Genomic DNA, 72,089 nt, shown 5'->3' with positions numbered 1-72,089 from the left:
TATACATTTTAGCCACTGTACTTGAGACAAATGTTTAATTGGTTGTTTTTAAAATCAGCGTAACATTTTCACATAAAATACTAACAATTAAAATGAGCTGCCATATTTCACCAGATGCTGCAGGTTAATTAGCTTTCAACCGGACAAATACATGGACTGAAAAAAAAAAAAAAAAAGAACATCTTGACAAAACAATATTTAATTATTATTATTATTTTTTTTAACAAATAGTGAAATTACAGCTGAAAAAAAGATCCATGATATTCAATGACCCAGGTCACTAAAATTAATACAATGACTTGCTTGGAAAGATTCCCTGACATTCCAGAAATTTCAGGACCCGTGGGAACACTGCAGACACTACAGGAACTAGCAGGAACCAGGTGCCTTGCGCCAGGGTTTGAAGCTGACTGACTCAGAGGGGGGGACCCACCTTGCTGCCGTTGGCCTCGGCGAGGTTTCGGAGCTGGGTGTGGGAGAAAGGCGGGGACCTCTGGGTGCCTTCGGGGATCTGGCTGAGGTTCAGGCTCATCTTGGGGTTGTAGGTGAAGGGATACAGTGACTCTGAGACGTGTTTCTGCTCTTCAGCGCACTGCAAATGGACAATGTAGAATCAAGGGTCATGATCAAGGCCGTGCACTCAAACTCAATATTTAGACTGAATTGGTAAGTAGGGCTGTCAGGGTCAGGTCATTTTAGTTTTAGCTAAAATTACTATTTGACACCATTTTCGATTTAGCAATCACCTTTAAAACAGATCCAAATCTGTGTATAGGAGAAAACACTGAAGGAATATTTTTTAAAACAAAGTACACCAAAAAAAAAAAAGAAAGCTGAACCAACTGGAAAAAATATATATAATACTGAGCTCTCTTGTACATGGTCAGTGTTACATTTTTCATGTGGCTGTCATTGTTAATTAGAAAAAGCACAAAGCTACACTCGTAATAGCTAGAGATTTGCAACCACCTGTGTGCTGCTCAGAACATGTCTGTTTAAATATCGATAATTACAAGCCTCTCTTTGGGGGTTGTGATTAATTATGGAAAATTGTGTGATTAATTACTTATTATTACAGTACTGCCTGGACCAAACTAACCCAACCACTGAGATGTTTTACAGTTTACTGAATCATAATAGAGTAATAACATTATCATGATACTGTATGGTAATCTATTGTAATCAGTATGATATTTTTGTATTAATAATATTATTCATTATAACCTCTTTCAAACCATCTAATCAGTATAAAAAAAAAAGTCTGAAAGATTTTAAGAGGGGAGTAGGAATAATAGCTTCAAAGATTAACAAATGGCTTCATTATTGTAAATAGTGGAAAGCTCCTTAATTTTAGCTCAACATTTTGGGGCTATTCAGGTCATCTGTGTACACTCTGGTGAACTTACAGCATGCAGCCAGTGCTGGGACACCACGTGCAGGCCTCTCTCCTTCACCGCTCTGTACTCCTTGGTGCTGTCCCCCACTCGGCCCTGGTAGATGTAGTGGGTCACCGTGTCGTCACAAGCCCACCTGAGCAATGTACGGAGATACACTTTTAAAACTAATGACACTTTAAAGCACAGCATAATCATATTAAATATCCTAATATCGTGTCTGATATTTCAGAAATCACATTGAAAAAATTGCATATCTTATCATGATTCATTAAAAGGGAGTTTTATTTGAAAAACTAGAGCTCAAATAATTGTTGATTGATTTATACACTATCTACAGTATATACGTATGTAGATATACAGTATAAACACTACATACAGTATATATGTAGATATACAGTACAAACACTATACACAGTATATATGTAGATATATAGTATAAACACTATATACAGTATATATTCTATAAAATTCCCTGAAAAGAAATTCTTGGATATCGTCTGAAGAACACTGTGCAACAATTGATCTACACCAATAGCAGGTATTACAATAACACTTCCTTCAAAACTCACCATATTTCTGGAGCTAGAGTGTTTCAAAACATCGCAAACCTATCAGGGATCGAGGCCCAGAACCACGAGAGGAGCCAAGACACGGCCAGCTTTTTGTACAGTTTGGTCGGTCACATGTTCCCCCAAAATACCTGAAGTCTGCACCCAGTGAGGCAGCAGTGGCGTTCAGCTCCCCCTGCAGTTTACTCAGCTTCTTTCCCACGCAGATCACCACTCCAGCCAGGGGGGGTCGTGTCTTCTCAGGGACCTGAACACAGACACCAGAGTTAAGGTGCGATCAAACCGCCGGCGTACATGCGCTGCAAAGCGACAGGCTGCAATGCATTTAAACAGCGCTCGGCTTCACCCAGCTGGCGGGGCGACCATCATCAACAAGCTCACGGCGAAATCTTGTGATAATAATATAGCAATATATAATATAATATCATAGAGAAACATTGTGATTTATTTTGTTTCCTTAGTTAGTTACTTGGTTCCTTAATCATTTTCTACTTTCATTTTTTCTAGTAAAAAAAAAAAATAAAAAATTATGTTTTTGTGTAAATACTTGCTTGTAAATAATAAATCCTGCACTTCTGTAACGGGGAGTCCGCAATTACCACATTAAAATCGCCAATTGACGATCACTGCCCCCCAGCTATCGACTGGAATTTTGCACAATAGCCCAAAACTTGTCGGATCCTCGGAAAATTGGATGCCCCGTCCACTGCGTATTGTTCATGATTAGTGTTTTTGGTTTATTTATGAAAAAGTCCCTTAAAATATCAATAAAATAAGGAACACGTCATTTCATGTTTCTCCAATAAGGACATTTCTTTATTTAAAGGGACGGATGGCAAGATTATTTATCATTACATTACATTACATTTAGTCATTGAGCAGACACTTTTATCCAAAGCGACTTACAATTATTCAAACACCGACGGACGCAGCCATCAGGAGCAATAAGGGGTTAAGTGTCTTGCTCAAGGACACTACAGCATGCTAGCAGGAGGAGCCTGGGATCCAACCAGCGACCTTTGGATTACTAGACTACCGGCTCTACTGCCTGAGCTACCATCCCCCTTCCACCATTTATGAATTTTTTTTCAAGGTCGTTTATTTTTCGAGGTAAACACCTCCACCATTTTAATTTTAAAAAGTACACACCCATCTAGCTATAAAGGAAGGAATCTCTTGTGAAGTCTGTATATCCTCCAATTATCTTCACAACCGTTCATCCGATCTACTTCACACTTGGCCAGTGTATTGCTGAGGACCCAAGGACCCAGTGTCGAATTTGGTGCGATTTGGACACGTGACACATGTAATATTGATAAACTTTGAATAAACAAGCGAGCATACGCTCTGTGCAACAGTGGGGCGGGGTTTCGCAAAACAGCTTTCTGCCTGCGCTGCGCATGGGCGTTCACGTAACGTGTGCCCGGGAAAGGATCTCTCATTCACCACACAGTGACGGGTACCAAGCAAGTGCAAGTGAGGAAATATATTGAGGGAAACTGATCCCGTTTTGGCACCGATCCTACCGATGCTAGAATCGATCTATAAAAAGAGATGTAGTATCAGTAGTATGGATACTTTTGGTATTGATCTGCACAGGGGCCCTGTCGCCGGCGGTGTGACCGTACCATTAGTGATGAACGTATTGGAATATCAAGATCCATGCTGTGATCCATTTCAACAGAAAAAAGGTACTCTGATGCAACTCAATTCAATCATTTCAATTTCTGAATGGATTTGAACATTTTAATATTTATACTTTGTTTGGAAGTTATGAAACCATTTTTCACAGCACAATAGTCACAAATCAACTTCTGTAGACTGAATTTGGTCTGATATATTTTTGTAACATACATCAGATGGTACAATGAAAAGCATTTTCATCATGCATAAAATGTCAGATTGAATCCATGTTGAAAGGAATCGTAAGTTTCAGTCCTAAAATAGACTGAGAAAAACCAGGTGACCTTCAACGCTGTGTGTGTGTGTGTGTGTGTGTGTGTGTGTGTGTGTGTGTGTGTGTGTGTGTGTGTGTGTGTGTGTGTGTGTGTGTGTGTATATATACCTCCTGCTCAGTCCTCTTGCTGAGATCTGGACTGGCACTCAGCGCCTGCAGGTCCGCCGTGTGGTTGCGGGTGCTGTTGGCCAGAGCCACCTTCATGTTCCTGTTGATGAGCACCGTCAGCGGGGTCTCCACCTTCCTCTCCGGCTGGGCCCTCCCCCCTGGAGTCTCCAGAGCCTCCAGTGCATCCTAGACAAAGTGGTGGAGATGGTATGTCAGCATTGCCCCCTCTAAATGTCCAAAAGTAATGATCTACTTTTTAGCCAATGCAGATGAGATAAATAACTTTAATAAAGTGTCATCTTACTGGTTCATCTGTATGGGCCCCTCATTTTGATATCAAGGACCTCAACTCAATTTGATACATATCAGGCCACAGGTCACATTTGATAGGATTTTGTCTTTGGGACCCCAATTTCAGAAAATGTTTATTGTTAGATACTATTTAGTGTTTATACTATAGTAAAGGAGATAATAGTCGACCTATGATCAATGGTGGTAACATTTTGTTAATGAGATAATGGTTAAGTTTAATTATTCATCATTTTGCTTGTAACCCACGTTGAGAACTACAGCAGCTATGTATTTTAAGACCTTTCCAGGACTGCAGCACACAAAGCAAAATTCATGTGACTGTGGATTCACAACTCCTTATGACATTAACATTACTCAATGTTGTGTTTTAACTGGCTGTTAATTATTTTTTATAAATCTTTAATAGGCTCCATTTCATCATTCCTCTCCACAGCCTGCTCTTTGTTGTTCCAAGGACCACAACTTCACCTCAAGATCAAAAAGGTTGTTATTTTTATCTAAAATCAAATTAGGTCCAATCATATTAGGTCTCAAGTATAAAGCTGGTGTTCAGTGAGTGTGACTGTTGCCTATGATAGATAATGGATGTGTTTATTACAAGTCAGTTGGACTACTGCAATGGCTTTGAGTGAGACCTGAACGTCGAAGGAGGGTCTGAACAGCCGGCCTCTGCTGAGGAAGCGGGAGGGCGTGTCCAGCTCTTGGGGGGCCTCTTTCAGTAGTGTTTGTTTCCTCACGCCCTCCTGCCCTGCTCCAGGAGTGTGGGGCTCCTCGCTGAGGTTCATCTTTTTCAGCACAGAGTGGAAGGCCTTACTCTGGAAACGCCCAAAGTCCAGAGGGGTGATGGCCTTGCCGCTCTGGGGGCCCAACAAGGGGAACTCCGGGGAGGAGCACACCGGCAGTGGCGACGCCGGTTTCTGGGATCCACTGACAAAACTGTCATCGCTCTCTGCAAAACGGATCAATGGGAGTCAGTCAACTCTGAGAACAAGGGATTCACAGATGCAAAAATGCTCCAATCAAATTGTCAATAGCATCACATTTTGAACACACACACACACACACACACACACACACACACACACACACACACACACACACACACACACACACACACACACACACACACACACACACACACACACACACACACACACACCAGGTGAGGGCGGCAGGTCCACCAGGAAGCGCTCCTCAGTGGCGCGGCGGCCCGTTCTGGCTGACTCCAGGATCCAGCGCCGTGTGACGGCCGGCAGCCCCCATTTCTTGGCTGCCTGGTACTTGGTGCCCTCAGGGGTGAGCAGCACCAGGTGGGTGCTGGCCAGCATGCCCTTCCTCTGGTTGGCGTTACGCACAAAGTAGTCCTGGACACTGCAGCAGAGGGAAAAATACGTAGTTACCAACTGCTTTAGTTACTGTTCTCAAGAGTGTATAGTGGGGGAGAGAAAAAAAAACAAACAAAAAAAAAAACCTTTTAATAAGGGTTAGGTTTAAAAAATAAAAATAAATAAAAAAAGAATAATAATAATAAAAATTATTATAAAATATTATTGAAGTCCTTTTCCCTACTTGGCTCCGAGGTGCTTGGCCAGCTCCACCAGGGACTCCCTCTCGGCTCCGGTGAACTGGCTGACGGAGAGAACGCAGCCTCCGAGAGGAGAGCTGCCCTCCATCACGGCGATGGGGGTGAACAGAGGGTTGGAGGCGAGAGGCAGGACAGACTCCCTGTCCACACACATGGCCTGGCAGAGAGGAATAGGACAGACAGAATTTAAATAAAACAACTGGAGGTGATGTGTCCCCTGTGCTGATGATTAACAGGCTAGAAAATAGAGGGAGGAAATATAAATACGCAACAAAATAATCTTCAGGATTACCATTTTGAATTTTCATGTTTTAGGATATCTCAATTTATTCCTGTAAAATGTTAATATTATCCATTTCTGAACTCACAGTACACCACTACTCTTCTTACCAGCCAGGTATCTGTGACCACCTCGACTACCGTGGCCTCCACCTCGCAGCCAAGCAGCGGCACCACGGCGTAGTCCGCTACGGCTCGGGTGCGGCCCGGCAGCACCTTGCCTCCGTTTTCTCTCACAATAAGGGCGAGCTGGGCCTCGGCCTCAGTACCGAAGCCCACCAGGAGGAAGCGCTTGGCAGCGAACAGGCCGGCCTCGCTGGCCCCCTGCAGGGTGGAGTCTGAAGCCGCTCCGTTGGTCTGCTCCGGGGCCCAGGAGTCCGATGGGACCTCTGCTGCTGCGCGGCTGGACCTCCTGCTGCTGACATCTGCTGGTGGGGGCATTTCCACTGGAAAATAAAGCAGGGGATATGACTCTTTATTTAATTTATTTCTTCTTAATTTAGGAAAATAAAAATACAATAATTCCTAATTCCTAATATCACAACATAATAGATCAGGAGTCATTACAGGATCCTTACCGACAGTGGGGTCGTCGTCCATGTACTGAGAGAGCAGGTCCTCGTCCGCCTGCTGATGTTTGGGGGTGCTGGGGCTGGCAGTGGGGGTGTTGGCTGAGGCAAGGCTGGGTCTCAAGGAGGTGTGGGTGTAAGGGGTGCGCACAGCTACAACAGCAGGAGTGGGGGGCAGGCAGCTGGGGTGGAGGTAGCCGTCCTCTGGCAGCAGGCTGCCTCTGGAGAAGCTGTCCAGCAGCCAGGGAACAGTCACCACATGAGGCCTGGAGAGGGTAGAAGATTGAAAGACTGATTATCTCATAACCAGATAAATTCACTGATTTACTGAATACATTTACTTTAATAATCCAACTTGATTTGTGACTATGGTAATATTAAATGTAAGCGTAAATTAGTTGCATAATTTCCAAAGTATCAATATTGCAATTTAAGATTCAGAAATTAAAACAATTCAACTGAACCGTATCGGAGTATCGATGCTTTATACACATTTTTTGGTTCACACCTGAGGGCAGCTTTGGACAGGAAGTTCTTCAGGTCCTGGTCGGGCTCCCCCATCACCACATGTGTAAGCTCCTCGCTGGGATGGTTGAAGCAAAGGCCTCCAGCTGCACTCACCACTCGTCGCAGTTTCTCCAACTTCTTGGCCTGCAGGCCGCACAGATACAGCTGCGCGGGACATGGTGAAAGAGGAAACACAAATAAATCAGTTTAATCGCAACAGGATTTGGTATCAGCAAATCTTTTGACTCACAGCCCGCTCAGAGCACGTTTACAATCACGATCGAAGGAGAACCGCACAAAGCCAGCAAAGGAGCATGAATAGGGCAATCAATGTATTGTTCCATAAGTTGCTATATTTATTGGTTTATCACAGAGCATTTTCAAAGTTTTAAATTGTGTTGTTTATTTTCTCCTCTGCATGTTCACTGGAAAGGCATTTGCCTGCTGTTTGTTTAAAAACATTTTTTGAATGGTTTCCTTCCTCTTTTCTCTCATAAAACTCCCTCAAACATTTCAGACTTAACGGGGCGAACAATTTCTCGGTCATATTTCACCCCATCATGAATTTAGTTGTCATTTCTTAATAAAAACCAGTAAAAGTGGTAACAGTGCCACCGACAGAAGGTGGAATCGCCCACTTTACCTTACAGCCGTCCAGCAAGTCATCGGCGAGGCAGGTGGTGAGGTCCAGAGCATCCACAGGGTCTGGAGTGTCAAGTCTGCTGAAGGTGGCGTTGGTGAACGCTGTGTCGTTGACCGTCATGCTGCTGTTCCCTGAGATGTGGCTCAAGCTGAGCAGAGATGGAGCCTCTGCAGGGTAGGAGCAAACAAATCAAACATGTACAGTTACTGGGTGTTGGGTTTAAATGCCACAACTAAAGGTGCTACATAAGTTATGTATTAGATATAAGTCACATTATATAACTTTGGAGGTTATAAAAAAAATAAAAAAAAAAAAAAAAAAGAATGCAGACAACCTTCTTTCCGACTGTTTCCGGTGGGTGTGGATGTGTGCGGCCTGCTGGTTTTAGGTGCAGAGCTCTGCACCTTGTACCGACTCTCGTCCTGACAGAAGCCTTTCTCTATGGTGTCGAAAAGCCAGTGCAGCGAGACGCAGTACACGTTCCACCTCCGTGCACACTCATACTTCTGGCCTACGGAGAAGAAAAGGAAAAAAAACAAACAAAAAAAAAAAAAACACACAACACAACACAAACACATGAAGTCATCCTCCACCTTTACATGTCGCCCAGAACCACCCTGTACAAGGTCTAGGTCAAGGAATTCTAGGGATAACTTTATTAGTCAATCATTCAGGCCCACAGTATTTTCCATTAGTTTAGTCATCACTAATTTACTAAGGCAAATTTAATGGCCCTGTAAGATGTTTTTTTTCAAATGTTGTGCAAAATAACACAAATTACCCTGCCAGGTATCACATTTAAAAAATATAAAATAAAATTAACAAGATTTTGCCCATCAAATTCAGAAATGTTTTGCTCTAATTAACTTTTGTTTTGTTTTGGACTGAAATAAACTAACCCATCCTGCATAATTTATCATTTTGACTCCAAAGGTTAAACCCGCTCACCCGTGGGCTCGCTCACGATGAGGTGGGTGCACTCGTTCATTTTGAGCTGACCGGTGTAGCTGCCCCCGTGCTGCTGGCAGAGCCGCTGCACCTCCTTGCGCTCCACGCTGGAAAGGCCTGTCACGCACACGGTGCAGCCAAGGAGCACGGGGCAGACATGCGGCTCCAGGTGGAGGTCCGTGTACCTGAAAAGACTGGGGGGAGGGGGGGGAGGTGTCAGGACTCATACTCTAAATGAAAAGTGAAAATCACTCACTGACACAAACTATTTATCTATCCATTTATCTATTGATCTCACTCACTTATAAAATTATCTACAGTCAGTAACCAAAAGCTGATGCACTGTTGCCAACTTGACAAAAACTTCCAAACATGATGAGCCCCCTGGTTTGCACGTACCTGTCCTGGGATTTCTCCCAGCAGGCCTTGACCCAGGAGGGCAGCAGGATGGGCTTGCCGAGGCTGGCGGCTACCAGGTATTTCTTGCTGCCCACCTCACCCGCGATCAGGTGAGTGACGGACACGTTGAGGTCCAGGTAGACACGTCCGCCCATCAGCTGAACTAGGTCCATCACTTCAGTCTGCAGACACACAAACAGTTTTAATTACTATTTCCAATGCCGCAATTATTATAACGCAGTACTCAATATGCCCAAAATCACATGCTAGCACACTATTTAGTACGCCAAGTGGGCATATGAGCATTTTTAGTATGTCTGAAACTGTAATATGTATCAAATAGTATATGAAAAGTTCCAGGATGACATACTACATCCGGACAAAATCATAGCATCCGAAAATGCATTGTGATGCTACGACAACAACCAGCAGTGACGAACCCGAGCAGCCTTGTCCAGACTGGTGCAGGATATGGTGACATCAGCCATGGCCATATTGTACACCGGCTTCTCTGCTTTGGGGACACAGCGCTGCTGCTGCAAGCAGAACAGTACCACCAGCGGACTGACCACTCTGCAGCCGAGCTGCACAGAGTGAGGGAGAAAGAGCGATAGCGACAATGAAGCTTGTTTTCAGATAATAAGATAATCAGGCAATTTAAATACATACACACATATAGTATTATATATATTCAAGCTAATTCATTTGAAAACCTTTTGTCTCGAAGTCATAAACAATATAACCTTCTTTGTTGACAGATATGTACGTATGTTATTTCCATTTCATCGTACATCTCATCCCTTTCTTGACTTGCACTGTCAAGACTTGAAAACCCCCCTCCCCCTCGAGTGATTAGCAAAGTGTTATCTCATCTTATCCCCTGGCCCTTTTGGAATATTGATGCAGACCTTCTTGCAGTGGTGGAAGGCAGGGCTGGTAAAGCTGCTGAAGACAAACAGAGACTTTGTGGGGGAATCTCTGTGCTCCAGCTGCAGAGCTGTGTCCTCGTCGATGGTCTTTACATACTTGTCAGACTGCAGCTCCAAAATGGCCTGTGGGAACCCAAAAACATCTCTGCTGTGTAAATGGAATTACAGACACCGAATATCAAAGTGGTTTGATTGTCAACGTATATACCATGACTCTGGGCTCCAAAGGAGGGAAGAGGCTTACCTCATATGCCTTAACTGCAGAGTCTGTCTTCTGTCCTCTTGTTTCAACGAACTTCACTATAAAACCTTCCTTGTCTCCTTTAGACATTTTGGACCTGTGTGGAAACGGGTGAAACAGCAGGCCTGTGAGCTGACTGGCTGTGCAGGCAAACTCAAGAAACACGTCACTTGTGGTGCTAACAATAAGTGAAATATTTCACTTTGCCGCCAGCATGTTTGTGCATCACAAATTGTTAACATAAACTGTTTTATATTCATGAAAGCATCAAGGATTAACAAGTCCAATGTATTGTATCGTATGATCACAAAAATACAAATACATATCATGATAGTGAAAGTAAAAACACATGTTTAAGTGTCAAACTGAGCTTCAATGAGGCAAATAATAAGGCCTATGACATAGATAGTTAGACAGACAGACAGACAGACAGACAGACAGACAGACAGACAGACAGATAGCTATCTACGACAATATACAATAAACCTTGAAATTAACTAGGAAAATATAGAACTATTTGGCAATATTCGACAAACCTGAGAATTAAGCCTAAATATAAAGAGAGTCGGTGATGAACGAAGCCACCGAGTGGTTGACAGGAGCTCAGCTGCTCCGTGTTGACGCTAAAGCTTCTTGAAAGCAGCAGCACAGCGGCTTTCGGCAAACACGCCCCGAGGAGCAGCAACGGTAATACTCGTTTTATCCAAATCTGTACTGAAAGGACATAGTGAAGCCAGATGATATATAATATTATTATAATTATAATAATGTTTATTTTTCCTGAATCACCAGATAAACGCCAAGTCAGCTTCGTTATTGGCGCCAATAGAATAACTTCCGGTGTTCTTTATTATTATGTCCGACCCTAAACGCAGGAAAAAATATGTAGCTTCCGGTGTTCTTTATTATTATGTCCGATAGTGAACAAGGGAAAATATGTGTCGCCATCATCGGTTCCCACGTATAAAAATACTGTATGACATTAATATGAATTAATGTCATCAAAAAACAATTATTTATTATTTAATGAACCATATGCAAAGGGGTTCAAAACATATAAATCATAATCATATAAATAATATTTTTGAAATTAATAAAAGCATAACTGTACATTGAGGTGGAAATTGATTTAGAAATGTCCAAATATTTAACACATTCTACTAAATGGAAGACTGTACACTGGCTGTGTAGAAACATATCGGCACATTAATACTATACAAATAAACTTAGATTTCCTTTAATGACCTGAAAACATTAACAGTTCAGTATTCTCCATAGAGCCTTCATCCCCCAAAGAAAGGTTTTAAGTAGTGTGTTAAACATGGATGATTTGATGGATACGCCACCAAAACGGTTGTTAAAAACTCCAAGGCCCAATATCACCAAAGCATCACTTATGCACTTCAGAGTGAAAAGGTGACTGTATTCTAAAAGTGTCTCATTTACAACTTTTAAAATCTCAATCTCTGCAGCGTTTTTTTTTAATATGCAAAGGTTTACCATGCAAAAAGAATATATAGATTAGAAATTCTTTAAATATTATGCATCATATTTTGTTTTCCCAGAGCTCTGAATTAATTTAGTATATATTTCATGCATAACCAGCTGTGTAAACCATCGCCAGTTGTTTTAAAAGGAAGATAAAACAGTAGTTATAAATGTTATACTATACATTCAGGTTCTACATTGTAAAAAAAAAGGCAATAAAAGTATTTATTTGTAAATGGAATGAATGGTGCTTGAGTCAATGTATGTCAGATGATATTGGTTTTAAGGTCAGCCGAATGCCTTTCCTTTGAATGCCTATCCTTAGTGGTCATTCCACCATCAAAGAAAAGAATCAAATGAAATAAGATGAAAATGAAAACTTTTTATTAAGTAAGGCTTGGAAGCTTTGACGACCCTTGCCACATACCTACAAGAACCTACAGTGCAATGTTTGATGAAATTCATCGGTCATTGGGACAAACGCAAACACCAAAAAGAAACAACACTGTGGGTTCCCTTTTATTCTTAAAATTTTATGTACAAGTGCGACTGATTTTTTATTTTAATGTACATTCAATATAGAAAGTATATATACGTAATATTACATTGAACATGTCACAATTGCACTAGTCTTTCATATAGATGTGTAATCAGTCAATTATCATTCCTCTTGTCTCAGCAGATGATGCTGTTTTCAGTTGGAAAACAGGTAATTTATTCACCTAGTTGTGTTCTAGTGATTTTTGGATTCTTGGGGAAGGAAAATTGCCTTGGAAAGCAAAGGTTTGAGGCAGACAGGACAGCCTGGAAAAAGAACGTTTTGTTTTTTTTCTTTTGAATGAATCAATATCATTAGGGTTTCGATTAGACAGCGCCCATCGGTGTGTGAGGGCCGGACGCATGTTCACCAGATGAGGCCGGCGTCTGGGTTTTTGAAGGGAAATGGTGCAAGACCCATCCAAACAGTCAAATTCCTGTGTTTTTCGCCACTACAATTTTAGAAGCAAGTTAATGAAATGTTATTGATGCAAAAGTGTCACGTGAATTTTGTTCGAATACGGCGGCCTTCGTCCGGTGATCACAAACTGCCGGGCAGGATTCCCCCGAATCATGGAACTGGATTGAAGTGCAACTCAACCCAATCAGGGGAGGAAGGAGATAAACACGGAGAAGAGATATTTGAATTTACATAAAATAATCCTCAATGTCTTTGTCCACAGCGAACGAGAGGAAAAAAAAAAAAAAAAAAAAAAGAAAAAAAAAATCAAGAGTAAAAAATATATTCATACAAAAAAGTAAACTAGTTTTTTTTGTCCAGGTGAAAGAAACGATACAGAAAAACAAAAGAAATGTGTTCATTGTTTAAAACAATTACAAAGTGTTTATCAAGACTTTAGAGTGCTGTTTTTGGGTTAGGGTGGGCGAGAGAGACGCTAGGAGGCGTTTGCCACATTTCGGTGACGCTGGGTGGCCGTCCGCCAGCGACCCCGCCCGCTGTCGTCTCCCTCTCTCCATCCCCGGCTTGGGGAGCTCAACAGTTTCTCTCTCTCTCTCTCTGCATGGCAGCCTGGGTGGTGGGGCGTGGCTGTCCGTGTGTCCGTCAACCCAGGTCACCGATGTCGTTGTCCACGGGGGGCGGGACGCAGGGCATCACCGTGCTGCTGGTTCCTGCTGTAAGGTAGCCTGCTACTCCCGGACCTGGGGGGGCGGGGGGACGGAGGGTGAGATGGAGCGCAGGGTATCTGCGGGTGTCAACTTTTTAAGCCCTTTTTGAAAACCTCTTTTGATGAGATCCAAGACAAATCTTATATCGAACAAAATACTTGACCCATTGAATATTTACTACTTTGAAATGTTGTTGCATCGATCCATCGAACTGAGGTAGCAACTGTAAACCAAACGAGTCCTCAACATTTTTGTCATTTCTTTCCAACCCGTGTTTCTTATTCCAAGAAAAAAAGAATGCACCTGGTAAAACACTCTATCCACTGAGTATTTATTTACTCTTTGATCGAGACGACCGCAGTTGGAAGCTGTCGCTTCTTTTTCAATTGCTTTGAATTTTGATCTGGTTCAACTGAAAACCACATTTGTTGCCTTGTTTCCTCAGGGACGAGCAATGGAATGTACACTCAAACAACATTTATGCATTTTATTTTCTTAGAAGCAAAAATGACCTACCTTTCAATATCTTTTTTTCCCCCCACATGTTTTAATAGGATTTAAGGTTTTACTTCAGCTAAATTGCTCTGATACTTTGTACGGCCTTTAAAAAAAAAAAAAAAAAAAAAAAAAAGAATATTTTAAATTGATCCAGTACCAGGAGAGTAGCTTGGCCCCGCGATGGCCCCGTTGTACCACATATTGCCTCTCAGTTGGGGCAGCGACTCTCTAAATACTGGATCAATTTAAGTCAATAACTCAACTCCCAGTGACGGAAAAGCACAGAGCTTCCCTCAGGGCCCTGCAGACATCCTGACATGTGTGGTGGTGTGAGGGTGGAGCTGCATGGACGGCAGTGGAACGGTCGCACACAGGGTGAAGATGGCCTGAGTGTTATGAGCGGATGACGTTAGTGGGAGTTTTCCACCGTTATGAAGACAAGGGAGTTCTCTGGCGTCAGTCTACTGTGTTGCTGGAGGTGAGTGATGAGCAAGTAGGGGGAGGTGGAGATGGAAACACAGAGGTGGGGGCGAGGACACAGTCTACCTGCTTCAGAGCAAGCGAGAGGAGGGCGGAAGGGGCCCAGCCCTGCGGTCTAGAGCCCCCCGCGCAGGGGGCTACTGGCGGCCAGGAGGGAAGGAGTAGACACCCCTGGAGAAGGAAACGTGGAGGGGGGAGAGGAGGAGCAGAGGAGGAGCAGAGGAGGAGCAAGAAGGACAAGAGGAGGTGTGAGAGGAAAAGGTTTGCAGGGGGCGTCAGAGACACACCCAGCCACAGAAAAAGCAAAGAGCTCCGAGAGGAGCACGTCACAAGCATTACATCATCAGCTTCCAGCAGATTGTCATCGTTTGTTTCCATCCAACATGGAGGGTGAGGGGGCGGGGTCAGGAATCCCAAGCAAATGTTAGAATTTGGGAATGTTAGAATGAGAAAGCGGGACTTAGGCGACTTTCCATCAGTTGAGTTGAGGAAAATAGTTCAAAATGTTGAATGTCCAAATATATCTCCTGTACAACGTATTATTACTTCATCATTACTGGATGATGAAATGAAAAAGCGACAAATTAAATTGTTAATCCTTGATTTGTGCGACAATTAAATTGTCAACTAAAACGTAACGATGGTGACAGCCCTGCTCAGAACTTACCCTCCGAGTCTGAACACACGGCACCACCTTAAGAGACAAACCAACTCTACGTTATTCTGGGTTGCGTGACGGGGGAGGGAGTGAGGGCGGAGGTGACGGTGCTGCTGTACCTGTCAGGTATCCCGCCGTCTGCGACTCGGAGATGAACAGGTCGTGCTTCTGGTCCTTGAAGGCACTCCACACGCTGGACCTGCTCAGAATCTCGTTGACCTGCAGCCGCCAACCACACGTGCACAGAGACATTTTAACAAGGAGCATCCCAGGCTGCCCGGCATCACAGAGATGAATTTAAACACCTTTTAAGACCAATTGTAACAACGTTTGAGGCAGATTCTTTGACTCCTCTAAGCGGTTCCTTAAGTAAAAAGGGTCGTCGAGGAACCAGATGTTCTAGGAACTCTGATCAAGATGGTTTCCTTTAGCTCAGATAGCAAGGTGACGAGCAACTGGAGTAAAGATAACCACAACTTTTGACTCCACAGAAGTTCAGACAGGTAAGAACAAGGATGTTCTTGGATTTCTCTACAGGTGTGAAGTGAGCTGGGCTCATCTACAACAGGTAAGAGGAGCAGGTTTAGGTTCCAAACATCAAACGACTGATGCAGAACACCATTCATTTCAAAAAGGAAAACACGGATGAAAGATAGGAGACAAAGTGTTGATACTGAAAAGAGAGAGAAGAGCTTTTAATGTGAAATAAACATCCCGGAATCAATAATGATGAATGAATGATGAATGAGTCGACCTGCTCTCCGTACTGCAGGCTGCGCATCATGGACTTGAGGGCCTTGACGATCTGGGCCTTGGTGGCCGAGGGGTTGTCCAGCGTCTCCAGGCCGACTCCCTCCAGCAGCTTCAGCAGGTACGGAACCAGCTCCACCCTTAAAGCCTGCGAATTCACCGCACAGCGTTGATGCCATCATTTCCTATTCTATCGTGAAAACACAATGAGATGAATTAACTCATTCATAAACAAATAACTTGTTTTCTTTACCTGGGCCACGAGATCAGTCTGCTCCTTCTGGAACATGCGGTTCAGAGCCTCGCAGGCCAGACCCACCATGTCCGCCCTCAGCTTCATTCCACTCATCAGGGGGCCGATGGTCTCCAGAGCGGCCATGGCCCGAACGCACAGCTACACACACACACACACACACACACACACACACACACACACACACACACACACACACACACACACACACACACTCTTAATAATCTCTTAATTAATTTTTACACACAAAGAATATTTGTGAAGCTCAGAAAATGCCGTTACTTTACTGTAATGCTGCTAAAAAACAACATTTAACTACATCACAACATTACTACAACCAGCACCCCAGACGACCTCCAGTCTCCTATCACGACATGGACATCATCTGGATACAACCAGGTGTGTTTTCTGTTGAGCAGTGTGTCCGTCCTGCATCACCTCGTTGTCGGAGAGGACGTGGATGAGGCGGATGGCGCTCTTGGGCACAGCGTTGTTCTTGTGGTTCAGGGCGGCCAGGATGCGCGGCAGGTGGCCGAGCGGCGGGACCTGGTCGGCCAGCTGGGTCTGCGTGCCGAATAGACACACGGCTGCCGTGGTAACTGTCTCCAAGGCATCACCCTGTCAAAGATAATAACAAGATGACAATAAGACTTTCGGATGCACAGGTTTTGCATTTATTTATCTTTTTTCAATGTTTTAGCCAAACCTGAGCATTACCACTTATATTCAGTGTGCTCACATGAGCACAAAATTTCCGATTTTATTCAGAATAATAATATTCCCATATTACACGTCACGTCAACACAGTAGTCGTAACATCTGATCCAAATAAAGCCCTGTGGATTCTGATTAACGGACGGAAATTATTCGATCGTATCCTGCTGAACTCATGTAGACACCTTCATATTATTGCATTTATATTTGCATGTTTCCACGGTGACTGGGAGCAGGAAGCATCACTTTTAGAGTGATGATGAAATGCTGTTCATGCCCCCCCAAATTAAATAATTAAAGATTCTTAAGATGAAATTGAATGTAATTCTTAATTTTGTTATATGACTTATTCTAAATAATGTGTGCATGAAAACGTGCTGATTCCTTTATGATGCTGCTGCTGCTGCAATGCTACTGAATGAAGAGGCGTTTGGGAGCCGGCTCCTACTGCTGAGCTGAGCCAAATGATCGGTCTCACTAAAAAGAGCCAGAATTGCCATCACTCGTGCGTGTGTTTTTACATTGGGGTTGTTCTTCTCCAGCAACTCTGTGAGGGTCTCCAGCAAGGAAACCAGGAACTCCCGGGGCTTGCGGAGCACCCAGCCAGGCTGAGCGATGAAGATCCGCAGGAAGACCCCGCCCACTTCCAGCTCGCCGTGCCCGGCTCCATACGCCACAGTGAAGGTCTCCGGCAGCTGTGTGTACACACACACACACACACACACACACACACACACACACACACACACACACACACACACACACACACACACACACTTAATAAAGTGTGTGACCGCTGTGACAGTGTGGAGCAGGAGGTGGGGTAAAGCTAATTGAACAGCAGCTGCTTTCACAACAAATTACAACAATTCCAGGCTGGAGGATATTGACAAAATTGCACATCACAATATTTTTGACAAATAACTCAACATCTAGTAATTTATAATATTCTGGGGGTGCCTATTGGATATTTTTACACACAAAGTTTTTTTGTGAAGCTCATATATTCAACTCTGATATTCAGGGTTTCTTCTCGAGTCGGAGGCACTCACCTTCCAGTTCACATCAGGGTTATCCTTCTGCTGTTTAAAGTGCCTGGAAGAAAAGGAGAAAAGGACGAATACATGAAATTTATTTGAAGTATGGGGTAGATGATAAGCGATTTCAGATGCAACTTAAAAAGCTTAAATCGGAAAAAAGAATAATAATAAACAAACAAACAAACTAATAATCAACAAATGGCTTGACTGCAGGAAACACTTATTTGCAAGACAGCATGTAACACTGACTTTACCAGGGTGTCTGCAGGTATCAGAGCGTTAATACCTTTTAAGACCTTTTTTAAGACAAGTTAACAAAATGTAAGAGTATTAAGTTCAGCAGTAGGTTCAGGCTTTTATAACATCGCAGCTGCCGATTCTGATCCTGAAGAACTTGACTTTTGCTAAAAAAAAAATATATATATATATATTTATATAACTAAAAAAAGACAACCTGCTTCAGGCCTAATATTTGTAAAACTGAGAAGACAAGATTTTTTTTAAGGGCCTGCAGATACCATGCTTTACATATCACACAATGCTTCCGTGTTAATGTGAGGCCCTTGTATATCAGACTGCTGCTCTGTGAGCCATCAACCAGGCCGAGGGGGTTGAATTTGGGCTTCCAGGCGACATACTCGAGCATCATCTCTCGCACGGTGGTGGAGACAGTTTCTCTGGAACTGTCGTTCCAGATGAGCTCGGGGTTCTCGTGCGTCCCCTCGAATATGTGCACCGCCGCCTCCGCGTTGTCCCGCATGGCGTCCATGAACACACCGGGCAGGAAGCGAATCAGCGTCAACCGCACCTGGGAGAGCGGCGGAGATGTGATGGAGAAGGATCTATTACCCTCATATGACTGATCAGCTACACCTTATTTTACAGCAGCTTATGATTTACCCTGCCGCTGCTTGCACAATGTCTTTGCCCTCCTCCTGTGTTTATCACTGATGCTGCCACAGCTTCATTTTCAACACAAGGAACAAAGAACACTCCAATATAATCCTGACTTAAACTACAGTATTTTATTCTTTAATCACAGTCGGAAAGAAGAGGGGGCGACGGTACGGGAGGAGCAGGGGTGAAGCTCTGACGGTGCATTTCATTTCATTTTTATTGACAAAATTTCCGACTTCGAGAGTCATGATCATCAAATTATCACTTGGGAAAAAGCCAGTAGTGATATTTTCTCACCTTTGGGCCCACCAGCTTGTCGGAGGTCATCTTGGAGAAGAGCTCCGCGGTCTGCGAGCGCACCTGAGGGTGGGTGGAGTTACAGAAGAGGTCCAGCAGGTAGATTAGAGCACCTGGAGAACCAGAGACACAGAGAGAGCTTCACTGTTAGTCGATGGCACCTTTAACACAAGTTATGCTGAAGAACGGGTTGCGACTGCGGAAGCTATTTTCTCAATACTGGCTCCATGAGAAACAATGACTGAACAATAACATTATTATTATTATTATTTTTTTTTTAAAGCCAGAGTTTTCCTTGAATGACTTCACAACATTATGTCTAAAATACTGAGGAAGCATTATTTGAAAATGGGCTTTGCATTACCTTGTGCAGTAGTTCAGTGTTCATGTGTTTAATTCAAACATTATAGTTAGCGTGATGAACCGCAGAATGTTTCTTTAAAAATGGGATTTTAGATATACAAGCAGATCAGAGCAGGATGTCATAGAAAAATACGCGGTTATAGTTGTGATAGCTAATTTTCCCGTATTGTCGAGCCCTACAAGTAACAGCACTGAGGTAAAACAGCTCAAACACAAACCTTTGGCCATCGCCTCTTTGACGATCTTTGTGTTGGATGTCAAAGCGTACAGAGTCTCCAGCACAAGCTGCCGACCTGGAGGTGATGACCACAAGACAACGAGTAAGAGGGATCAGGAGTTATTTACCATACCGTAAAAAAATAAAAAGAACACAAAAGTTATCAGATCAACCGAACAACTGCGTTAATAAGAAATAATAGAAAATTTAAGGTGTAATTCTTAATCTGAGAAACACCCCCCCCCCCCAAAAAAATGAAAAAATTATTGGTTTAGCAAACTGAAGCAAACTACATGTATCTCTCCCACCCTCCTCCCTCCATCCCTCCCCCCAGAGTGTTCTTACTGGAGGGAAGTGAGTGCAGCAGCACCAGCAGGTTGGACAGCACCAGGGACTCGGCGATGCTGCTCACACACTCCTGGTTAGACGTCACCGTGTTCACCACCTACAGAGAGAACGCAGCAGAGCTTAATGTCTCTCCACAGCGGGGAGGGAGGGGGAAGTTTAGGTTCTCAAGGACTGAGTGGGGGGTGAGGGTGGGGTATACCTCTAAAGCCAGCTGTTGCACCTTGCCGGCTCCATGAACCCGCAACAAGGAGAAGAGCAGCTTGAAGTGACCGGTGCACTCTGACTCAGAACCTGCAGCACAAAGGACACAGCTCAGGACACGTGACACAATAACACATAACTGTATTTGAATTGTCTTTTTTGTTAATTGTATGACACTATCATAGTATAAGCTTTTGTCTAGCTATTGCAGAAGAGCCATTTGACATTGACGTTAATTTGCCTCAACTCAGCTGATGGAAACACATAATTCCCATATTACTTGTTGCAACATTTCTAAGACGCGTTAAAAATTTCCCTTCAATTCGACTGGGAACAGGTTCAGGTTCCTTAATTTAAACCCGTAGCTAGATCGGGTTTGCAGCTGAGAGTTCTGGCATCTGTCATAAACAGACATCTGAAAGAACACATAGACAACAGACAACACAATAAAGCGCTCAAACAGGGCTTATAAATGACAAAGTTAAGAGCCACCAGAATAAATAAAATAAAAAAGCTGTTTAAACAAGTTGAATAGTCAATTATGTAGCTTTTCATCTTTTCTTTCACTTCTGACATGTATGAAGTTCAAGTTCATTTTGTATAGAGGCTTCTCCAACACAGAAATGTACCTATTTTAGCCTTGTAGTGAGCCTGTTATTCACGCTGATAGCGACGCTGGTGGATCTCCCTGTACACCAGCAGCGTAGCGGCGTGACTGACCTGGGTTGTTCTTGATAACATTGCGCAGCGCCTCCAGGGCCATCTCGGCGAAGCGGAGCCGCTCGGCGTGCTGCTGCGACTCCACCTTGTTGCTCTGACTCATGGCCAGCAGCGTGTGCAGGTACTGGGCCTGCGAGCCCACGTAGTCCAGCAGGCTGGCAGCGAACGCTTTGGGGAACTGAGCATAGAAGGCAAGACATCATACCTATTCAGAAAATAACTTCAACCATTCTTTAAGAACTTTACTGTGACTAGGTCTTTGAACTTAAGTTCTGATCTCTGTTACTAAACCACTTTCTCTGTTCACTGTAAGAAAAAAAGGGAAAAAAAGAGTCTATGAATAGTTATTGTTATATCTAATAAAGATTCCTCTTCAAATAGGAAACTCTTTTCAGAATATGATCTTCTCAGTATTTTTTCCAGTGATCTGCTCCGTGCTTTGATTCTGTCTAAATTTCGATTTCCAGTGATGACAGAGAAACGTTAAAATGGACACTGTATGGGCAGAAAGTCCAGGGGGATTTGTTCAACGTTCCTGCATTCACCTCGAGGGGGAACGACGGCTGCTCGTTGTAGACCCGGACGAAGATCTCGCCCACGATCAGCTCTTTGCTGTGATCGCTGAACAGAAACTCTGCTCCAAAGCTTTTGTCGTTCTCCCCCTAAAAAAAAAAGAAACAATAATCAAATACAAAAAATCAATGTCAAGTTTCTATAATTGGAGACTTTGAAACCCATCACATTTTCGAAACACTTTGACTAGAACGTGGTCACTTCCACGTCCCTTTTCTAGACTTTTCTGCTCAGTCTGTGATTTACAACATTAACATTTTAAAATAAGACTAAAATGTTTGATCGATACTTCAAGATAGGGTATTTCATGATCACTAGGGGATGACAATTGGTGTTTTCATAAAACATTTAACACAAGAAATGTCACACAACACAACAATCGTCGGGATGATTGGATATTATGACCAAGCTGACGTAGACGTTGACTGGAACAGCGACAACAGTCCATGAAGTTCAGAAAACGGCATTACTTTACTGAAATGCTTCTGAAACAGTTAACTTCGTCGTAAAAGTATAAAACCCAGACGGTATCTCGTCTCACATCGTGATACCTGTATTATATCAATAGAACAAACCAGCTCCAAGTCCTACCCTCTTGATGTTCCCTTCCTGCTGCGCCTCCAGGAACTCCAGCAGCTCGGCTCGCGTCCCATTATTCCAGATCAGGTAGGGATTCTCAGAGTTGCTGTTCAGAAGCTTCAACACCTGGACACATCCATCCACCCACCCACCCACCCACCCACCCACCCCACACACACACACACACACACACACACACACACACACACACACACACACACACACACACACACACACACACACACACACACACACACACACACACACAGGTTGGAGGAGGATGGGTAGCAAGATTCTCAATACTTTTCATGGCCCAGATCCTCACCTCAGCGGGACTTCCTGTTCCCAGCTTCTTGGCCATGTAGGGCGTCAACAAGGCCGCCAGGCTCTTGCGGATGGTAGGGTTCTCCGGAGGGGTCGCATCCACGCCGTTGGTCTCCACGGCGGGGTTCCCCCCTTCGGGAGCATGGGGGGTCTGCGCGTACCCCCCCAGGCGGCTGAGGGCCACCAGGCTGAGCTTGGCCAGGCTGTTGGCCACCTCCTGCTGGTTGGTGTCCTGGCTGGCCTGCACACCGCTCTCCTCCAGCGTGTAGTCGTAGTTGAAGAGGTGCACGAGCAGGTGCCACAGCACGCCAGCGTGGTACAGGTGAGTCTGCAGGAAGAAGTCCACGGCGAAGGAGCTGATGCACTGGACCGCCAGAGCGGCCGTCCTCGGTAGGCCCTGGAGGGGGGGCAGCGTGGAGGGGTAGGGACGCACAGATATCACATTTTAAGTCCTGCGGTTTTTAGAACTCCACACTGACTTGCCAATCAATAATTAAATTGTAATTATTTGAAATGGAGTCTTCAATGGATGGATCAATTTTAATGACTTTATTTATACAGGGTAGATGGGCTGTGCATGCACGCTCTTTGACAGCAACCTCTTGTTTCACATTCAGTTTCATAAAAAATGACAGTTAAATACTAGTCACTCGTAAAATATGATAAAAAAAAATTATTTAAAATTAAATAGGTTTAAAAACGACTACAGTAAGTAATTTTACTCAATACATTGAAAGATATAAGAACAGTTGCGCACATTTTAGTATCTTTAGAGCTTATTGTATGTAATCACCAGGTGTCATTTTGCTGCATATATGTATGACCGTATGTGTATGTATGTGACAAATAACCTGTTAAATCTTAAACTCTGAGTTGTATATTGTGTATGAAAGGTGCTATACAAATAAAGGTATTTATGAGTTTAATCATTATAATTATTAATATCCCTGGTTGCTGCAGACTGACCTTTCCGTAGTACAGGATGTGACAGAGGTCTCTGATGATGTTTGGTAGTTCGATGATTTTCTCCCTGCATTCCTCAAACTGAGCTGCAACGCTGTAGCACTTGCAGATGTGCCCGCACACCTGGGGATACACACGGCACTCATCACAGCCTCTCAACAGACAACACTGAACTTAAAGGGCTGATTTCAGCGTAGCGTAGCATCGAAACCCTACCTGAACAGCCATGTCACCGGGCTTGCTGGAAGCAGTGAGCACCGCAACGCACCGAGATAAGGCGCTCAGTAGAACCTGATGCAAAAGAAGATTATTACCTATTATGCAACTAGAGAGCGATGTATTCCCATTTGAAAAGACAATGTGAGTGTAATTTATGTAGATTACATAAATTAAACCTTAATTTAAAAAAAAGAAAAAATGTTTTTTACACTGGTGTGGAATTTGGAAATTCCCCGCTATAAATACATGATACAATATAGAATTTATCCCATTATTTTACGTTTATTTGTTTGTCTTCATAGGCATGTATGAGATGTCGATTAATGAGACCCTGTATTGTATTGTAATGCACACTGACTGAAAAAACTAACAAAAAAAAAAAAAGGGCCGCTTGACTTGAAGAATCTCAGTCAACTGACGGGTTTCTGACTGATGATTCGACTTGTCGACTTTCAGGGGGAAGATGGAGAAAATATTGCATACAGTGATAATATCAAATATCACAATATTTTATATGATCAAATATCGGCCCGAGCCTATCCCGATACCCTGTATAGATATCGGATCGATACAGATACTCCAAGGATCGGATAAAGAGATTAAAAAAAAGTAGAAAATCAATGTGAGCCTCCAATTAATATAGGCTGAAATATCATAGAAACATAGACACAAAGACATTGCTGTGAGACATAAAGTAAAGAGAATTTTAACAGGCATGTGATAACAAGAGTTACCACGTGAGGCCATGATGCCATGACAACATTGTCCTCTGTATGTTTTTGGAGGGTTTAGCTGAACGCTTCGTACCTCGATGCCGTCCTCCCGCCGGAGCTCCTCGGCGTTGAGGGCGGAGCAGCTGACCGTGTGGAAGGCCAGCTCGGCGGCGGCTGGGAGGAGGGGGGACGCCTTGGAGAAGAGTTGGTCGTCGCCTGTCTCCATGGTGATGGTTTTGATGAGCATGGGGTAGCCAGCGTACTTGTAGGGTTCCAATTCTAAAGACGCCAAATAGAGTTAACATGTTGTGATACCCATTTGGGAGCATTTCACAGGCAATAAGATGGAAAAAAAAACAAATAGGCAGACCTTGCTGATGGTGGTTGAAGAGGATGCTCTGGGCTTTCAGGATCAGGATGATGTTTTCAGGATCCGGTCCGTCCACGATTCGGGCCGACTTGGTGCAGAGGAATTCATAGGCTTTGTTGACTTTCTCAAACATGTCCTAAGCAAAGAAGATAAACAAACAAAAACACACACTGAAGTTGATGTGCGGACAATGCAATCTATGCATCGCACGTTGCAGATACAAAAGCACACAACAAATATGTGCTGAATTAGAGACACAGGATAAAAATATGTCCATGAAAAGAACAGGGATAAAGACACAGCAAAACACTATGGCAGTGAGTCTGTGGGGCAATTTTGATCCAAACTGAGTTTAGATTAAGTCAGTTTTCACAGTACATATAAGTCAGTATTCACAATAAACAGTAGTTTTCACTGGGAAATTATATCCAATTTGTAGTGGGAGCTGACGGGGGGGTAAGAGAGTGGCAGAGAGTGTCCCTGTTATGCACGGCGCGTTTTTTGTTTCATTCGATAAGGAAATTGAGTAAGATAAAGTACATCTAAAATAAAAACACAATGTTTTTATTTGCTTTATTTAGAGGAACGGGAGAAGCTCCCCCTCTCAAATTTCTCCACTACGCATGGAGAGGGAGACAGGGGCTCCAATTGCGCCCCGATCGCTCCTTCAGAAGACACACAGAGGACCGACAACGTGTGTTTTTGATTAACAATATACTATTTTGGAGGGCTTTAGATCCAGGGCTATTTTTTTATTATTCTTATGTTTGTAAAAGAAAATAAAAATAATAATAATAATAATATACACCGCGTTCGAAATTTTTATGCAAATTGGATTTTGTGTCCTAAACATTTAATTTTTTGTTTTTCAATTCAACTCATAGATGGTGTTGTGTCTCAGGGCTCTTGGAATCACTGAAATCAATCTCAGACACCTGTGATCATTAGTTTGCCAGGTGCCCAATTCAAGGAAAACTACTTAAGAAGGACGTTCCACATTATTGAGCAGCCACAGGTTTCAAGCAATATGGGAAAGAACAAGGATCTCTGCTGCCGAAAAGCCTCAAATAGTGCAATGCCTTGGACGAGGTATGAAAACATTAGATATTTCAGGAAAACTTAAGCGTGATCATCGTACCGTGAAGAGATTTGTGGCTGATTCAGAGCACAGAGGGCTTGGTGCAGATAAAGGCAGAATGAGGAAGGTTCCTGCCACAAATTCATGGGATGAAGAGAGCAGCTGCTAAAATGCCGTCACAAAGCAGCAAACAGGTATTTGAAGCTGCTGGTGCCTCTGGAGTCCAACCAACCTCAAGGTGTAGGATCCTCCAGAGGCTGCAGTTGTGCATAAAGCTACTATTGGGCCCCCCTAAGCAATGCTCACAAGCAGAAAGGGTTGCAGGGGGCCCCCAAATACATGAAGACTCATTTTCAAACAGTCTTGTTTACTGATGAGTGCTGTGCAACCCTGGATGGTGCAGATGGATGGAGTAGTGGATGGTTGGTGGATGGCCACCGTGTCCCAACAAAGCTGCCACGTCAGCAAGGAGGTGGCGGAGTCTGGGCCTCTGAAGGTGTGAGCATATAGAGTTTGTGACTGAGCACTTTCTTCCACGGTACAAAAAGAAGAACCCGGCCTTCTGTAGCAAAACCATCTTCCTGCCTGACAACGCACCATCTCATGCTGCACAGAATACCTCTGTGTCATTGGCTGCTATGGCCATAAAAGGAGAGAAACTCATGGTGTGGCCCCCATCCTCCAGTGACCTCCACCCTATTGAGAACCTTTGGGCATCCTCCAGCAAAAGATCTGTGAGGGTGGAGGCAGTTGGCATCAAACCAGCAGCTCTGGGAGGCTGTTCTGACGTCCTGCAAAGAAATTCAAACAGAAACTCTCCAAAAACTCACAAGTTCAATGGAGGCAAGAACAGTGAAGGTGATATGAAAGAAGGCTCCTATGTCAACATGTAACTTGGCCTCTCAAGATTTTTTTATTTAAATAGCTTTTCATTTCAGTAAATATGATTCCTAATGCTGCAAACTCAACAAATGACTATTTTCAATTCTTTACAACCTATAAAATGTTTTGAAACTCTGTTGTGCATAATAATTTGGAACAGTGCATTTTATGTTTTTTATTTTGGAAAAAAATACTGTTATCATTGGGAGGTTTGTTCAATAACATTCAAATTATACCCTAACGGTTGATGACTTGAAAATGATATTTTTCCATCGACTATTTAGTAAAATCAGAGAAAAATATCATTTGCATAAGAGATTGGAACGCGGTGTATATTGGGGCTAATTTAGAGATTTATTAGGAACTAAACCCATTTGTCCTTAATGACTTTTCATATACTTTTCACATGTAACTCACGGTTTGTATGAACCGCACGTTATCAGCAGTGAAAACATTTACGACTCGCCTCTTTTATCTGACTGGCTAAGAGACCATTACGTGACATTGACGAGCGCCACTGCTCTTTGGCTCTCGACCAAAAGGCAAGACGCACGGGAGAGGAAAGCGGCAGTGTGTCATACGGAGGAACACAGAGGATTTCAAGCGGTGTTTCTTAAGATAATTTTTAGTGAAGCCGCATGTGGCGGTTTTCGAGCACGGGAGGGCGGATATTTCAAACGGCAGCTCGGACATTGCACCGAAAGGTCCGGTAGATACAGATCGTATCGGAACCAGTGCCATTGGTAACTGGGTTTCGGTAGCCAACCCTATAAACATCCTGCGCATTATCATGTTTTGATTCAGATTATGCACGGCGAGGAGGGGCTATGTGTTTAAGAGGGAGCAAGAGAGAAAGAGAGAGAGAAACAAGGAGGGGCTGAGCAAATCAACGCACTGCGTGCAGCTCTACAATGAAGTGATATTTATCTATTTCAAATGGTAAAAAGAATACAAAATCCATATGTGGCAGAAAATGTTGTATTTGTGGCGGGCCACCACAAACACAACATTGGTCAGTATTCACAGCACACACCCTGCCCTCTGGGTTCTTGTCTGGATGGTACTTCTGGGCCAGTCTGAAATAGGCTTTCCTGATCTTGCTTTCCTCATGCCTGAACACGAAAGCAAACATAAGCAAACATGATTAGCAAACTGTGATACGCATCCAAATGTTCAGTATTCCAGCCATCTTGTTTTTTGGAGATTAAATTATTGATACGAAACATGCAAAAGGCAATTTCAAAGCCCCAATGCAAAAATAAGTTTTCTCCACCAGTCAGAGATGCCTCTATTTGCATTAAAGGTAAATTAAATGTTATACCAGTTTTCCAGTTGTTCATAACTCAACAATATTTCGGGATGGTCTACTCACTGTCCCTGTCCTTTGGGCAGGTTTAGGACTTCGAAAGCATCATCTACGGACATGGACGGAGGCTTCTTCTCCACCTCTCTCTTCCAGGCTTCCAGCGTGTCCTTTAACAGCTTCACCTGCAGGGGGAGCCAGAGGATGACAGGGAATCCCTTGTTAAAAGAAGCTAGGAGGAGAAATACCAAACCGGGTCTGGCAGGTGAGATTACCACATTCTTGTTACCGTCTATGCGTCCGGAATGGGGTCCCGCGTCCTAGTTACTACATATGCATACTACCGTCCAGTACTTTAGTATGCGAGTTAAACCATTTCGGACATACTCCGGTTGCGTGGTACGTACGGGGTCTCTGATGGGCCAGTCGGGGAAGCGACGGGTGTCGCACAGGTGTCTGAGGTAGTAGATGTTGCAGAAGAGCTCGTAGTCCAGCTGGGGGAAGCTGACCACGGGGATGGGGCAGTACTGGTAGAGCGCCCGCGTGTTGCTCTGCAGCCGGGGGCTGAAGTCCGCCAGGTGGGCGGCAATCTTCTCGATCATCATGCGTCTGAGAGGAAGAAGAAATAATAAAAGTTACTAGTGATGGAGAGATACAACTTCCCCTGTTCCTTTCTCATGCTGTGTCAGTCAATTATACAATATTAAGGTGTGTGTAGGTCTGAGGGTTTTAAAACCTCTTAGATACCTTTACTTTGATTTATAAAAACTACAAACCCCAATTCCAATGAAGTTGGGACGTTGTGTAAAATGTAAATAAAAACAGAGTACAATGATTTGCAAATTCTTTTCAACCTATATTCAATTGAAAACACTACAAAGACAAGATATTTAATGTTCAAACTGCTAAACTTTATTGTTTTTTTGCAAATATTCACTCATTTTGAATTTGATGCCTGCAACACGTTCGAAAAAAGCAGGGACAGGGGCCTGTTTACCACTGTGTTACATCACCTTTCCTTTTAACAACACTCAATAAGTGTTTGGGAACTGAGGACACTAATTGGTGAAGCTTTGTAGGTGGAATTCTTTGTGTTCATCAGTTTGAACATTAAATATTTTGTCTTTGCAGTGTTTTCAATTGAATATAGGTTGAAAAGGATTTGCAAATCATTGTATTCTGTTTTTATTTACATTTTACACAACGTCCCAATTTCCTTTTTTGTACTTTTCTTCAAAAATTGTTAGAATTTGCATTAAACAATTTCACCAGGTCTTTCAATGTCAACGCAATGACCATATGAGCAGGCTTTTTCACCTCATCTCGCTGCTCCATATGGCTTCAGGCGTATCAAACTCTCCGAGGAAGATCTCCGAGAAGCGCTCGGCCTCGTAGTTCTCCAGGTAACACACCATGGCCTCAGGCATAACCGGGCCCAGAACGCTTCGCTGGACGATGTCCTGACCTTTAGCCTGCGGAGGAGAGATGAAACCAACACTTAAGAGTTTGTCCTGTAGGAAAATCTTAAGTCATTATTTTGGTGAAGTAACATTTTATTAATATTATTTTTTTTATACAGTTTGGGAACTCCTGGTTTAGACACATCCTGAAAAACAAACTAAATCCTATTTTACCTCCTCTGACTTGAAAGCTTGTTTTAGGTGAGTGTACTTCAGGAACCTGGAGGGAGGGAATGAAAGGAAAGTCAGAGAGCAGCACGGAAAAATAACATACTGAAGAAAAGTCTTCCACGGCCAGTTGATGAATTTCCACTGACTTTGTGTGTGCGTGTGTGTGTGCGTGTGCGTGTTCTGACCTGGCGACCGGCAGCACGTTGGAGCCTGTGTACATCATGATGAAGAAGAAGATGCCAGTGAGGTAGAGGCGCTGCAGGTTGGGGTTGTCCTGCATCGCGAGGTACAGGATGTTGGCCACCTTCTCCACCAGAATGGGGTCAAAGGTCAACAGCAGCTGCAGGAGAGGAGGAAACGCACATAAACACACTAACATTATTTCATTAACCTGCAAAACATGTATGTTACAATTTAATAGAAAATTCCAACGTATCACTCTATTCATAAAAACACCAGTGTATTGAATCATGACCTCTGTTTCACAAAACGCATCGTGCTTTCCGTTTTTTTACCAGCATATCACCCTGGTAATGATAATGTGCTTGACTAATGAGGCAGATGGAGTCACCTGGACGATGTGAGGCAGGCACGTGTTGTCGCTGATCAGTCTCTTAATTTTAGGCAGAGGGCGGATGATGGCGTTGTCCTGGTCCCTAGAAGACAACAAAGACTTAAAGTGCTTGTTAGGAATTACACTCTGCTGTTCACATCCTCAAAGATACTTTACAAAGGGCAGAGCGCAAGTGAATACAAAACAAGGGCAACTAAAACAAGGAGGGAACACAAGTGAATACAAAAAAAAACCCAACAATGAAGTTATTGACTGAAGCTAGAAGTCTGACCATAAAAGATCTATGCTCTGCCTTAACATCATTACGGAAGGCTGATATGTCATCAAATCTCTCTCCTTTCAGCTTCATTTAGATTTTTGGGGATATCAGGAACATAAAGATAATAATGTCTGTTGAATATATTTTTGAATAGCCGCTCAGTCTCTCTTTCCCACCTGCTGGGGTAATAGGAGCACATGGTGATGAGCATGTTGAGGATGAGTGTGGCCAGGTCGGTCTCGTTCATCACAGCCTGCCCGGTGGCCAGGAGGCACCACTTCAGCTGGGGGATGGCCTGCAGGGGGCGCCAGCCGTCCATTCCCTGGGCCCAGCACCGCGTCTTGGCTGTCAGGACCCCGGAGTTCCAAAACTCCTGCATCTGGAAAGGAGGAAAGAAGGGAATTCAAGAACAATTCTTATGAATTATCCACTCCTAGGGTTATCGTACATAACTTTCTCTCAAGTTTTAACAAGGCTTGATTTTTTTCCTGTGTATTTATAATTCCTTTGTATTCATCCAACATCACAACCCCCACTCTACACCAGTTGAGTACCTCCCTCCTCTACTCCCATTCATTCACCCACGAATCCCCAATATACACATACAAAACAAGAGCTATTTTTTAACCTTTATTATTAGTCAAAAATATATGGTGACTGAAATCGATGCATTGCATTGTAGAGTGACATCGAAAAACATTAAATCGCTCAACAACGCCAAAACAGCAGATGTGGACTTTAATTTGGACAAATAAATCCAACACTTCTTCAGACTGTTTAGTGAATCGCATATAACTCAAATGTACAAGAACAGGAGAGTATCTCCTAAAGTCAGCGCTGGTTATGAATATTACAAAGAAAAGATCAATTCAATAACCCACCAACTACCAAATAACAATAAAAATGGTAAGAATACCTCTTCGAAGCTGAAGGGTCCTCTCCTCTCCTTGTCTGCATTGCCGAAGTACCACTCCTTCTCGCTCTCTCTCTTCATGTCAGGCGCTGCCTCCAGCACATTACTCTGAGAAAAGCACAGAAATGGTACATTAGCACATTAACGCACTTATATTATCACAGATTTACACCAAGTAAAACCGTTATTGTCCCATCCTGTTTGTTACTCCTTATTTATTTCTCCACCTGTAAGGGGACGGTCGCCCTGCTGGTGTGCAGGTGTGCCAGGGTCAGCAGGTCCACCAAGATACGCACTCCGTTAGAGTCCATCACTTCCTTCACGTTTTTCTACATATCAGAGGGAGAAGAATTCACCATTAACACAGGACAGAGGAGGAGGAAGGTGAGAGGAGAGAGGAGTGTGGCTGCCGGCAGCGAACCTTGTTCAGAATGAGTTTGTTGATGAAGAGGATGAGTCTGTCCCTCTCCAGTTTGTCTGTGCACTGTAAACACAGGGATGAAGAGTCAAAACCGGAATCTCCCAGAGAATTAACAGCTGTGGTGGCATTTAAGGCACATTTTATTCTGAGTGTCTGTTGGCAGAAGGAGATTCTATAAAGCGCCAACCTATCTACGTAGACCACAGAGAATGACACAGCCAGGCTCCACCTCACCAGGTTGATTCATCCCCGTTAAAATATTGAACATCACTTCTGTTTGATACAACACGATAAATGCCTTGTAAAAACATCTAAGCACAGTTAAGGAGAAGAGCATTTTTATACTTCTACGAAAGATTCAGTGTGGCGAGCACACTCACCCGGTCCAACATGCCTACGATGTATTTGGTGTCGGCGAAAGGCCCGATCTCGTCACAGCACTTGCCGTAGACGATGGCGAGCGCCTGCAGACAGTAGCACTTCATGTTGACTTTGGGTGTGAGCAGGAAACGATGGTAGAGCTCGTTGAAGAACTCGTACCTGGACGGAGAAGGGAGGGAAAAAACACAGTGGAGCTCGACCGCTCATCCCACCGCAGTGCAACGTGCTGACCGTTTGTTGTATATTATGCGATCTTACGATCTCTTGATGACACTCGACTCGTCGTTCTCATCCTCCTCCAACAGCAGACGCAGATAATAGTCTCCGATCTTGATCTCATCTGAGAGGCATTCGTACCTCACCTGCCAATGAGCAGAAATACAATTGGCTGACTAAATCCTACATGATACCGTTTTTAAATGTTATCATTAAAAAAAAAAAATTATAAAAAATTGAATCATATATTATACACTTAAGTTCTAAATAGTTAACATATTTTTTTAATATCCGCAAAAGCTTGGTCCTCATTATATTTATTTATTTATTATACTTTATGAATTCCTCTGGGGGAAATTAGTTCTCTGCATCGGACCCATTCTATACCTAGGAGCAGTGGGCAGCCGTCCTGTCGGTGCCTTGCTCAGGGGCTCAGTATTAACCCCTAAAATTTACATGTCTTTGATGGTGGGAGGAAACCGGAGCACCCTGAGGAAACCCACACAAACACAGGGAGAACATATAAACTACACACAGAAAAGACCTGGGACGGCCGGGATTCGAACCCAGGACCTTCTTCTGACTGCAATCACCAAAAAAATTCCGGAGAGACTGATTTAATGGCAAAAGAGAAAAAATATGAACTTAAGATTATATTGATAAAAAGTTTGGGAGCAGAGAATCTTTTTTGTATGCCATAAAACTGGATAAAAACACAAGTTCTCCATAATGTAATTGTATTCATATTGTATTAAATAAAGCCCACAACTACTTTCTTTTTCACTTGTTCTGTTGAAAGATTAAAGGAAAGGATAAAGAAATAATGCGGCTGAAGGGGGCGTGAACCGATTTCTATTCGTTTGAGAAGCATGTGCTTCGTCCTCCTCTCCTCCTGGAGGGTGGTGTTGGGGGTTCTAGCTACATCTGGACCCTGACCTCGAACTCCTGGTGGTTCCAGGAGATGACGCTGGCGTTGCCAAGCTCCCGGTCCACGCTGAAGGCGCGCATCTCGCCCTCCAGGGCGTCTCGCAGCTCCTCACGGGTCTTTAGGTTCCAGATTAGGTTGGACCGAGCGTGGTCCAACTGGAACCTAGAGAAGAAAAAAATCTCAGCATGAACGGACAAAAAAAATTAAAATTAATGTTACTTGCTACATAATAATAATAATAATAATAATAATAATAATAATACAAATAAAACAAAATAAAAAAATAATTTGTCACATCAAATTGGTGTTTTGAATTTGAGGTCCTAACATGGGGTCACGGGCCAAAAAAGGTGGAGAACCCCTGCCCTACGCTGACCAAGGACCATCTGATCTTGACGTGAATTTTGCCCAAACAAAAGGACATTTCTAGGATGTATCCAAACGTGGAGTAGTGATTCATCATCATCTTGTCTTTTTGTATGAAGTTTTTTATAAACCGTGTTTGAAACATTACCTCGGGTATATCGCTGTAATATTTAATCTATTTATGACATCATCTCTGTGACTCAGTTGTTGTACCGGTAGTAGAACAGCTCCCAGTTGGCTTCGATCTTTATCCTCTGTCGTCTCTTCCTCAGGATGACGGGCTTCTGGTTGGGGTTCTGAAATCAACCACACACCTGACCTTACTCCACCTGTGGATCTGTCCTCCCACTCCAACTACACTGCTGATTTGATGATGACTTGACAGGTGACAAGTTGACAGACACTAAAAATGGAGACGGTATGGCCGACAGTAAACAGAGCAGAGCGCCGGAAATTTAACCCTTTAACAGTTTTGTACGATGATTGTGAAACAAGCTCGTTTTAGACAATGAGGCACAATGATAGAAAAATAAAAACACAAAAAATTTGAAGAAATAAAATTACGCACGCACGCACGCACGCACACGCACACGCACACACACACACACACACACACACACACAAGGAGGATTCTCTATTCACTGCTGGGTGCAAAGGCTTTAGATGCTAAAAATGTCATATTTTTGTTGGTTTTCCATTACAAAAGCAGAAACAACTGTGATTCATGTTGAAAGGCAAGTGTGATGTCTGGCTACATCCAAGATCACAATTAGGGAAAATTTAATAATTTAAATACTAATTTTATTTGACAGTTCTTTAAATCCCACTGTGACTCTAAATCAATACCTGCATAGTATAGTACCTGCATTTTTTTTTATGTTTTAACGTTGAATTCCAATACTTAGTGAATGTAGTAGAGGATCATAAGGTCTCTGTTGAATTGAACATCTTTTCAAGCATCGCTACGCAGCGCGTTCCCACACACCCAGGTTGAATGAAAGAACACACCCCACAGGTCACATGGGCTCTAAAGAGCTGGATCCCATTGGTCAGTCCTACTTACCAGGTTATTTCTGTCCTGCTGCATTGATTGACAGCAGAGAAATCACAAGACAAAGGGAAGGTGGGGTGGAGACAACACACACACACAGATTACTGTTCCGGGGATCAAACAGACACATCTCAACACAAGGGTTCAAATGTCCCTCAAATGGATGATAAAGAAAATGGGATATTGTTAAACATGAGTCAAGCTTCTCATTGGGTGTTTTCCGTGCACTAACAAATTCATATTTACGGGCAGTGCAGTAGCAAATAAAATGATTAATTAATAACAGTGAAGCAGCCATTGAGTGGCAGAGGAAAGAAAATCCTTGAAGTTAAATCTGTGGTGGGAAGGCGGTGGATTCATTTTGAGATGTGAAAGAAAGCCAGTGTGTGCAGGTGGCGAATGCACTGACAGGTGTGTGTGGTCCAGATCGCAAACCTTCAAACTGCGCGCGCACGCACACACACACACACACACACACACACACACACACACACACACACACACTCTGCCTGTCAGTCTGCTAGGTGCTTATGAGCTCAATTATGTTTATATTTAACGCAAACATTTTACATGTTCGTAGTGCAATCACAACTTTTGCAGAATCACCCAATCGCAGTTATTTGAGCTGATCAACATGCAGGTAACTGCAGGCAACAATACACTGGGTCCAGTATCGACACCAATACAAACTTTTGATTTCCCGTGGAACCTAGCATCAGTTTGTGCTGTCCCTCGTCTTAACATCAGCATTACGTCTAAAACAAGTTACAATTTTCCGACTTTCCATTGGACGCAGCATCGGCTGACGTAATAACGTGTGGAAGTTCCCAACAACACAGTTCCATTCAAACAAACTAAATACTGCATGTCCCTCAGAGACATGTCATCCACTTTTAAAACTTTTGGGATTAAAATAAAACGGACACGATTCAGACCCGTTGCTCTGGAGCTGCAAGCGAACTCCATGTGTGGGGTTACAAACACAGAAAATGCTTTGGACTGATTTCCACTCCTACAGTTTGTGTGTTACGACTGGCTGGAATGCCGCAAAATAAGGAGGGACATGACACCGGGTTAGATGCAAGCAGAACGCATTTACAAAAGGGCAAAAGGCATTAACCAAGAAGCTCCACCGGCGCAGTTTGCAACCACTACAGACCGATGGAGTCTACACTACGCACCTTGCACGACAAGGAATGCGCGCCCAGAGCCACAACCTGCACATATATATAGAACTGGATGATGATGTCACAAAGCGCCCGCTCCACAAACTCATCTGGCTCCACCACTCGACCGGAAGCTTTAGAACCTTGGCGTATCGGCGATGCACAAACATTCTGCTACTTGTGGTAAAATTTAATCGGTTTTTCACTAATTCCTGCTCCGAATGTGGGCCGATACGGACGGAACTTTAACCACGAGATATCTGTGATGTCCCGGTTTTAACCGGACATCAACCATGTCCGTGGGTTCAGCGATTGTTGTGGGCCAGACACTTTTAGCCCGAAAAATGCAAAGGAGAAAAATAATAATAAAATGCAGGCTTGACCCCTAATATCAATACGATTTTATCCAAATGTCTAAGGAACAAATAAAAAACAAATTAGGTGCATTTCCATCAGTTGGATTAAGAGAAATTAACTTTTCCGATACAAATTTCAAGTTCCAATGTTTAAATGCCCCAAAGAGCTCTATTACACCAGGTAGATGTGAATGCACAAGTACAGGCTTTTATTATGATAGTGGCATAAAGTTAAGAAAAAAAGACAATTAATTAATTTGTTGCAACTTTTGTATGATAATTAGTCATTGGCTGCAATATTATGATTGTGACAGTCCCCATATGTTCAGAAGCTTGCACAGCTTTTAAAGCAGTACATATACACCCGGGGTCGAGTTGAAGTGGATCCGCAACCCAGTTATGGATCAGGATCAATCTCTAACTTGACTTAATCTCTTCTGCCTGCCATATTTTGGTGAGTGTCATCCTAGGAAGCACTGCAGTGAGACGCCAGTGCAGCGACCATGCGAAGCCACCGCAGCAGTTGTAAAGCAGCACAGGCCGCTGAGATTGTGTCTCAGTGTGTGTCAAAGTGTGTGCAGGGATTCTGCAATACCCCTCATCACCAGCAGGGGGAGTAAGACAGGCGTGCCAAAGCAGAGCTGGAAGACTGAGCAGCTGCAGCCAGAACTGGATGGAGGCAACTAGACAATTGAAATAACCTCTGTTTTATTTACTGCATTTATTCTATGTATTAAACACGGTGACCACTCACCTCCTTTTGTGCGATGCCCATCTTATCCCTCCAGTGCATCAGTACGATGTCCGCCTTCTCCTTAGCAAACTTCTCCACCTCTTTGGCCGCCTTTCCCGCTATCCGCTGCCACTCGGGTACTTTGTTTCGACCGAGCTGATCCTACAGTAAGAAACAAAACAAAAAAACGAACAACATCTGAGAATCTAGCAATATCGTAGTTCTAAAAACCCAAATGTTGTACATCATGTCAGAATAACCACTGTGGACTGGACAATGATTAGTTACCATGGCCATCTTGAGGTTATCCCGAATGTGCATCCTGTCCAAGTCCTTCTCCGGGACAGGGTCAGGACTGTCCAGGTAGGCCAGCAGGCCTGTGGGCTGGGGGGGGGGGGGGCAGAGAGGATACCGAGGCAACATCATCACTTTCAATGTAAATAATGTGAAGCAAAATTAGTTAAGATTAAATTATTTTTAAGTTATTTGAAAAAGGTGTAAAACATTTCTTTGGAGATGTGAAAATGGGATCTAGGCTCAAGCCGTTAAGGGGATGCTCCATCCATTCAGCGTCACTTGGTTTGAGAGACAGATGGAAGCGACCGGAGGACGTTTTATTTATTTTGAACAGATAGAACTTCCACCATCGGGACAGAACTTCATACAAAGAGAGGAATCAGTTAGCTTGAATCAAAGTCCTTTACTGACATGAGTGCTCTAACGGGTTGTGCAGTGAGTGGGCAGGAAGGAGACGTGTGTGGAGGTCTGAACCGTCTCACCAGAATCCTCTTCAGCAGGTTGAGGGCGATGGGGTTTTCCGCCGTCCACAGTCCGACCAGGTGACGACTCAGCTGCCTGTCAGAGGAACAACCCGACATCAACACTCAAGGCACTTTTGCCCAAAACGTTTTGGAAAAGGTTCCTTCTGTAATACTTATTTTGCTTATCTGTATGCATGGTACTGTAACGCATCTTTGATTTTGGTATAATGAAGTTTGTATGTTTTCAGGGTTTGTCTTATGGATGGACTCTTTAAGCCAGGGGTTTTCAAACTTATATGACAGAAAATAAACCGAGGACCCCGTCACGTATGTCCCAAAAAATAATTTGATATTAGGCCTATTTGTTTCTCACGATAATATGTGTGGAAAAAACATTCAAGAGAAATGTATTACAAAATATTTGTATTTCACCATTTAAAAATACAGAATATAAAAACAATGCAATAGAAATGCAGGCATGCGTACAATGGCAAGGAGGTGCACATTTCGGGATTTGTTTGTCTAAAAGGAGACAATAATATACATAAATATTGCATAAAATATAATATTTATAAAAATTAAAAGATTTACGTACCCTTTCAAAGGATACAAAAAAATTGAATTCATTTTTCTTTTATACTCTTCAGGGACACCCTGGCTAAGTGCCACAGAGCCCACTTTGAGAATCACTGCTATAAGCACCCATTGCCAGTGAACGTTTATGTGTGTGTGTTCCACCTGTTGGTGAGCATTCTCTGGTCTGAGCTGATGGTGAACATGGAGGTGTGCAGATGTCGCGGCAGCGCTCCTTCGCTCAGAGCCAGCTCCTGCATCTTGGTAGCGATTTCCTTTTCTCCCTCCTAGGGGCAAATAACAGTGCGATAGTGTTGCATCCTGTTACCGCGGGCAACGCTCATCTGGTTCCAAACATTGGCCTCTCCGCCATCTTTACCCATTGTTTATCGTGTGCCTGAAATGTACATATGCCTTTCTCCGTTAATGCCGAAACAAAATGTGATCATCGGCTCTTTAAATATCATCTTCAAAGCTTTAACACTCCCTCTCACGTTGGATTTGGGAGGTACGATACCAAAATAGATGTGTTTAAATAAAATAAAATGAATAATATGAAATAACAATCACCCAATATGTTCCATAATTGCCCACAGAGGAAAAAAAAAAAATGCATAAATGCTAAATTAAGACATGGTTCAAAATGGCCACCTTTGAAATGTTTGGAACCAGATTAGCGGTCTCCAGGGCAACACGATGTATGGTGGCTGTGAATTCTCTCTATTAATAACCAAAAGATGTGATCTAATCCTCATCACAGTCCGCACGCCTCACCTCGATGATGGCCTTCATCACCAGACCGGCTCCTTTCACTATGGCCATGGAGGGGTGCTGCAGGCCAGAGAGCAGACGGCTCAACCCACAGGCATGTACAGAACCAATCACATCAGATCACGTATCATCACATAAAGTGGATCACGGCACTGCGTCCAATGCAACATTCTTTGAATTGAACATTTATTTAACAAAGATTCAGAGTCATTTTCAAGGGGCACAAAGACAGCACTATCAGGACGTACGAAAAAGTGGAAGACAAACATTATTAAATCTGAACAAGACAGCTGGGCGTGTTGGCAGTGCCTCAGACCACTGGACTCAACTGTTCTGTTTGTTTAACTGCAATTTGCCCACTTGACACACAAATTGCTCAAATAACATCAGTGTATGTTGCTACCAGCACCGGTCTATCAGCTGCTTCCATCGGTCGGATGCAGCACGTAAATCTATCTGCGTTATTAAAGCCATTGACCTCCAGAAGTTCTGCAGAACTCAGAACTCCTGCTATCTGATATGGGTAGTTCTGATACACCCAAGATGTATAACCATATACATATGTAAGACCATATAATTTCCCTGTGCATCAGCATTGTGTCAGCTCAACTGTACTATCCAGTGCAGACACAAAAGAAAAGTGTCCCAGCTTGTCACATTATGAATTCACTGCGACTTGATTTCACTGCAAAAATGCCATAGCGTGTTTCATCAGATAATCCAGCTCCCACATAACCCCTCACCTGGAAGAGCTTGAAGAGCGTGCGCCCGTTGGAGGCAGCCATCTCCAGCAGCATGTCGAACTGCTGGCCCTCGGTGGTCTCGCTGTAAGGTGCGCAGAGGGCAAAGGTCAGGAAGTCCAACAGGGAGCTGATGACCAGAGCCCCGGTTCCATGGTCCTGAGGAGGCCGGAGAGAGGGAGTCGGGGCAGGTTTTACTGGGGTGGAAGAGCACTTTACTTTTAACTTGATTCCCACTAAATAATAGTAGTCACATGAACTCTGAATATTATCAAGGTTTGTGTTCTGAGAGCAAGGTTGTCTAATTTCTCCAGCAGTGGCAATGGTGTTGTTGCCTTGGGGATGATGGTGTTGACATGGTGATGGTGCAGGAGCTAATGATTTTCCACACTTTAAGTAAGAAACTATTTAAAACTGAATTAATAACCAACGCTGAAAAACAATCATTTTTTTGCCTATTCGTAAGAAATATTTCTTTCTTAAGATATATTTAAGAAACAATCGTTGTTAATGTGGATGTTCTATAGCTGTTCTGATCAATGCTCATACCTGATAAGCATTGATCAGAACAGCTAGAACATTCTGTGATGTTCAGAAAATTACATTACTTTACTGTGATGCAGTCTTCTCAAAAAGTAACTATATTGTGATACTATTACATCTGGTCTCATAATGATTTCATTGAATTATATATATTATATCACCCAACCCAACAGAAGAACCCTCACTGAGCCGCCCCGGCCCCCAGTCGGTAAAAGCGCTGTGCCAGTTTGATCTGAGCTCCGCTCCACCGTGGAGCTGTGGGAGCGCAGCCTGGGGTCGGACGATGAAAAGATGGAGACACGTACCACGTTACTGATGAATTTTTCAAGAAGGTTTTCCAAGAACTTTTTGGAGGAGAGCAGAGAGGCTTTGTTGAGCTGCTCCTGCCGCAGGTCGTAGTCGTCGTGCATCGGCTAAAAGAGAAAGAGGGAGGGAGGGAGGGAACAGGGGGGAATGGAGAACTCTGAAGTTATGTCAACGATATTTAGACTGAAAAACCTCAAAAATACTGTGAGATATACAAGAGTGTATAGAGAGTATATATCCTTAAACCTGGAGGTAAATTAAAACTTTGGAGCCACACTCTCCCCCTCAGCAAAAAAACAAACAACTATGTAGTTTCCCTGTTTGCTTTCAGTTCGACCCACAACACAAGTTCTGTGCTTAACAGCGGCACATGAAGCGTGATACATGTTTTAATGACATTAGCAAAAATGGTGATAGTGTCTTGATATTATGCCCAATGAGCTTTTAAAGTCAACTTTTTCAAAATGAAACTAATTTTTGGGCATAACATGCGCAATAAGCTACTTTTATGTTTCAATCGTAAAGTTTCATAGTTTCATCTGTGGGAATTACGTAGTTACTTAGTGGCCTGTGATTTGTTTTTTTCATGTGTCTGTCTCGCGCCTTTGGCAGACTCTACTTTACTTGTTACGTACAAGTACTGTGCAGAGATAATGATAAAATGGTAAACTCTAAGGGCTGTACAAAAGAAAAAGTAGAGGATAATATAAATCTGAACTAATTCATAAAACAAGAAAGCAAAAAATATGAGCAAAACATGAGGAAAAATATAGCAGCCTGCTATACAACAGAAACTCTGAATTCCTTTGTATCCACGACAGCTGCAAAGTGAGGCTTCCGATTCCCAACCTGTGACACTAATCTATTTCTTTATTTATGATAAACCACTTGAGCTGCCCTGTGCAAACCCTACCACATATTGATTTGCAGCTATTCAACTAATCATTGTCACCTCTCCAAGAGGGGGACAATCACAAGTGTAACACACAAGTGACAGTGACATGTGACATAAAAAAGTAAACAAAAATCTAAATAGTTACGACACGTGGCCTCTCCAGGTCAAATAATCAGCATCACGTCTCCCGTGTTTATCACAAAGTTTATTTTCCACCTCACAACAAACACCGATAAGAAAATGATATTGGAGTTTTAGAATTGTCCCACGAAAAGACTTCAGATCACAGTTATATCCCGCCCTACAGTCAGGCAGTGAGATGTTGCGGTGACACTTACACACATTAGGGCGCAGAGCATGTCTATAGCCGCATGTGTGACGCTGTTGTTGTTCCTTTTTAAAGCTTTGACCGTTTTAACCCCCAACTTTTCCCGGAATCTGGAAAACACGCAAAACACACACGACAACAACAACAAACAGATAGACACACACGGCTTACTGACTCACAGCGTAGCTTTAGAGAAATGAACGCAATACAAGTGAAAAAGGTGAGGAAACCACTAAGGTGCTAAGCAGCATAAAGCCGCTCATGATGCAGGACTCTGCCACTGTATAAACATGGAAATAAACTTGAATACACGCATTGTTGTTATGAACCTCATGGGTTTCCATCATTTGTTCTTATTTTATCTTTACATATATCAGCCCCGACTAAAGACTTAGTCTTGCTCCAATGGATATCAACACCCAACATCTAAAAGACAGAAATCATCCAATATTTTCATGGATGAAAAGGTTTGCAAATATATAAAGGTTCACAAATATTTTTAAGGAGCTAGTTTCTAAGAGCATTCAAAACTTTGAAACTATCCCCTCTCTCTCCTCTTCAGCCCCCCCCTTCTCTACCAGTTCTGCACACTTCCTTAAGGTCTTCCACATTGGAATGTACACACACACACAATGACAGGAACAAATAATATCAATGTGGTCAATCCCATACATCTCAGTGACCCAAAGACGCGCGCGCACACACACGCACACACGCGCACACGCGCGCACACACACACACGCACGCACGCACGCACGCACGCACGCACGCACGCACGCACGCACGCACGCACGCACACACGTCTGTTAGATGCTTATAGTTCCCATGGCAACACCGAGAGCCACAGCCCCGGACTGACTGAGGCTGATCTGAGCCTTCTGATCTGTCAGTCTCACACGCTCCCGTGGGAGGAGAGCCAAGCGATAAAAAGGACAGCCGCCAGACCAGGCGCATCAGACAAAGGGAGGGGCGATTTGGAAGAATTTTATATCCTTACAATAATCACAAAAAACCTCAGAAGATTAATATATACAACAACAGCTGAAAATGGGTTACAAATTCCAGCTCAGGTTGGCCATTTTGAAATATATGACAGTACGATGTGATATTATGACCAAATGATTATGACCCTCGAGTAAAACTCAATCACAGGTTTCTCATGATGTGACAATTGTGTGTCACAACATGAAAAAGGTCCTTTTTTTTTTTTGTTTGTTTTTTTGTTTGTTTTTTCAGAAAAAATTCATCAATCTGATAGGGCCGACTCATCGCTCAGCCATGAGAGACAGAAGAGGAGGAGAGCTAGAAGAGGAAGGGGAAGACACAGATAGTGAGAGAGGGCAGACTGAGATGTATGGATTCATATTTACGTTCCGTTAGTGAGTCCAGACACCTGACCAGACCTTGGAATGACAGAGCACGTCTCGTTACCCACAGAACAACAAGTGGAGACTTTGGGCGTTTCATTGGCTGATATGACCTCACCTCAGGATTCATATTCATTGATACCTTGCAATGTTCAACAGGGCTGTCAAATGCTTACTTGTGTGTTTTGTTTTGTTAATTAAAAATCTGATTACCTCTTTTAAAATAGAATACGATTCGTCAGGCCTTACACACACATTACATCGTAGTAAAAAAAAGATTGACGCTCTTAATTTAATTCTAGTGTTTCAATTTCAGAATAACAACACTTTGAAGTTACAAAGCCCATCACAAATGAATTTAAAATATTGAATTTCTGTATCAGACTGAATTTGTTCTGTGAGATATTATTGTAATGCACATCAGATGCAAAGTTGATGGGAATTTTCATGATGTATAAAATGTCAATATAATGATACAGAATTGTATTGTGAGCCCTCTCATCAATTTTGAATTGAATCGATATCGGCTGGAATCCTGACCCTTTGTATCGAAATCGAATGGTGAGATCCTGCCCAATACCCAGCCCTAGTAGTAACAACAAGATTATTATATTCCCAAGGTCATTTGATTTGCTGTAGCTCATTACTTGGGCAGCTGAGTGAATGCCTGGAAGCCGGCCTTGGACGCCACCAGGCGACGGATGGCCTGGAAGTGGCTCTCCAGCTCGGCGTTGAGACCGGGCAGCTCGGCTTCCTGGGATAGCAGAGCCAAGATAGCGTTGTTGATCAGTTTCTCTTTGTTCTCCGAGAAAAGACCCTGAGAGGGAGACAGGGAGAGGGTGAGGGAGAAAGAAGGGTGAGATGGAGGGGAGGGTGAGGTATGTGCTCAGATTAGGAACCACAGGAATGGTGGTTGTTCGAGGAAACTCAAATATTTGGTTGACCAAAAAATAATAATAATAAATTCAGTCTTATCTTAATTTATAATTATCAGCCTTTGAAGAAATCATAACTAATAAAAAATAATTTGAATATATGGCTGTAATAATGGTTTTGTGGTATCGTGACACGTGTTGTCCTTCTACATTCTTGCCAACATGCAGCCGCGACATGCTAAAGGTTTGCCTGCACACTCACGTCTTGCGTTACGGCGTGCAGCACTCCACTGTAAGAAATGTTGGCGTTGAATCGGAACACTGCGTCTGCAAAGTTTCCATCTGGAGGAAGAAAGAGGGAGACTCAACTGAACCAAAAAAATATGACCGAGGGAAAAACTTTCTCCTGGCCAAATTAATTTGTTGAAAATCGAGTGCAGGGTGAAATGGGCATAATACCATGAAACAACATATTCGTGTTTAAATAAAGTATGGTGGTATAACTATGTGGTGCAAAGTCTAATATCAGATGTTCAGCAAATAAACTAATATTTTTGACCACACATCATCAGAAACTTAAGTTACAATCTTCCTCGCATCATTAATGCAGACTAAGAAAGAGTTTCACAATTTGAAAATAGTCTTATTTCATGACTATAAGATACAACTGATTGATAACAAGAGAAAAGAAACTGAAATAAAAAAATTAAACTTTTTCTTCATATTTCATTTCATATAAACAGAACATGATAAAAGCTGTGTTACTCACTGGGTGGCGCTGCCAGGAATTTGAGATGCAGGCTCTCCACCTCCTCGTCCACGGGCATGCTCAGAAGGCCCCACCTTTGCCCTCGCTGCGTGGGGGCCATTTTGACGCACACGTCCCTGTTTCCCGAAGCTCGCACCCCGTCCAGCAGACTGGCCAGTAGGGAGTCCCTGCACACAAAGGGTAGACACGCATGAAGAACCAGCTGCAGGGATCACATCACAACCGGGGAATGTGCCTCCCCCAACATTCGGATGAACCCTGGTCTTAAACAGTCACCTCCTTTTCTCCAAAGTTTGCCTGTTGATGTTTGCACGTTAGCACATGCAAACATCACGTCAAAGGGGACAGAGGAGCATTGTTGCGCGCGCGCACACACACACACACACACACACACACACACACACACACACACACACACACACACACACACACACACACACACACACACACACACACACACACACACTTTAATCTGACAAATATGCAGTTCAAAATCAAATTCATCACTGTGTCTGTTTTACCTTTCTGTTGAGGAGAACTTCCTGATCTGCCCTCTGATGAATTCTACCGTAAACACCTGAGGGTTGTCGACGTCGCAGATGAGAGCAAATACCTGGAGACAAGAGAGACAGGGAAACGCACATCACACAGAACGTGGAGGCGAGCGGAGAACAAAGCAGCTTCAACAAAGAGCGCCAACACTTTGTAATGGCCGCCGTGTCGCCTACCTCTCCGAAGGGCTTGATGGTGGCAATGTTGTAAGAGGCCGGGTCCCTTTCCACTAGACAGGTTTCGGTCAGACACAGGATACGTTTGACGGGCTCCTGCGAGGGACAAACAGAATACAACGCTTCAGTCACTGATAAAGCGGAAGAGAGTTTCACCCTTAAAAGAACCAAAAAATAACAAAGTAATGGCCACACTAAAACAAAGATTAGATAAGAGGAACTCGGTAGGCAGGAGAGATAAATCATTTATCATAATTTTAGCTTTGTAAACTCTTATAACACAGTATATCAAAAGTTTACACTTAATCATTGAGGGTCATTGTTAAGCACACATGCAAGTCCATATACATGTTTACATTCATGAATGAGTTCTTTATTCTAAGAAAACACATTTGGACAAGAGAAGTGAATATTACTTAATATTAGAGGTGTATTGATTATTGTAATAATATTTTAATATTATTACAATTTAATAATATTTAAATATTATTTTTTGCTACGCCACAATATTAATTACTGCCCCTCCTTCTTCCTCAGGGGGAATCTTATTCCAATTTCTGCTCTGACTAAATTCCAAGGTTGGGAATCACTGATTTGGGGAGTGAATGGAGCTTCGTCTATAGTTTCCATTAAGGAGTTGGTTTTTGTCAATGTGAAAATCATACTTAATTTATTTGACAACATTACAGGAGAGAAGAAAATATTTATCAACATCAGAAATTGTAGATTTTGGTGAAGTTGTGGGCTGAAACAGCTCCGTCCTGACCGTGTGACGGGGTGAGATCTTCTGCACCACAAACTCCGCCAGCGACGTGATGCTCTCATCTGAGCTGTACTTCCCCAGCCGTTCCGTCACAAAGCCCTCGAACGTCAGCGCCTCCTTCCGCAGCCGCAGCATGATGCCGATGAAGTTCCCAGCATGCTCTATGGCACTGCGGATGATGTCATCACGGTGCTCTGAGGCAAACAGATGCTGCCAAGAGAGAGAGCGACCAACAGGGTCAATTAAGAATTATGCTTATAGATGTTCAGAGAAACAATTGGCACATCACACTCTACAAGGAAGATGCCCTTTGGCAAGGCAGCGAGCCTGCAGCTGCTCATTAGACAGCAGCAGAATATTAAACTGCTCTCAGATGTTCAAGCACTAAAGTGTGAATATTAGTAGTGAAGTGTACTCAGGCAAGGTTTCAATGCTTAAAAATATGCATTCTGCATACCCCTCGAGAAATTAACGTATTGAAAAATAGAATAAAAACATTTTTACAAAACATGGCAACCCTTTGTTGTTTATATGGTCTTCCACTCCAGCAGGTTGGTTATTTGTAGAGTGTGCTAGCTACTTGTTCAAATGTAAATGACCACGTTACCTAGGTTATGGCCAAAGTCCCTCTTTTCTGTGTGTGTGTGTATATATACACATATATTTTTTATTTTTGGTACTTCAAGGTTTTTTTGTTGTTTACTTTCCCTTTATACCCGTCTAGATTTTCAGTGATTTTTTTTTGGAATGTATATTGTGTTTGTGTTATTGTTTTGTTAAGTTATAATTGAAAAAGCAAAATGAAAACAATTACAACAATAAGGTTTGCACCAACAGTGATTGCTTTCACACACACACACACACACACACACACACACACACACACACACACACACACACACACACACACACACACACACACACACACACACACCAGCCGGCTGAAGCCTCCGTAGATGATGCAGAATCCCCCCTGGTAGTCGGAGACTTCTGCGAAGCCCTCGATGGAGCGGTAGTCATAGGAGCAGACCACGCGGTTGGTTTGGGGGTCGATCTGGTCGATGCCGCCCGGCGTCACCTCCAAGCTCACGGCTCTCCGCACGTCGCTCCAGTGCTGCTTGTAACAGTTGTAGCGCTGTGGGCATCAGGTATGTTCCATCAGAATGGAAGGGGCCGCTGAGTCAGTGTTTGTGTTTCTAGTCTCACAGCGGTTTATTATGCAGTCCAAGTTAATGATGATTGAGAGATATGACCTTAATTCCTCACAATATGAGGTCTGCAATACCTTAGGGCTTGGTCTGACAACATTAAGAAAGGAAGTTTGTTGTGTCCAAAATCAAATCAATTTGCGTTCAGAAGCAGGATAAAAAAATAAATAAAAAGAAAAAATCACAGGTAAAAAGAAGGATTTGTGCACACTGAAAGCTCCTCTCACAATAGTTTATCATGAAAGTTTTAGTCTTATTAGTTTTAGTCAACATTTACTACCATGTCAGGAACTTCAGTTGGATTTTGCATTGATACCTTGTCGATATTGTGTACAATTCTCCTTCAAATTGCCAACTTAAGGCACACTTCATATTTTCTTCTGTAAACGGCACAATACACGAGACAATATAAAAACAATAAGTCAGGAGCAGCGCATGAAGCCTTCTGCTGCTAATCCAATACACCCAGTGTTGGTATCCAGCTGAGCCGCAGAGTGAGTGTGGGAAAACAAGGAAGGGGATGTGTATTTGTTTTGCTCCAAATTTGCTCTCAGTGTAGCTTGAATTTATTGTGAAGTGTGAACATTTGTGAATAATCTCAAAGCTTCTTTGTGTGAAGTTTGGTTTCTAGCGATGAAGAAGAACAGCAACATGTTCTGGAAGTCATAAATATATGAAACGTTCCCCCTGTGGCACCTGCCTGTGTCTCTTCCTCACTTTTTAGTCAAATATCACAGTTCCAGAAGAGTGGGAACGTAGGAGCCAATATCTGGGTCAGCTTTTGTCAACATGGTTCAGTAAAGAGGAAAGAGGCTGCTCTGAACATGCCATCAATACACACCCTTCCAGTTATCTTTCCTTCTGAGAAATCTGTTCTGAATCTCTGTGGAGAAAGAAAGAACATTACACAGCAGTTTACAAGTTTCACAGAAAACATTTATAATATAAGTTAATAATTATCAAATTGGTTTCTCCTTATGTCTCTAAAACCACTGAAATTCATCCTAAAGTAAACTACAGCAGCTTGGATGAAAACATAATTTCTCCAGTCACTCACAAATTGAATCTATATAATGTATGTAATGTCACAGCCTATGTGCAGGCATCAGCATATGAAAGACTTTTTAAGTCCTTTTAAATCTTAATTTACTCTGGTCAGTTTTCAGCATTTTCAGAAGTTGCATAAAAACAATGTATTTTCTGACTTTTTCTTCAGGGGAATAACAATGCAATGTCCCATGTTTTAAGTATACATGCTTATTATTAATTATATATGAAAAAAATATTTTAAATCTTAACACAATTATATTTAAGGCCTTACTTTAGATAAGTGTTATCTTATTTAATTTAATCTGAACTGAAATTTAAAACTGAATTTAAAACTATATAATGGAGATTTTTTTGTGTGATGACCCGAAGAATATATTTTGCGTTTCCAAAAGCAGAACTTAAGACGAATCCTAATAAAGTTTCATGAGTGTACGAAAGAAAAACGACTTTGTAATCATGTGTTCAAGCTGTTTGGGCACCATGTGGGACAGGACAACCTCGTTACGATCTTCCTCCCAACGCTTGAGGAAATGAGTTACTTTCATTACACCAACTTCTTCCCCGGTGAGGCAAAGAAGCTGCATTTTGCAAGCGCTGCAGATCTGAGCTGCTGCACGCTGTAAGTTGTGTGCTGCCAACACAGCAGAATGTGGCACGGGGTCACGGAACAGAAAGCATGGATGGGTGGTGCTGTGGCGTCCACTGTGTCGCTCCTTACCAGCCCCTCGGTCAGGAGCTCTGTTCGGTGCTCCGTGGAAAACTTGAGCGTTTCCGACTTCTTGCCGCTGCCTTTACGGAATGTGAGGTAGAACTCTGTGCCCTGGCCCTTCCCCACGGGGCCGATGCCGCAGATGTCCCCATAAGGCCACTGGAAAGCAAACACACACACACGCGCACATTTATGACTCCCGACGCAGACTCAAATGTTTTCTTTTAAACACGCTTGCAGTTAGTGGTTCCTTTAACTCTGGATGTTTAACTGGTTTTGTTTCTGTGTGAAGAACTTGTAAAGCAGAGTATTTTAAATAGTTCAACTGACAAGATGGAGAATTTATCTTTGAGCAAAGGTAGGGCTGTCGCTTCAAACGGATCATCAGTAGAAGCTGGAGCTGGAGCCATGGGGGCTGGCCAGCTTTTGATCAGTGCATTGTTGAAAAGCAGGGCTGCTGGTGTACTGACCTGGTTTGTCACTTCCAGGGTGGCGGGGTTGTAGGTGGTGATTCCATGGGTGCCCACGGAGAACACTCGTTTGTATCTGAGAAAATAAGATAAAGACAATGAGGCAGGATGAGGCAGAAACACTGTTTGCCTTCCCACACAGAGAAGAGATCAATGTAACATCTAAACATGCAGTCCCTTCAGGAATCAACAAATAATCACATTATTATTAATTACATTGAAAATAAAGCAATATATGAATGAATACTTTTGAATAGGGCGAGGAAATAAATTGTTATAATGTTGATATTGTGATATAAGACTAGATGTCTGGGATTTTGGTTATTGTAGTATTGGGATATACTGAAGTTAAATAATGTCTTTATGGCTGTATAACAGCCATAACAGCCAGCTGTATAACTAATGCAATTTTCTGAAACTATGAACTGTTCTCCCTGTTCTAATGCCTCCAGCTGTAATCATAAAAAGGATTGCCATTGAAAGCCACTGGAAAAAAGTGAACAAGCTTTGAGGATAATGGAGGCATTTTAAATGAACAAAGGTCAGTGAAAGGTGATTGGATCCGATAAACCCTAAAAATACCCAACATCCTAGATGTCAGTAGAGTCGTGTCTGTTATCCACAATCCAGACAAACACAACACAAGTGCACAAACTAAGCCAATAAAATTCAAGTAAACCTGATATTTAACATGATCCCACACAGATCCTCTTTGTGCAAAACGGTGTGCAGTAAATCAACCTCCATTTCCATGACATCACTGAACTTTAAAGAAAGTGTCACTCTTATTTCAGCTTTGTCTCATTTATTATTTTAACTAGACAGACAAATTTTGCAGATGAAGCCATATGATGAATGTACAGGTATTCCTCACTTAACCACCTACCTGTTTAAGGACCAGCTCTCTGACCAGTCTGTATTGTACACTGTGTTCAATACCAAGCATCTCATCTCATCACCCTTTATATACTATATACACATCTCATCTCCGTTCAGTCTCGTTCCCGCAGTCTGTCAGTATTCACTATACTAGAGTTCACAATCGCCATAACACTATATATATATATATATATATATATATATATATATATATATATATATATATATACACACACACACACACACACACACACACACACACACACAGACTATATATACCAGCCACTTCCCATGAAATAACACGGGTCCTCACTTAACGACCTGGTTATAAGAACGGAACTCGGTCGTTAAGTGAGGAGTGCGCGCGCACGCACGCACGCACGCACGCACGCACGCACGCACGCACGCACGCACGCACCTATAATTAATTCAGAGCTACGCTGACAGTGGGCAGGTGGCCTGAGTGAAGCAGATTCACACTGTAGGTGTGTGTGAGATGCGTGCTCATGTGCATGTAGAGGTTGGTTGTCACGCAGGAATAGACTTCTCCAGTTTTACTGCTTGTGCACACGTATAGATTGAGATGTATGCAGTAGTAATGCAGCAGCAGTAGTACTCCAGTGTGTGTGTGTGCTTCCCTCCTGTGTCTCTGTTGGCTGGAGACTTTCCGCTACCCTGACTCTGATGCCCGTTCATCTCGTCAGAGCGACTTGCCAGACACCAGACAAAGGAAGTGCCGCGACACAAAGCTGGGGTTGACGTGGAGCCAAACCTTACATACACACACCCAGCCAGCAGCTGAAGACGATAGTTTTATACAAATAATAATAACAATAACCTTTATTACAAATGGTCCAATCGCAATTTCACTGCTCTTGCTTGGTATCCATGCATCTTGTTTTAAGACTTAATTAATTTTGTTTGTCACCCGATTAAGGTGTATTTTTTGGTTTTATCAATGATTTTGGACAGACCGCTGATCTGATTTAATCTTTTATCATTATCTTGTGTTGCTATGGTAACAAACAGACTTGAGACTTGAAAATGCTAAAATGCCCCTCCTTCATTGATTCTCTCTCTTCGCTCCTTACAGACTGATATACTGCAAGTGTAAACCAGCATCCATGTTGCGAGCCCTCTTACTCCAGAGCAGGGGCCTCAAACTACAGGCCCAGGGGCCACATCTAATGTGGCACGGTACATGGTGATAACATATTGAGAAATCTGGCCCATAAATATTCTTTTCCTAATCACGATGCTTAATTCACACAAATGCACTTCATGTTTTTAAAATATCAAACAGAATTAAATACATCATAAGAGAGATATTTTGTTAATATGCGGGAAGACAAAATTTAACTAAAAAACAGGCCGGTTTTCCCTTGAAGTTCAACACGACCCCTGGGTCATTTGAGTTTGAGACCACTGCACTAGTTTATATGATTGGTTAAAGATTTGACAGCATTACTGTATGATCAGTATTTCTGAGGATCTTCGATGTTAAGAAACACATCGATGACCGACTGATGGGAATTTAAAAAGAGGCTTGTTTATCAACATTGCCTTCGGTGGGTTTGAAATAACAGATCTGAGTAAAAAAGCAGCCGCGGGCAGAGCAGAGGTTACCAAAATGTGAGAAAATGATGCAAGCATCAAAAAGAAAAGGCCTTTAGGCACTTATACAACATAAAGGGCTGTAACATCAGAATCAAAATGACTTTATTCCACTTGGTGCATTTACTTGTACTAGGAATTTGTTATGGTGTCTACAGATGATTAGCATTACAAAAATAAAAATACAAATTAAATAAAAAGATCAGTCTGAGAAAAATAAATAAATGAAAATATATAAAATGTACAGATTATACAATGTGGTCCTATGCACAGGCTAGATTATAGGTATGGTATAAATTATGATTATAAAAAACTATATTCACTAGGTTGTTACAGTGTTTAGGGTGAGGTTAATGTGTTGAATACACCAATCCATTGAGAAGGACCTTTATTTGAAAAATGACTTTATAATGCCAGACTGGAGGTGAATCACCAATAACATGCAAGAGGAACCAGTTTCAGTCGAAGTGTTGAGCGGTTGAAACTAAAAGGAATTTTGACATCTAAGGTTGTAACACTGTTTGTCGATCTTCCTGGGTGTGTGAATGTGTGAGTGAGCGCTGCATTACAGGAGCAGACACAGTTTCTAATAAAGCAGGAGCTGCGAGAGACTTTTGGAACCAAAGACTAGTCTGTCACGTTATAGGCAGAGCTAGTCGTTATAAGATTGGTTGTAATCTGCACTGGGCTAGGAATGTATTGGTTAACATAAAATGTCTAAATCTAAAGGTAAATTAATTAAAATTGAATGTGATATTTCTGATGTAAAATATCATGAAGACATAAATGAAACAAACATGTGAATTTTAACTGCGGTATTTGACAGCCTAGGAAAAGGAGTTGGGGCTCGATAAACTATGGTATCATTTGGTATTATATTATGATAAATGTGGTCCAACGACCACATTTATCATAATATAATATAAAAGCAAATGATACTGTTGAAATACCAGCGTCCAAATTTCTTGCCCCTTATACCGATTATACATCCATTATGGAAATAAGCAATAACTACATATAGAATTTTGTCTGACTGATGGTAAAGTTAAAAGGAAGTAATTGAGTCATGTCATATTACACACACACACACACACACACACACACACACACACACACACACACACACACACACACACACACACACACACACACACACACACACACACACACACACACACACACACACACTATTTAGCCTGAAGCACTCCTCCATGTGAAAGGAGTGAGATCCTAATTCAAACAGACAAGACAGATGGCCCAAAGCAGAGCTTCATTGGAGTCGTTCAAGTGTGATCCCTGTATACTGATCACAACAGAACCTCTCTCTACAGCTACACAAACATCTAATTTCATCTACCTTATACCTCGACACAGTTCTCACAATTAGAACCCGACTAATTCCTACTTCTGTAGGACCTGATAAATTGTTTGTGATCCGTTGTCAGACCTTTTGATCCGTTGTAAACGTAACAGCAGCTGACTCCGGCTCATAGCTCGTCATGCTGCTGGGATCCCTGGTAATAACTGAACTAAGTTTACCTCAGACGCCTTTGCCTAAAACCCGAAGTGGTTCAATCCAAGTTAAACCATTGACTTAAAATGGTACAATAAATTATATTATTTCTATAAAAAACATTTCTTTGACTGGTTCACTTATTTCAATTTCCTCTTTTTGTTGTGCGATTTGACGTTGGTTGTCCAATGTTACCGATTACGCCTTTAAACATTGTGCCAGGATAAAGAAATTATATGAATTCCAAAAAGGAGATTTGGAACACTGTGCGAAGACACAATTTTTTGTTGCGCGCAACGTGTGTGTGTTCACGTGCTAACGTGGCATTTATCTGGCTCATTTATTGGTCTGATTTAAAACTTCATGACACAAACTTCTTTTGCATTATTATTTTTAACATCTCCAGCTCAGGTTGTGGGATCAGCTTCTGCACTCACTATTCCATTTCCCTGCAAAAATCCATAAGCTTGTAGATGAACGATTGGCAAGTGGAGTCCGGCCACACTGGCCTTGTTAATAATTCATTCACTGTCAGCAGAAATGCAGGGTTTTTATACTCCCTGGGCAGACGGGTGACCTCTGCTCGGCCCCAAAAAGGACAGAGACTGAAGTTAGCGAGCAAAACAGATTGTGACGGTGTGGCCATCGCTAATAATGATGTCGTTATTATGACATCAGCAGATGGTGTAATAAATGTAATAAACTATCCCGGGAAACACCATACATCACTCTTGTACAACCTTTCGTACACATTTCTAAATATGCTAGGATGGTACCATGGTATTAATATGATATTAACTACAATAACATAGTAGGTTTCGGTATAAAATAAAACCAAAAAAACTTTGGTTTTATACAAGCTTGGGGGCTGGAAGAAGTTTCTTGGTGGGCGATATCCAGCCTGCGTGCTGCCAGTAGCAGACTAAATGTAGAGGTTTTTATAGACATTACTATTAGATATTCATGAATTTGCTCTAAAGTTCTGCTTTTTGACTCCATGTGAACTTGTTTCAGTTCAACTGCAATCCCTCAACCTCAACGTAGTGTTAAAATTATCATACGCCTCAGCTCAATGCTCTGATGCGAAATCATCCGACAGATCCTTCAAACGCCTGCGGTAATACAGCTGTGACGGAAATCTTGACTAAATTATTTTGAAAAGGCCAAACTTTTAAATTTAAGGTAAAAAATATATGTTGGATAAGAATGACATCCTGATGCAAGTGCACCAATTAATGGCAATGGTAATTAATGGCTTAGTGCACATCTGCAGCTGACTGGTTTAAATAGCAACACATCCATATGTACCGTGGCACGGTGGCGCAGTGCATCGCACTGCTGCCTCACAGCAAGAAGGTCCTGGGTTTGATTCCCGCCTGGGGCGCTGTTGGCACCGTGCTCCAGCAGGTTATCTTCCAAACAGGAGCCTTTCTGTGTGTGTGGAGTTTGCCCGTGCTCACATGGGGTTTCCTCCACGTAACCTCAGTAAGGACCCCCACCTGACTGGTCTGACTAGCGATGGACACTCATCACCAGGTCCCCGGGCGCGTCCATGAATACTGCCCACTGCCCCGGGTTAAACACAGAGGCCTCATTTCACCGGCCACCATCCAAAGCATGTGCGTGTGTGTGTGCGTGCATGTGTTGTAGTGTGGTGTGCGACGATTAAAGATTGTTCCTCTTCTTCTGTAGAGCCAGACTGCATATATGTATGACCGATGTATATGTATGTGACAAATAATCACTTGAACAGCTGGAGAAGCCATGTAGCTACTCAGAAAAACAGTGATAGGAGCACATACACACACGCACCAGCATGTGTATAATGACAAATGCACAGTTGTTAGGGACGGGGGCATAGAAGATCATGTCACCTGTTATTGTTTTTTTAACAGAGTCCAGAGCAATTCAACTTTCCGTGATTTAACTTTATGGGAAACAGCAACATTATGAAACAAGCTTTACTGTGACAGCTCAGTCCAACAAGTCAAGTCCAGTGAGGTCACAAGGCCTCCCTTTATTATCCTTTATTCAGCCCTGCTGTAAAGAACAGCTATAGAGTATTCATTTTCTTCCGGCCTCTAAGGTTTCTGAATGAGGCACCAAATTCAGCAACTTCCTGTATCTGACAAACTGCAAACATTAAACCAAACCACACATTATGTACACAGCCTTTCACTGAGAATGTGATGTGGGGACTATAAGGTTTGTCCACAAGCTAGAGCTGATGTGACAGAACTACACGTAATGTAGTAAATATTTGTATAGTTGATCAAATAGGAGTCAAATCTATTCTAACTTTCAGGAGAGCCCTGAAACCTTTTACAAATGTCTAAAACGGTCTAAGCCCAATATGAATCAACAGAGTGCAGAATCAGTCAGTTAACCAGATTACTGAGCAAATGGACTATCCTAACTCTATGGGTAGCAGTGGCTCAGGAGGTAGAACGCAGCCAAATCAAATATAATGTTACAATCCCAAATCACAAGGCTGTCAAAGAAAATATTTTAGAATGGAGTAAAGACAGGGTGCACTGATTTATCTGTGTGTGTGTGTGTGTGTGTGTGTGTGTGTGGGGGGGGGGGGGTTTCAATCAGCACAAATTCAATAGGCGTGATTATTAATCTTCACTTATGCACAAAACAATTGATGTCATGACTTTGTTTGCTGTTCAAAGAGCATGCACGCTGCAACTCATCAAACAGTGATTTTTTTTGTCCATTTGTTTTTAAAGTAGATCTTGAGACAAATTGTGAGCATTCTTTCTCCAAATATTTGCAAACAATATTGTTCTTGTCTATAGTATCTCATGCCAAGCTAGTTTCTCATTGAATAATATTACATTTACAAACAAAACCTCTCTTTTCAAATACCCTGTCCTCAATTTACACTTCATTCAATATTCAAAACATTCATATCCTGTCAGATATGACAGATTCATTGAGCCATACATTGATTGAGTCCTAGTCCACAGAAGTGCCGGCGCTTAAAGCGATGACGAATGCCCTGTTGAATACTCCTTTTATATAAGGCCACAGAGGATGAGCCAATTAAATGTGATTGTTATTAAGGAGCTTGTTCTGTGTTCGATCTTGTCTTTGACACAGCAACAGTGCAGTTCTTCCTGGATCTGACAGTATCGAGCATCCAGGTGGTTAGTCTATATTCTGCTTCTAAATAGTAATAATCTTAATTATATAGCACCTCTCAAAAGCAAGTTACAAAGTGCTGTACTTTACCGTCACACTGTAAAAGTGTGACGCTAAAGTAATAGGATTCTTCATAGGACTGGTTGTTAAAATCCCTAAATTTTCAGTACAACAATTGAGATGGTTGAAAATGTCATCTTGGGTGGGGTGAGTTTTGCACAGATCACGGGCCACTAATGGGACATCTTCAAATGTGTGCCCCGGCTTCATTGGGTGTTTCGGCCATTTATCACAAGACACCCTCTGCCGAGGTTGGCCCACCACAGGTTGATCAGACCTGAGTGTGTGTCACACGGTGGCACCAACATGATTATTTGGCAGCCCATGCTGCGTCCCCCTGTTTCAGCCACAGCCAGTGACTGCTCCGCTCGGCTGCAGGGGCAAGTTCTTTGATCGCCTTCCTTTGGGCCTGCCCTCTGATCCCTACCTCCTTCAAGAGCCTGGTGGTGGACTTGGCCACAAAACCTCTGCAGCCCGACTCCACTGGCCCCACCTTCACGTTCCAGCCCCGCCCCTCTGCCTCTGCTGCTAAGTTGGCATACCGCAGCCTCTTCCGTTCGAATGCCTTATCGATGGCCTCCTCCCATGGGATAGTCAGCTCAACGATAAAGACTCGCCAGCAGGACTTATACATATATACACAATTTATATATTAATTGGGCAGGGGCATTACTTTCTAAATCTGATTCCTGTCTAAAAATTTAAGATGGCTGATAGTAAGAATGGGCTACATGACAATATTAAATGTTGACTGGTTCACTATTTCAATATCAGTGAATAGTTATCGTGAATCTGTTTTTTAGATAACATTTTTTTGAGTAAATCAAATCCTGGAACAAAATTATTCCAAGCTTCTCCTGAGAATCCACCAGAAGTAGACAGCGACACTTACCAATTAGTATGTCATTTTAATGTCATATCCATCGTGAAATGTAAAAAAATAAATAAAAATTGTTAAATGACATTTTGCTAATATTGCCCCCCCCTAGCTGATAAGGTAGTCAGAACAGATATTTCAATTTAACATACTAGGGCCTGGACATCTCCAGTGCTGTCCGGCTATTCCTTTGCTTGCAGCTAAAATATTGCAGAGCATCCTACAACAAGCTGACCTTTGGCCCCATGTCTGTCAAGGCATCCACCAAAGCTGTATCTGAATCTGTAAGCTGAATCACTGTCCACTCCACACGTTGGCATGCTTCTAAGTGCATTAGCAGAATGAAGCCCCAGTTGTGGCCAGTCTGCCGCTCCACAGAGCCGCTTAAATTACCTCCAGTAATGGTAGGCCTTAATAACCAAGCCATTTAGGAGGCAGGAATTGGTAATGTGATCCCATTGGCTCACTGGCCTAGAAGGAACATGCATGCAAACATATTCCCCAACTCTGAAGGCATAATTAATAACAAGCTCTAGTGTCAGCTGATAAAAACCTTGTGTTCTAAGTCATTAGAAACAAACTGAATGAGAAGCCTATCGCCATTCTATATTTCATTGCCTCAGTCTATGGATTTGATAGAATAGTAAATGAGGCATGTGCAATGGACCACGTGGCTCATAAAAAAGGAAGGTGTGTACTGTTATAGTCTATTTCAGTCTCCGTGGAGTTCCGCACAGACACCATAGACGGACTCTACAGTCACTTCTCAAGGTCTCATTTTCAATGAATACACAACGAGAATTAACACACAACACTGTCATGTCTTCCTTGCTTCCTTACACTATACTAATGTTAAAGGACATCATAACATACATTTCATGTGAAATATTATCACATCCATCCAGTATTACTGAATGTTCACACATACGTTACTTACACTACTCACAAAAAGTTAGGGATATTGGGCTTTCGGGTGAAATTTCAGGATGAACCTAAAATGCACTATAACCTTTACAGGTGAACTTAATTTGACCTTCTCTAAACTTTTGAATGCCCATGTCCAACTGTTCAGTGTTTCAGTCCTTTTTGCTCAACTTGCTGTTCTCCAACAAGGAGCTGAACGGCAAAATTCACAACAGGTGTTTGATCCATGAATCCACCAATACATTTCCTGGTTCAATTAGAGTTGGTATTTAAACAATCCTCTTCATCATGCTGTTCACATTTTCACATCATGAGACCAAGACGACACCTAACAACCCCCCCCCCCTCTGGGCAGGTCAGATCACAACTTGGTTCACCTCAAACCCTGCTATGTGCCTCTGTTGAAGAGGAAGCCTACGACCACAAAGACTGTGAGGAGGTGGTCGGAGGAGGCTTATGAGGCACTGCAGGACTGCTTTGAAGTGACTGACTGGCCTGCACTCTGTGAGCCCCACGGCGAGGACATTGATGGGCTCACAGAGTGCATCACGGACTATATCAACTTCTGTGTGGACTGCAATGTCCCAGCTCGGACTGTGACCTGTTACGCCAACAATAAACCATGGATCAGTAAGGACATTAAGGCCACCCTGAACGAAAAGAAGAGGGCGTTCTGAGATGGCAACCGTGAGGAGAGTGCAGGGGGTACTCAAACTTACAATCAAGGAGGCAAAAGACAGTTATAGGAGAAAGCTGGAGAAAAAACTCCAGCAAAACAACATCAGGGATGTGTGGAGTGGCATGAGAACCATCACTGGGTTCCAGAAGACTGGTGGCATGGGGTTGGAGGGCCGTGCGGACCGGGCCAATGAACTGAACCTATTTTTCAATAGGTCTGATACTGCGGCCCATCCCCCACAAGTCTCTGCCGCTGGCTGCTCAATAAGTACTGCCACTCTATCTCCCCCTACTCCTCCTCCTTACAGACCCCTTGTCTGCTCCTCACCGCCTCAATTCACACCCACCTACTCCACCCCTCCCCCCTACTCTACACCATGTCCTGCACAACCTGAGGACCCCACCCCTCCCCCAACTGTCACCTCTACAGTGTCCTTCACGCCTGACCTGGTGAGAAGACAGCTGACGAGACTCCACTCCGGCAAAGCTGCAGGCCCCGACGGTGTTTTTCCCCAGGGTGCTTAAAGCCTGTGCCCCCCAGCTGTGTGGAGTACTCAGCCAAGTCTTCAGCCTGAGCCTGCACCTCCAGAGGGTCCCTGTGCTGTGGAAGACGTCCTGCCTCGTTCCTGTGCCGAAGACGCCGCGTCCCAGCGGCCCTCAGGACTACAGACCGGTGGCTCTGACGTCCCACATCATGAAGACCTTCGAGAGGCTCGTACTGGAGCGGCTAAGGCCTATGGTCAGGCCTTTCACTGATCCACTACAGTTCGCCTACCAGTCCCACCTGGGAGTTGAGGACAGCATCATCTACCTGCTGAACAGAGTCTACACTCATCTGGACAAGCCGGCGAGTACTGTGAGAGTCATGTTCTTTGATTTCTCCAGTGCTTTCAACCCCATCCGTCCGGCTCTACTGGGTGAGAAGATGGCTGCAATGCAGGTGGAGGCCCCCATCGTGTCCTGGATTGTTAATTACCTGGCGGGCAGACCACAGTATGTACGCCTACATAACTGTGTGTCTGACAAGGTAGTCAGCAACACAGGGGCCCCACAGGGGACTGTTCTCTCTCCTTCCTCTTCTCCCTCTTCACCTCAGACTTCAACTATTTAACTGAGGCCTGCCACCTTCAGAAGTTTTCCGATGACTCAGCAATAGTTGGTTGTATTAAAAAGGGTGATGAGAGTGAATACAGGACTGTTGTGGGCAAATTTGTCACCTGGAGTGAGCTGAACCATCTGCAGCTCAATGTGACAAAGACAGACAAGACAAAGGAGCTCATAGTGGATCTGAGGAGGGCAAAAACACCCGTGACCCCTGTTTCCATCCAGGGGGTCCCTGTGGACACTGCGGAGGAGTACAAGTACCTGGGGGTGTACTTCAATAACAAGTTGGACTGGACCAGAAACACAGAGGCAGTCTACAAAAAGGGCCAAAGCCGACTCTATTTCCTACGGAGGCTGAGGTCCTTTAACATCTGCCGGACGATGCTGAGGATGTTCTATGAGTCTGTTGTGGCCAGTACCATCTTCTTGGCTGTCACATGCTGGGGCAGTGGGCTGAGGGCCACAGACAACAACAGACTAAACAAACTAATCAGGAGGGCCGGTGATGTCGTAGGAGAGGAGCTGGACACCCTGACGACTGTGGCGGAGAGGAGGATGCTGTCCAGGCTTCAGTCCATCTTGGACAATGTCTCACACCCTCTCTACGACGCACTGGCCCAGCAGAGGAGCACCTTCAGCAGAAGACTCCTCTTACCCAGATGCACCACAGTGCGCCACAGGAAATCATTCCTGCCTGTGGTCATCAATCTCTACAACGCCTCCCTCAGAGAGTCAGACACCCCCTCTCTGTAATCTGACCTCAAAACACGGACTTCCACTTCTGCACCTTCTTCTCTTTGCACATTTTTAACTGTACATTTTATACTCTATATAGATATAGATATGTTTATATATATATAAATATGTTTCTTAATAATTATAATATGTTGTATGTAAATATGTTGTATGTAGATTTGGAGCTGTAACAAAAGTAATTTCCCCCTGGGATTATTAAAGTATTTCTGATTCTGATTGATCAACAGTACTTCGCTTTGCGAGGCTTCAAACAGGATGTTGTCAGAGGGAAGTGGCCACTGAGCTTAGAGTGTCACAGAGTGTCATCAGCAGCTTGCAACGGAGATACAGAGACTGGAAGAGTCACAGAAAGGCATAGAAGTGGACGTCCTTTGGCCACATCCCACACTGATGAGCTCTTCATTGTGAACAGTGCCCTGAGGAACCGCAGGATGATGCCACTCAACTCCAGGCACATTTAAGGGAGGTGAGAGGCACCAAGTGTCACGTCAGACCATTCAAAACCGTTGATATCAGCGTGGTCTGCGTGATAGACGACCTGCAAGGTTACCTGACCACACCACCAGGCACAGGCATCATCGTCTTGCAGGGGCCAGGGAGCATTTACGCTGGACGAGGGACCAGTAGCCTCAGTGCTGTTCTCTGAAGAAAGTTGATTCACGTTGAGCAAATGATGGCCGCCAACGATGTTGGAGACGTCAAGGAGAGCGCTATGCATCAGCAACTGTTGTCACCAGACGAGCCTTTGGTGGTGGTGGTGTTACAGTGTGGGCAGGTGTTTCTAGTCAATACAGAACTGCCCCACACTTTGTGAATGGTACAGTGACAAGCCCATACTACCTGAATTACATCATTCATCCAGTCATTGTGCCCCTGCATGAACAACACAGGCCTCATTTCATCTTCATGGACGACAATGCTCCAGCTCATGGAGGTGGCATCATTAGAGAACGGCTGCTGGAGACTGGGGCACCTCAAATGGAGTGGCCTGCACTTTCTCCAGACCTGAAACCCATAGAAAACTTATGGGATCAGCTGAGTGGCCGTGTAGAGGCTCCTAACTCTGTACCCCAGAACCTCAATGACCTGAGGGCCCCCTTCAAGAAGAGTGGGGGGCCAGGCCTCAGCAGACAATAAGTTGACTTGTGAACAGCATGAGACGTCCTTGTCAAGCTGTAACTGATGCCCAAGGCCACATGACAAGTTATTGAGACATTGACATTTGTTGTGGTAAACCCACCACTGTTGTTGGCTTTTGTTTCAATCAATTATTTGAGATCAGGAAATCACCATTGTATCTTCTACTAAATGCCCTACTTTCATCATATCATATCACTGTAGCGTGAACTTTTTACATTTTCCATACATTTCACCCAAAAGCCAAATATCCCAAACTTTTTGTGAGTGGTGTATATACAGTATGTAGGGGGGGTGGAGTTGGGGGGGGGGGGGGGGGTCAGCAGTTGGTGCCACAGACCCTAAGGAATCATTTGAGATGCAGCTTGACACTGTATGTCAATCTTTTCTATCAATTAAAAGGTAAATATTTTGAGTGTGAAGGGTCTTTGAACATTATACTCATACCTAATGATGGCCATTCCCATGCTTAATTAAGTGTGATTAGTTGCTGCATCAAGTTGTGGGTCTATACCATTACTTACACAGCTTTGGTACACTTTCTAACCATTTTTTACTACTTGAGAATGGGGGGAAAAGGGTCAAAAGACAACCTTAAGACCTCATGACCTTAGAAAACGTAATGCTATGGTGCAGTATCAATAACTTTTTTTAAATTGGAGATTTGTGTGATTGTGACGATTGGATGACAAGCACTATTTTCTGATAATGGCTCAGAAAAAATGCACTAATCTTCAGTGTACCTGGACATCCCATATATTTTCTGAATAGTCTGGTTTCATGAGGCTGTGATTATCGTAGAGGTTACAATAGGTCATTTTAAATAGTAAGGTCAACAAGCACTGTCATCACATAGAAATGGTTACCATGAGGCCATTTTACATCACAGCTCTTCGGATTCACAAGTCTCAGTTTTGTTGCCGTACCCAGTTTCAATTCCATGACTGTTTAGGTACCACACTGTACAGAAATAAGGAAAAGGGGAAAAAGAGGCAAAAATAACATTTTCACTGCAGTCACTGCAGAAAACAGTCTGCTTAGTACCCGGAAGCCAACGATTGTACTATTGGCTGTTCTTGTCACATGTTTGATTCTCTGCTGTGCGATTGGCTGTTTGTGCCGCATCTTTAGATAGAGGAAAAAGGACTCAAAAAACTGTATCGAAAATAAATCTGATAAATTTATCATTGTTATCATGGAAGATTTTATCGTGAAAATGATCGAGATTGTTCTATCGCCCAGCCCTAGTCATGCCAATTTACTTTTGTCAAAAAAGATGGCAGACTTTGGTGCTATGTTGCGCCCGCTTCTCAGAAAGCTAGCATGACAGCTACGGATATATCTGGAAGTCTAGTTTCCGCTAAGCCAGAAGCTTAAACTCAACTTAAAAACAAGGACTGCGCTGAGGAACGCCGGCCGGTCCATCGGGCTGAACAAGTATAGGACGTCATAAAAAATTTGGTCTTTGGTCAAATTGACCGAATTTTTTTTAATTATTATTTATTTATTTTATTTTATTTTTTTAAGGTGGCTCACAAGCCAACCAAAATATAAACACCACTGTAGGCCAGATCATGGGAGTTGAGTTACCCAATTTCATGCTACATGTAGGATCCCATCAGTAGTGTAGCTAACTGGCTGAATAGAATGACTTTTGTATTTACAGAATGTGTTTCATATTGTTGCAGTGTGCGCTGACAGAGGGTCATAGGCATCTTTTCAAACAAGTCAAAACAGTGAGTGAGTATGTTAAGGATTCTCCCTGACCTTATGCAGTAGCCTAATGGAAAAAGTTGTGAATTAAGTAGACAGCGTCCAAACAAATTTACAAAGGAAGAACCCTCAGCGAACATGTACTCAAACATACTCAATATGAAGTGTATTCACAATGATACGGTAAAGAAATGAACCGGATATATATATATATATCCGGTTAATATATATATATATTTGGGTGCATCATAGACATCATGCTGTTTACAAAACTGTGAATATTTTTGCTCTGGGGAGCTTGCACACACTCCAAACCAAAAACTTCTAGTTTATTGGGGGTATACTGGGACCTTAACTGTCTTGTAGCACAGGACAAAGAACCCTTGTGAAACAAACAGCGACATCAATGCTGAAATTCCATCTCTTCAAAGGGGAGAGGAGAAAGTGACAAGAACAGGGTTTGGGTCTTACTTTCCCCTCCAGGAGTGTTTGGTAGTGTAGAAACAGGCCAGGTCTTTGTTTTCTTTGATGACATTCATCTTCTCGCAGGACCTACAAAACAGAACAGTAGCAATTCAAAAATCACAATGAAACACACAGCAGGGAAAATGTAAAGTCTAAAAAAAGCAACGGCACCTTCATTTGAACGTGGCCAAATTTCAAAACTGACTCCAGCATAAAGCAGCGTGAAGGCACAGGGTTTTAGTTAAAATGCTATCTCATGTGGTCATGAGGAGGTCATGCTGCAGCTCAACGAACATCAGCTTTGACCCAAGCCATTAAAACCATCCACCATGACCTTGGCATATCTTTAGTATATCAGGTTTACCTAATATACATTCCAATGCCACACACACACACACACACACACACACACACACACACACACACACACACACACACACACACACACACACACACACACACACACACACACACACACACACACACACACACACACACTCTTTGCGCAGTCTTGTGACATTCTACAGCTGAGAAGCTGATCCTCCCAGTTCACGCCTCAGCTCAGGGACTGGTCTGTAACTGGAATGATTGAAGGCGTTTTTGCACCGAACAGTTCTGGGAACTCCCTGAGGGGAACTAGGAGCTGGGGAGGTCCCCCGAGAACTAGTTACCTTCGAGGGATTCTTTTCTGTTTGAATTCGCACTGCACTGGAACTCTGAAGTGACGTCAGCCAGCGGGGTTTCAGCATGACTTCCTTGTTGTATTTACTCAGTGACTTTCACTTATTTCACCTTATCAGTCCACAAAAATTTGTTTGTGAACAAATTTGAGGCAAGAAATAATCAATCCAATTGCTGGATCTTCACTCGTATTAGATCTAAAAGAGGTAATTTAAAAGTTAATTACGACTTTCGTAAGGCAAGGGTTCACGTAACGTTAATTCATTCAATTAACATCGGAAAATTAAATAAATGGAAGGAACTGTGCACTAACATCTGGACCAATCATCATGCTCTTACGTCAACCAAGGTTCCCTTTATGCCGGTTATTCCCTGCACTGGAGTAGGAGCTAAAAAAAATAATAAGTCCCTTGAAATGGAGTTCTAAGAACTACAATCGTTCCTCATTCCTGCAGTGCGGACACAAAAAAGGGACGGTTCCTCCAAAAGTTCTTAGGACTATGAAAAGGTTCTTGTGGTGGGAAAGTACTCTTCAGTGTGCGACACAGTGACTCCGTAGCTTCCTGACTGACTGATGGACGCTCCCCAACCAAATGGGAAATGTTGGCCTAGGTATGGCTTATAACTCCAGATATCTGAACAAATACATTTCTTTTTCAATACCAGTTTTCTTTTGTGATAAAAACGTCAACTCTTATTGTAAAACTTGAGTTTTATTTCTGACTTCCTGAAGCTGAGTACTTCTGTATCAAAATTTGGTATCAAAAGTCAAGGGATGTTTGTTTCCAATAGAGATGAGCAATTCTGTTGATACCTTAAGCATATTGAGTTGTACATCAACCAAAATGTCAGCTAAGGTCTCATGTGTGTTGCCATATTGGTAAAAAAATCTACATTAGCAAAAATAAGACATGTTTTCTCTTTTTGAAATTATAGCATTACCTATATTGGCATTTTCCAGTAGAAAGAGATTTTGGTACCAACTGACGTTTTGTGTACTAACTACCTTATTGGTCAAATATTAACCATTGATATTATTTTATAAGCTCACGATGGGTCCTACGAGAGTTGGTGCAAAATGTCTAGGCTTGATGGATATTAAAAACTGCGTCTGACTGAGCCAAGAGATCTGGCTCACTGAAAAAAGCCATAATTCCCAACACTAATGCACATATTTAGTGGTTGAAAAAGAGAAACTATCGTGATACATGCTTCTCAGCGAAACAGAGAAGTAACAAGAGCAATATCTGGTCCAAAACCACTCAAGACTTGTCTGTTAATTTGTTTCACTTTAACTCAAAAGGGTTGCACCATGACTTGCTGCTTGGGTTCACCATTTCACTTCACTTTAAACGCTGCTGTATTTTTACTTTCCACCATTTTTCACAACCAAAATCTAGTTTGGAATGGTGTATTTTGAATTTGTCATTCAGTACAGTATAGGAGAAAAAACTTTGAATTTTTTTTAGGCCTGTACCATTTCCGCTGCTGTGACACCAGATGCTCACGGCAATACGTCTAATAAATCATAGATGAAAGCTAAAAGGGGAAAGTGAAACAGTTGGTTATACAACAGTACACAACCCAGCATAAAGTGGGGGGGTGGGCAGTTGTTTTCCTGTTCAGCTCTGAGAGTAATAACCTCTCTGTGCTGGAACCTGTGTCAGCACTCAGCGAGGACCCAGTGTGTAACTGTCTCCAGGCTTCCTTCCTCTCTGTGTCGCTTTCCAAACAGGGTGTGGAGGCACAAAATAAGTCTAAGTGATGAAATACGCCATTCATCATGAGCACTGGAGACAGAACATCAAGGTGGGGGGAGCCAAGAAGTAAGAACAAACAACAACAAAAAAAAGGATAACTATCAAGTGCGTCCGAAGCCCAAAAGCCACACCATTGGATGACGACGTGACATGATTTAGACAGTTGCAGTGTCTGATAAACCCACGGCCACAGAATGAATCTTCTGTAAAAACAACAACGTAAAAAGGGATACTGCATTCACAGCCAAGTTTTGCAGACAGTTTTGACATTCATGTGATTTCCCCTCCAGCCTGTGTTCGTATGCGGATCAATATTTAGCGTTTTATAGGCCAACCCTGACGGTGTTTGAAAAGAAAAAACAAAACTGGCCTACTGTGAAGTATGCCACGCTATATCAAGTTTGAGTCCAGTGCAAAATCACCCAGTGCTTAGTCACAAGATCACATTTCCATATGGTCTCTTAGCCCGCCTGTTGCTGGAGTGAATAATAAGTGACATCAAGCAGGGTGCTATTTGACACAGTAGAGACAAGACAAAGAATAAGGATATCTAGAGGTTAAGGTCCAATGTCTAGGTGTTGTTAAATAGTATACAACTACATGCTGCCAAATCCCCACAGAGCAAATAAACTGCTGCCATTGTCTATTTGACTTTAGTTTAACTTGCACACTGATTCAACACAAGTATAGCTAACAGCTTTTTTTTTTTACAACAGGAAACCATTGCTTACTGATAAAAAGCCCAACTATTGGAATTAAGAGAAAAAGTTAAAGGATCAATATGATGTGCAGACATATCATTGACACAATATGAATTATTAATGATGCCACTTCTTCCTGTTTTGATTTGAACAGCAGTGTACAGTGGAAGCCAAATAAGCCCCCCATACAACAAACAAGAGATCAACATAGTTGGGAATCGTCATAACTGGCGGTAAAACTGAATTATTTTGATAGGGACAACGCAGAACGTTCCGACCTCAGTGTTAAGCAGAAAAATAAGGGGCTCCACATACATTCAGTTCTATGCAATGAAACGCTTGCAGCAAAGTCAGTTATTAGAGAAATATAACTGCCATGAAGTTGCCTCCTGTCAGACCTTACATCCCACACTTAATCTACTATGATTTAATGTGGAACAATTTGGACATCAACTCTATCAAAGTAACTGAACTAGGACTACGATCACCTCATTTATTGATTAACTTTCCCATTATTTGATGAATATGTTCCATTAATTCAGACCAAAAAATGACAGTGAAATAAAGTTAAGGTAAAAGTGATGTAAGTGGTAAGTAGACAAAATCGGATATCGCAATATTTACTGACAAAAACTTCGATATTGGTCCTTTGACGATATTTTGGGGATGACTATCGGTGCTTCCATAAGATATTTTCACCCAATATTGTAGTAATACTGTAGCATTGCGTCGTATGGGGCGTTGAAGACAAATCTAACTATATCACCATCACTATTAGGACCATCAAAACCCCAAGCGAGATCGCGTCTCGTGTCACGATACCGATATAATTCCGATATGTCGCCCAGCCCCGGCACGTGACTTCAGATACTAACGGTTCAGGGGCGACGTGCAGAGGGAGGGAAGCTTGGCGCTCAACTCGCACCGTTTTGGCTCGTTTTGGCCCCCTGCTCGGGGCTGTCCGCGGGGCTGTCAGGCGAGGTGAGGTGAGGTGAGCCGAGCCATCCACCTGGACGCCTGGACACCCGGAGCAGGGGGAGCAGGGGCAGCAGGCCGAACCCCGGAGCTAGAGCCACGGCACCACATGGCGCTCACACCGCCGCTATGAAGCCCCGAACATTCGGGTTATTATTCACCGAGTACAGGAGGGCGTCGGAGATCCAGCGCCAGAGGAGTCCGTCGCGGCTAGCTAGCAGCTAGCTAGCCGCGCTAACTCGTATTAGCGGCGGATATCCAATCAACCCAGCGCCGACGCGGAGCACAGACGAGTGTTTACCTGGGGGCAACCGCTGCAAAATAAGACTGGAATTCGGTTTCCGTCCCTGGACCACCCCCCGCCCTCCTCGCGGTGCGGCCGGCGGGTCTCCGCGCTCCCGATCCGAGGCTGTGGGTACTGGGTTTGCTCCGTCTCCCCTGCAGGACTCAGGAGGCCGCCATGTTCCTCTCGCCGCCAGAGCGCCACTGCGCATGCGCCGGGGCCGTCTGTCATGAGGCTGTCAGCTGATGCTGCCTTCCCTTGAACTTGAGCTCGGTCATTTCCGAGCTCGTAGTTCCCGGGGTCCGAGGAGTCCCCTTGCGTCAATTCGAGGACGTCTGCATGATGCTTAACTCTGCATGCATCTGTGCACGAGTTGAACATACGAGGTAAACCACTCTCCATCGAAGTTAGACCTCTTTTCAAATAAAGAAAACATATAGAGGGTGTTCATCGTTAACGGTGTTTGCCGCCATGCCGTGCGCCCCGAAATTCCGGCTTAAATGCTCGTTCCCTTGCACTTTCCCCGAGAAGAGGGTTTGGGTTTTTCCGAGCACCGACGCCAAACGGAATGCAGCACGGCTGGTTCGTCAGGGAGCGGCGGACGTTCTGGCCCAGGATCAGCCTTCTCGAGCTCCTCCAACCTCTGCTCGGGTGACCGCTGAAGCGGTAAACTGACGTGGGAACAGTCACCACCGTCCACGCGCTTCCCCGGTCCGTCTGACGTTCCGTGTAAAATGTCAGATTCATCTTTTCTCTGCGCGTCCGACACTGAGACGTTGAGTGAGGACTTTTCTCTCTCTGAGCATTTGTCAAAACGATTCATTTGGCAAATGAAACACCATGAGCATGTTAGGATGAAGATACACCGTTAGAAACATTTTAAATGACAATCACAATATATACTGTAATAAGAACAATAATAAGAACAAAAATATAATCATAACAATAATAAAACAATAACAATAAAAAACGAATGATAACAACAATAATAATAATAATAATAATAATAATAATAATAGTTATAATTATGATAACAAAAGTAGCAATTACATGGACCGTGGACCAGCAAACAATTTACAGTCCCATCCAGATCCCAAATGAATGGACCATAAACACTCATTCAGATCAGACACGTGCGTATAAACACACCAACCCATGTAGTGACAATGACGAGTCACTAAAACAAACTGACTCAAGGCTGTAGAGGAGTGGTGATGGATAACAAGCGCACCACTTATCCATAGTTACATTATTTATTGATCATATTGCTGGTGTGATGCACTCAATAGGAGACTTTCTCCCACTTGTCTTCACTGCACCTGGGCTGGGCATACACCTGGCAGAAAGCTTTCTAACTTGATCCCCCCCCCTCTCTCTCTCTTTATCCCCCCCTCTCTCTCTATCTCTCTCTCTCTCTTTACCCCCCTCTCTCTCTATCTCTCTCTCTCTCTTTACCCCCCTCTCTCTCTATCTCTCTCTCTCTCTTTACCCCCCTCTCTCTCTATCTCTCTCTCTCTCTTTATCCCCCCCCTCTCTCTATCTCTCTCTCTCTCTCTTTACCCCCCCCTCTCTCTCTATCTCTCTCTCTCTCTTTATCCCCCCCTCTCTCTCTATCTCTCTCTCTCTCTTTACCCCCCCTCTCTCTCTATCTCTCTCTCTCTCTTTACCCCCCTCTCTCTCTATCTCTCTCTCTCTCTTTATCCCCCCCTCTCTCTCTATCTCTCTCTCTCTCTTTATCCCCCCCTCTCTCTATCTCTCTCTCTCTCTTTACCCCCCTCTCTCTCTATCTCTCTCTCTCTCTTTATCCCCCCCTCTCTCTATCTCTCTCTCTCTCTTTACCCCCCCTCTCTCTATCTCTCTCTCTCTCTTTACCCCCCCTCTCTCTATCTCTCTCTCTCTCTTTATCCCCCCCTCTCTCTCTATCTCTCTCTCTCTCTCTTTATCCCCCTCTCTCTCTATCTCTCTCTCTCTCTTTATCCCCCCCTCTCTCTCTATCTCTCTCTCTCTCTCTTTACCCCCCCCCTCTCTCTATCTCTCTCTCTCTCTTTATCCCCCCCTCTCTCTCTATCTCTCTCTCTCTCTTTACCCCCCCTCTCTCTCTATCTCTCTCTCTCTCTTTATCCCCCCCTCTCTCTCTATCTCTCTCTCTCTCTTTATCCCCCCCTCTCTCTCTATCTCTCTCTCTCTCTTTACCCCCCCTCTCTCTCTATCTCTCTCTCTCTCTTTATCCCCCCCTCTCTCTCTATCTCTCTCTCTCTCTTTATCCCCCCTCTCTCTCTATCTCTCTCTCTCTCTTTATCCCCCCCTCTCTCTCTATCTCTCTCTCTCTCTTTACCCCCCCTCTCTCTATCTCTCTCTCTCGCTTTATCCCCCCTCTCTCTATCTCTCTCTCTCTCTTTACCCCCCTCTCTCTCTATCTCTCTCTCTCTCTTTATCCCCCCCTCTCTCTCTATCTCTCTCTCTCTCTTTACCCCCCCTCTCTCTATCTCTCTCTCTCTCTTTATCCCCCCCCTCTCTCTATCTCTCTCTTTATCTCCCCCCTCCCTCTCTCTCTATCTCTCTCTCTCTCTTTACCCCCCTCTCTCTCTATCTCTCTCTCTCTCATTATCCCCCCTCTCTCTCTATCTCTCTCTCTCTCTTTACCCCCCCTCTCTCTATCTCTCTCTCTCTCTTTATCCCCCCCTCTCTCTCTATCTCTCTCTCTCTCTTTACCCCCCCTCTCTCTATCTCTCTCTCTCTCTTTATCCCCCCCTCTCTCTATCTCTCTCTTTATCTCCCCCCTCCCTCTCTCTCTATCTCTCTCTCTCTCTCTTTACCCCCCTCTCTCTCTATCTCTCTCTCTCTCATTATCCCCCCCTCTCTCTCTATCTCTCTCTCTCTCTTTACCCCCCCTCTCTCTCTATCTCTCTCTCTCTCTTTATCCCCCCCTCTC

General features: G+C 43.2%; 2 protein-coding genes across 2 annotated transcripts in view; both read right to left on the bottom strand.

The window, feature by feature from the left end:
- topbp1 (DNA topoisomerase II binding protein 1) overlaps positions 1 to 11,104 on the bottom strand; it is a 31,626-nt gene extending 20,522 nt beyond the window's left edge. The window contains exons 1-18 of the mRNA XM_080020554.1: positions 10,980 to 11,104; positions 10,447 to 10,540; positions 10,182 to 10,325; positions 9,714 to 9,857; positions 9,274 to 9,455; positions 8,875 to 9,068; positions 8,261 to 8,437; positions 7,927 to 8,093; positions 7,285 to 7,448; positions 6,786 to 7,042; positions 6,319 to 6,653; positions 5,913 to 6,085; positions 5,503 to 5,714; positions 4,979 to 5,292; positions 4,032 to 4,217; positions 2,098 to 2,213; positions 1,407 to 1,530; positions 434 to 592 (exon numbers count right to left, since the gene is read on the bottom strand). Of these exons, the coding sequence (XP_079876680.1) occupies positions 434 to 592; positions 1,407 to 1,530; positions 2,098 to 2,213; positions 4,032 to 4,217; positions 4,979 to 5,292; positions 5,503 to 5,714; positions 5,913 to 6,085; positions 6,319 to 6,653; positions 6,786 to 7,042; positions 7,285 to 7,448; positions 7,927 to 8,093; positions 8,261 to 8,437; positions 8,875 to 9,068; positions 9,274 to 9,455; positions 9,714 to 9,857; positions 10,182 to 10,325; positions 10,447 to 10,533 (3,135 nt within the window). The 5' untranslated portion in view covers positions 10,534 to 10,540; positions 10,980 to 11,104. The remainder of the gene's footprint in view (positions 1 to 433; positions 593 to 1,406; positions 1,531 to 2,097; positions 2,214 to 4,031; positions 4,218 to 4,978; positions 5,293 to 5,502; positions 5,715 to 5,912; positions 6,086 to 6,318; positions 6,654 to 6,785; positions 7,043 to 7,284; positions 7,449 to 7,926; positions 8,094 to 8,260; positions 8,438 to 8,874; positions 9,069 to 9,273; positions 9,456 to 9,713; positions 9,858 to 10,181; positions 10,326 to 10,446; positions 10,541 to 10,979) is intronic.
- A 1,194-nt stretch (positions 11,105 to 12,298) lies between these two features.
- On the bottom strand, positions 12,299 to 69,330 carry dnajc13 (DnaJ heat shock protein family (Hsp40) member C13). The gene is made up of 56 exons (XM_080019898.1): positions 69,176 to 69,330; positions 64,764 to 64,844; positions 49,888 to 49,963; positions 49,427 to 49,576; positions 48,500 to 48,541; positions 47,385 to 47,585; positions 46,454 to 46,660; positions 45,688 to 45,783; positions 45,481 to 45,572; positions 44,960 to 45,126; positions 44,453 to 44,532; positions 43,963 to 44,132; positions 41,959 to 42,058; positions 40,725 to 40,832; positions 39,880 to 40,035; positions 39,140 to 39,196; positions 38,531 to 38,652; positions 37,811 to 37,886; positions 37,320 to 37,415; positions 37,053 to 37,193; positions 34,789 to 34,806; positions 33,939 to 34,021; positions 33,368 to 33,521; positions 32,474 to 32,577; positions 32,215 to 32,374; positions 31,835 to 31,897; positions 31,641 to 31,742; positions 31,417 to 31,521; positions 30,677 to 30,879; positions 30,239 to 30,323; positions 29,853 to 30,007; positions 29,671 to 29,716; positions 29,354 to 29,508; positions 28,444 to 28,645; positions 28,106 to 28,221; positions 27,767 to 27,845; positions 24,774 to 24,909; positions 24,498 to 24,682; positions 23,688 to 23,762; positions 23,475 to 23,594; positions 22,510 to 22,905; positions 22,197 to 22,310; positions 21,578 to 21,694; positions 21,033 to 21,210; positions 20,311 to 20,402; positions 20,109 to 20,208; positions 19,765 to 19,839; positions 19,184 to 19,296; positions 18,628 to 18,797; positions 18,002 to 18,044; positions 17,471 to 17,644; positions 16,674 to 16,853; positions 16,236 to 16,376; positions 15,987 to 16,130; positions 15,352 to 15,451; positions 12,299 to 13,629 (listed from the first exon to the last, which is right to left on the bottom strand). The coding sequence occupies exons 2-56, from the start codon at positions 64,829 to 64,831 to the stop codon at positions 13,532 to 13,534; spliced, it is 6,786 nt and encodes a 2,261-aa protein (XP_079876024.1). The 5' UTR covers positions 64,832 to 64,844; positions 69,176 to 69,330; the 3' UTR covers positions 12,299 to 13,531.
- Between the last annotated feature and the right edge of the window lie 2,759 nt (positions 69,331 to 72,089).

Source organism: Zeus faber, assembly GCF_960531495.2.
Source record: "Zeus faber genome assembly, chromosome: 19".
Taxonomy (NCBI): Eukaryota; Metazoa; Chordata; class Actinopteri; order Zeiformes; family Zeidae; genus Zeus; species Zeus faber.
This window is presented reverse-complemented; position numbering and strand designations above follow the sequence as displayed.

Bases quoted from the DNA above. Each gene is read 5' to 3' on its own strand.
- dnajc13 (XM_080019898.1), bottom strand. From the start codon at position 64,831: ATGAATGTCATCAAAGAAAACAAAGACCTGGCCTGTTTCTACACTACC. The intron at 37,194-37,319 runs GTAACTAATCAT...TTCTTACTGTAG, and splicing joins ATAACCTCAAGATGGCCATG to GATCAGCTCGGTCGAAACAA. The intron at 19,840-20,108 runs GTAAGAACACTC...CATCACCTCCAG, and splicing joins GCTGCACTCACTTCCCTCCA to GTCGGCAGCTTGTGCTGGAG.